The sequence below is a fragment of the Hyperolius riggenbachi genome, chromosome 3 (assembly GCF_040937935.1).
Source record: "Hyperolius riggenbachi isolate aHypRig1 chromosome 3, aHypRig1.pri, whole genome shotgun sequence".
Classification (NCBI taxonomy): Eukaryota; Metazoa; Chordata; class Amphibia; order Anura; family Hyperoliidae; genus Hyperolius; species Hyperolius riggenbachi.
Window position 1 is genome coordinate 23,861,038 of NC_090648.1, and position 72,089 is coordinate 23,933,126.

General features: G+C 44.0%; 2 protein-coding genes across 2 annotated transcripts; one reads left to right on the forward strand and one right to left on the reverse strand.

Annotated features, from left to right (window-relative positions):
- The first annotated feature begins 21,375 nt into the window (after positions 1-21,375).
- Positions 21,376-37,009, forward strand: LOC137561959 (olfactory receptor 11A1-like). Its single transcript, XM_068273304.1, has 2 exons — positions 21,376-22,286; positions 36,925-37,009. The coding sequence occupies exons 1-2, from the start codon at positions 21,376-21,378 to the stop codon at positions 37,007-37,009; spliced, it is 996 nt and encodes a 331-aa protein (XP_068129405.1).
- A 2,353-nt stretch (positions 37,010-39,362) lies between these two features.
- On the reverse strand, positions 39,363-40,298 carry LOC137561960 (olfactory receptor 11L1-like). Its single transcript, XM_068273305.1, has one exon. The coding sequence runs from the start codon at positions 40,296-40,298 to the stop codon at positions 39,363-39,365; it is 936 nt and encodes a 311-aa protein (XP_068129406.1).
- Positions 40,299-72,089: the final 31,791 nt, after the last annotated feature.

A 72,089-nucleotide genomic window follows, 5' to 3' on the forward strand; every position in this document is an offset into this window, starting at 1 on the left:
AAGTGACAGAATATGAAAGAAACAACATATATTGTTACCTTAGGAACCTGGCTTTTTAAATATGAATGCCATAAGGGTATATTACTATTATTTTTCAAAATAAGGCCTTGTAATCATTGACAGTGTACAATGAGAAAGCAAAAAACACAAAACAGAAAAAAGACACCTTTTTTTCCAAATACAATATTCTCTCCATACATTGTGCTAGGAACATAGTCTAAATGTTGCAATAACCAGGATGGATGAGCAAATAAAATGAGTGGGTTTAACTTATAGTCAGCACTGTTTAATTTAAAGCTATAATGGATGTAATGGAGAAATAGATTGTTTTTTTCATCTTTTTCCCTTATTTTCCCTTTAAAATGCATAAAAATAAGGTGATTACTAAACAAAATGAACACACACTAAAAGCCGAATTTGTCCTGAAAAAAAAACAATATATAGATCATTTAGTTGTGATAAGGAGTAATAAAGTTATTGGCAAATGAATGGGAGCAGCGCCTATATGTGAAAATTGCTCTCGGGCTGAAGTGGTTAAATACCGCCTGAGGTGGTGTTATACGGAGAAGAATGATGAGAAGTTGTACTCGCATATTTCTGATCTGAACAGCGATAGCGTGTTTTTAGGGAGAGATGTGGCAAAGTTGGCAGATATATGTTATCATTCTTCCTTACTTTCTTGACCTCTTGCAATCAGTGCAAAAGTTTCAAAATCCCTTTAACCAGATCATCAATTCTCATACTTATGTTGCAAAATCACCCATAATGCTGTTATATCAGTGCCAGGCAGCGTCGAGGGGTGGCTCGGGACTCCCTCTGACGTCACGACGCCGATGACGTCGGTGACGTCATCGCGCCCGTCGCCATGGCGACGGGGAAGCCCTCCTGGAAATCCCGTTCAGAACGGGATTTCCGGATAGGTAAATGCGCCGGCGGCGATCGGCGCATTCGGGGGGACGCCGCAGGGAGGGGGGAAGCATGTAGCTAGCGCTAGGCTAGCTACATGCTAAACAAAAAAAAAATGCCAAAAAACACCCTCCCTGCCGTGCGCAGCAATTTTTTGTAACGGCAGGGAGGTTAAAGACAGGAGATAAGCTTAGTGAATTGAGGCCATTGTGTCAGTAAAATATGTGCTAATCCATACAGGATTCATTGGGCCTGATGCAATTGTCAGACTCGCCAGCGTTAAACGCTGGTAAGTCCGATAATCAGGCTACAATAACATTTGTCTGACCCAATTGCATTTAGCCCTAGGCAGAGTGTTAAAAAAACTCACTTGGGTGATATTATCGCCCAGCAAGTTCCTTACACCCTATCCTATTACACTTTGCATGCCTCCGGGAAGCGATGCTTCCCGGCAGACATGAGCGTTAGCTTAGACCTGCAAAAAGCAGGTCTAAACATGCTTACACACGTCATCGCCGCCCCAGAGCTCCCCGCCAGCTGCCACTAGTCTGTGCAACCCCCCATGTAGCTGCAAAGATACTTGGAAGCAATTTCCTTCCCACCGCTTTACACTCACCGCAAGTTCCGCCGTGTAATTACAGTGTATGAGTCACTGTAATTACTCTCTCTATAGCAGAGTTCCGGCAAAGCATCTTTGAATCAGCAGCCGGGGCTCCCCATTGGTTCACAGTCTGAGCCATTTTCATTGGTCCATATAGCAAGAGTAATTACAGTGACTCATACACTGTAATTGCACATTGGCGACTTGCGGCGAGATGCGGTGGGAGGGAAATTGCTTCCAAGTATCTGTGCAGCTAAGTGGGGGGTTGCACAGACTAGCGGGGAGCTCTGGGGGTCTCCTTATTAAAGGAGAACCCCAGATGCAGCGGTGGAAGATTGCGGCGGATGTTCGGCGGGTGTGCGCCTGTGTGGGGAGCGAGGCCGTGAAAAGTACCATCTGCAAGCTACTTATCACCTTGAATAGCATCAGGCCCATTTTGTATTCAAATGGAGTTTATTACCATCGCTTTATTTCATTGTTCCCAGTTTATGCCCAGCCTCTCTTTTGCCCCTTCATTTGTGTGCTATTGTTTTATCAGACAAGAAGGGGTGTATCTTTCTATGTCATCTAAAAAACACCATTGGAGGTGCCCTATATTTTAATATCAGGTGTGTATATATATATATATATATATATATATATTAGGAGTAAAAAGGATCTTACCTTCTCAAAGGATAAACCACTAGGGTAGGTATACGTTTTTTATTCATTCATGCACTAAAAGACAACACGTTTTATGGGTGCTGGCCCTCTTCTTCAGGTCAATACAAAAGCGAAACTAAACTGTGGCGGGGGAATGGAGCATCGTAGAGTGGCTGCATGAGCACAGGACAGCTGCAGGGAGCTGTTAACAGCCCCAGGTAAGTACTTTTTTCTTTTTTCTAGGAGCCTTTAAAGAAAGAAGAAAAAGAAACATTTTGAGCCTTATTTCTTCTATCCTATAAGTTGCTATAGCTGTTCTAATGTGTTCTGTCTTGCTGCAACCTTTCCTAGTTGCACAGTGGCTGTGTTATCTCTTTATATGATCTAATCTTCTCTCCTCTGTCTCTCCTCTGTCGGGTCTGTTGGGCTCAGGCAGTCAGGCTGGAATGTGCTGTGCTGCTTGTGATTGGATAGAAGCTATACACACCCTATCCAGGCCCCCTGCACACTCTGTATGACTCACACACTGAGCTCCTCTCAGCCTATCACTTGCTATGTCTTTTGTTTGTAAACACTGCCTAAAAATGGCAATTACAAGCCAGGATTGCAGCAGGGAGTGGCAGACACAGCATAGAGGGTCCCAGGAGAACATAATGAATAGAATGGTATGCTTTTTATTGTAAGAATTTTACAGTACAGATCCTCTTTAAGTATCCTTTTAAGCGTTGGTGGTAGAAAGGAATCAATTGCTTACTTTAGCTGCAGTGTCCACGGTTGTGAGCACCTCTTAGATGGTGTCACCAAGTTTATGTCCAGCCTCTCTTTTGCTATCTTATTTATGTGCCATTGTTTTATCAGACAAGAAGGGGCAAATCTTTCTATGGCATTCTTTCAGAAGCTGCCATTTTCCTACACATGCTCTCTGCTGAAGGAAACAGTTGAGAAAGGTGAAATAGACACCCTATGGGGAAAAAGTACAGAGGCAATGGGAGCCCCGATGGTGCAGTAAGTCGTGAATAAATGATAATTGAAAAAAGAGTGAATGATGCTCAGAAAGGGAGGCTGCAGAAGGAAAACCAGCCACTGTAGACAGGAATAGATGTATGAACCCAACTCCACTCGGGAGTCCAGATGTAAGAAATACGATATTGCTGAAAATATTGCCTCAACAATGCGATATTAATAAAGACAACAATACCGATTTCTCTTAAGTTCTAGGTGGTCGTTAGGCAAAGAAATTAGCATCAACAACAGTATAAATAAAGTTTATATTGCAAGTGGTATTTGCGAAACAGGTACAAATACTGATGAACTACAGAAAAAAACATGTACAGAGCCATTCAACCATATAAACACATAAAGCTTAGGAAACAATGCCCACAGTGTATACATTAATATATAACATTAGTGCAACTTCCCACTAAATCTCCTTCTTACAGCCCACATTACACAGACCCATTTACATCTTACCACAGCCCTACCAGCAGATCCAAGAAGCCACTTCTCACCCCCACAGATTCCAGCAAAAGACCCCCTAACCACATGGTCAAAGACTCTATATACTTCTTGACTCCACCCCCTCACCACACATCACTTCCCTTCAGGGAGGTGCAATGTCATTGGCTGAGAGGATGCTTTTCAGGAGATTTAAACTTTATCTCCGCCTAAGTTCAGTTAAGCAGGAAGTGAATTATTTTGTCTGAAACATGTGCTCTAAGAATGGATTTTCAAACAGTCCAATTCTTACACAGACAAGCTGCATGTGGCTGCTCTCTTGGTATATCAACAATTAAATGGTCCTGGATGTGGCTAAACCACAAGGTAACACCCCTCCCAAAGGAAGGTGAAAGCCACAGTAGGGAGAAGAGGTAGGATACAAATAGATTAAAAACAACTTAAACAAGAAAAGGTGAGGTTGCTTACCTCTATGAAGACAGATTAATGTATTAAATGGGTTTTAATATGCACTGGCAACACGTTTCATGGCTTTGTACCCACTTCCTCAGGCCAATTTAGGTGCCTGAAATCATTTAACATAAGACACTTAGTGCCCCAGTACTAGTACTAAACATATACTATATATATATATATATATATATATATATATATATATATATATATATATATATATATATATATATATATATATATATATATATATATATATATATATATATATATGTATATATATATATATATATATATATATATATATATATATATATATATATATATATATATATATATATATATATATATATATATATATATAAAACATCAAGAGAGGTAAAGCATTCCAGGAGCAACTCATCTAATATAAATCTTGTACTTTTAATTGCTTATCATGTAAAAAACACAATGGTAACACACGGCTAAAAAAATACTAAAATGTAAGATACTTAGCAGGCCATTGCAGATGAAATAGAGGTGCGGAGGTGTAGTCGACGGCCGTTTCGCCCCACAATGAGGGCTTTCTCGAGACCAAACTCGTTCGGTCTTGAGAAAGCCCTCATTGTGGGGCGAAACGGCCATCGACTACACCTCCGCACCTCTATTTCATCTGCAATGGCCTGCTAAGTATCTTACATTTTAGTATTTTTTTAGCCGTGTGTTACCATTGTGTTTTTTACATGATAAGCAATTAAAAGTACAAGCTTTATATTAGATGAGTTGCTCCTGGAATGCTTTACCTCTCTTGATGTTATTGAATGGACTTTCTATTTGATTCTGGATGTTGCACCATCAGTATTGTATATGGCACACGGCTTTTTTTGTAGAGCGCACTCGCCACATTACATTCTCTCTGCACTATTGAAATATATATATATACATATATTAGCTGTTGATGGATGTATTTGGCTGGAGTTGGCCGTGCCTACTTTTCCTAACCCTCACACACAATTACTCAATTACCTAATTTGTGAACTTTGCGGTCTTTGGCATCAATAATTTGCATTGAAATGAAACAAATCTGATTGGCTGTTTGTGATTCCACCCCCCTTTTCTGAATTTGAACCCCAGTCATGCAATGATCAACTGTACCAGGTTTGAGGCTTGTGCCATTAACAGTGCAAGAATGGCAGCAATGAAATATTCCCCTTGAAAATCAATAGGTGAATTTTAATTGGCTTTTGTAGGCTCCACCTTTTTTTCTGAATATTAATCCCAGTCACCCAGTAACCAACTGTGCAAAGTTTGAGAACCCTACCATTAACAGTGTAAGAATGGCTGCTGTTTACATTTTCCCAGTGAAATTTGTATTTGTCTCCACCCACTTTTTGGTTATGGGGATAAAAAGTATCCTATACCTTATTCCAGGTAATGTACTATGTGTGTGCCAAATTTCATTCAAATTCGTTCAGCCATTGTTGCGTGATTGAGTAACAAACATCCAAACATCCAAACTTTCCCATCCTAACCTACTAATCCTACTAATATAATAAATAGGAAAGTTCGGATGTTTGGATGTTTGGATGTTTGGATGTTTGTTACTCGATCACGCAAAAACGGCTGAACGGATTTAAATGAAATTTGGCACACACATAGTACATTACCTGGAATAAAGTATAGGATACTTTTTATTCCCATAACCAAAAAGAGACAAATACAAATTTCACTGGAAAATGTAAACTGCAGACATTCTTACACTGTTACACTGGAGGTGTGTTTAGCTTCTAAGGGTAGAATGGTTAATTTGCATATATTCAGCAGTGATGCACTGGGAGACATCTCAAGCTCACTCCAACCTGAATTATCGCAAATTCTTTCTGTGTTAAGAAAGCAAACTTTTGTTTTTTTTACACTGTTAACTGTAGGGTTCTCAAACTTTGCACAGTTGGTCGAATTTCAAGGGGAATATTTCTGCCATTCTTGCACTGTTAATGGCACAAGCCTCAAACCTGCCATTCTTGCACTGTTAATGGCACAAGCCTCAAACCTGGTATAGTTGATCATTGGGTGACTGGAGGTCAATTTCAGAAAGGGGGTGGAGCCACAAATAGCCAATCAGATTTGTTTCATTCCAATGCAAATTATTGTTGCCAAACACCGCAAAGCTCATAAACTTGGTAATTGAGTAATTGATTAATTGTGTGTTAGGGTTAGGAAAGTGGGCACAGCCAACACCAGCCAAATACATAAGCAGGCAACGCAGGGTCCTAAGTGGGCGGAGACAAATACAAATTTTACTGGGAAAATGTAAACAGCAGCCATTTTTACACTGTTAATGGTCGGGTTCTCAAACGTTGCACAGTTGGTTACTGGGTGACTGGGATTAATATTCATGAAAGTGGGTGGAGCCTACAAAAAACAATCAAAAATTACCTATTGATTTTTCAGGGGAATATTTCATTGCTGCCATTCTTGCACTGTTAATGGCACAAGACTCAAACCTGGTACAGTTGATCATTGCGTGACTGGGGTTTAAATTTATATAAGGGGGTGGAGCCCCAAACAGCCAAACTGATTGGTTTCATTTTAATGCAGGTTATTGATGCCAAAGACCACAAAGCTCACAAACTTGGTAATTGAGTAATTGAGTAATTGTGTGTTAGGGTTAGGAAAAGTGGGCGCAGCCAACACCAGCCAAATACATAATCGGGCAATGCCGGGTCATCAGTAGGCGGAGATAAATACAAATTTCACTGAGAAAATGTAAACTGCAGCAATTCTTACACTATTAATGGTAGGGTTCTCAAACTTTGCACAGTTGGTCACTGGGTGACTGAGATTAATATTGAGAAAAGTGGGTGGAGCCTACAAAAGCCAATCAAAATCCACCTATTAATTTTTAAGGGGAAAATTTAATTGATGCCATTCTTGCATTGTTAATCACCTGTACCTGGTACAGTTGGCCATTGGGTGATTGGGGTTTAAATTCAGAAAAGGGGTGGAGCCACAGCCAATCAGATTTATTTTATTTCAATGCAAATTATTGATGCCAAAGACCGCAAAGCTCACAAACTTGATCATTAAGTAATTTTGTGTTAGGGTTAGAAAAAGTGGGCGGAGCAAACACCAGTCAAATACATACCTGGGCAATGCCAAGTCATCAGTGGGCGGAGACAAACACAAATTTCACTGGGAAATGTAAACTGCAGCCATTCTTGCACTATTAATTGTAGGGTTCTAAAACTTTGCACAGTTGGTCACTGGGTGACTGGGATTAATATTCAGAAAAGTGGGTGGAGCCTGCAAAAACCAATCACAATTCACCTATTGATTTTCAAGGCAAATATTTAATTGCTGCCATTTTTGCACTGTTAATGGCACAAGCCTCAAACCTGCTACAGTTGATTATGGGGTGACTGGGGTTAAATATTTAGAAAAGGGGTGGGGCCACAAACAGCGAATCAGATGTGTTTCATTTCAATGAAAATTATTCATGCCAAAGACCACAAATCTCACGAACTTGGTCATTGACTATTGACAATTGTGTGTTAGGGTTAGAAAAAGTGGCCACAGCCAACAGCAGCCAAATACATACCCGGGAAACATCAGGACATCAGTGGGTGGAGAAAAATACAAATTTCACTGCTAGAATGTAAACTGAAATTTGGCACACACATAGTACATTACCTGGAATAAAGTATAGGATACTTTTTATTCCCATAACCAAAAAGGAGGCGGAGACAAATACAAATTTCACTGGAAAGTGTAAACTGCAGCCATTCTTACACTGTTACACTGGAGGTGTGTTTAGCTTCTAAGGGCAACAATGGTTAATTTGCATATATTCAGCAGTGATGCACTGGGAGACATCTCAAGCTCACTCCAACCTGAATTATCACAAATTCTTTCTGTTTTAAGAAAGCAAACTTTTGTTTTTCTTAACATCTTAGTAAGGGGGCTTTTAGGACCATTGTAGTCCCTTACACACTCCAATGAGTTCTGGGTCACCATGAGCTTGCTGGTTAGTATGTACCTCTCGGTGTTACAAGCCCTACTGCATAGAGCCAAATTAATCCATGCCATGCATTGATGAGGATCAAACAATCCGAAACAATCTGTGGCTTCTAGGACTTTTGGCGAAGATCAGGTGGAGGATATTTACTTGGACTTGGCACGAGGGGTATTCTAAGGGTCCTCCTTGTGGGGGCCCTGGATAAACGGGGAGAGGATGGCAGCTGCGTCGAGTGGAGGAGGTGGAGGAGGCATGCCAAAACTGTGGAACTCAATTCGCTTTGTCGTAAAGACGGATTGGAGGAGATATGGACCGAAGGCGTTCATCGATAAGGTACTGGGGGAGGGGTTGAAGCTGAATAAGAGCAAGATGTTTGCAATACAAGATTTCCCAGGACAAGGGGCCTATGATATCACAATGCATAATGAGGAAGATGCGCTAAAAGTGCTGGCAGATTATAGAGAGAGCAGGGAAGATTATGTTAATTGGTTGGAGTCGGTCACGCCATTATTTAATGAAAAGGCGAGACAGATTTATGTGCATATGTACAATCCTTTCGTGGAGCCAGATGTGGTCAGGCTGTTCATGCTGCGATATTTTGAGGATGTGAGCTATGCTGAAAAAATATACAATCACATAGGAGTATACAGAAGCAAAATGAAGTTTATTGTGAAGTTCAAGAGGCAGGAGGGGTGCTGGCATGATGTAGTTCACCCACCCCCTGTCTTCTCTATTGCCGGGGAGAGAGGTTATGTCACGTATCCTGGGCAGCCTCTCTACTGCCGGAGATGCTATATGTTTGGGCATGGAACTGGAAGTTGTGTCTCGGAGGAGCGGTGCAGACATTGCAAGGAGCCAGTGCACCCTGGCTCCAGCTGCAAGAAGGTGAAAGTGTGTGACCTCTGTGGTGTGGGCGGCCACTTGGCCAAAGATTGTGAAAAGTGTGGCAAAACAAGGATTTACACGTATGCTGCTGCCGCTGGTTCTTATGGTAGGGGCAGGAGGTGGTCACTGGCTCCCCGTGTGGAGCCCCGGGACTCTGAGGCTGTTACTGAGACCCCCCTTACTGATGCAGCTGGAGAGGGCACCAGTGTAGTCCATATGGGCCCAACCGCTGCTGAAACCCCCCCTGGCCCCCCTGTGGATGAAGTAACTGATTCCCAGATGCTGCAGGCAGAGGAGTTGCCAAAGCTGCATTGAGTGAAGAAAAGAAAACTGGGTGAGGATGTGGATGAAAATGATGATGCTGTGGGGAGTGGGGGTGAAGAGGACGTCGTGCCTCTGTCTGCAGAGTTTCCCTCTGATGTGCAGAAGGCTGCCGGTCCTGCCTGTAAGAAGGCTGCCGCTGCCGTGTCTGCAGCGAGTAGGACTGGAGAAGCTGATTTATGTGCTGTGACTGAGGTTGCCCCGAGTCCCCCTGCTGTGGAGAGTCAGGCTGGGGCTGTGCAGAGTGAGATTGTGGAGGAGACCCCCCCGGAGCAGCTCCCCGGAGATGTGCCCAGCTCTCCAGCAGAGCGGGATTCCCCTGGCGCTGGTGACGTCATCAGCTCAGTTTCTACTGAGCGGGACCCGCAGCGTGAGCCTGGAGAGTGTGCTGAGGCTTCCCCGACCCCTGCCACCAGTACCGAAGCCTCCACCGTGCTTCTCGTGAGCCAGGCAGAGGTTCCTGATGTCTGCACAGACCCCCAGCGGCCTGCCATGGACGCTTGTAGCCGCAGGTCTGCTGGGAGCAGTAGTGCCACAGTTCCTGGAGCCGGCTCAGCCGGCGAGAACAAGAAGAATGCAGGCGGGGAAACAGCTGTGCAGTCAGCTGACCCCCTGCACAATCCTAAGCCCGCCCCTTCTTCTGCTCTCTCGCAGAAGACTCTGTCAGCACATTCTAGCCCTGTGAAAAGTGCAGGGAAAAAGACAAAGACTGACACTGCTGTGGGGAGATCCCAGCAGGGGACTCCATCACTTCCCTCCAAAAATAACAGCTCCACAAATTCAAATAAAGGAGGGAAATCAGCCAGCATGATGTCAGAGGAGGTGGGAGGAGGTTATGCAAATGAGGAGGAGGAGTGTGAGATGGACATAACAGACCCTGGGAAGGTGGAAGAGGAGAAAGAGGTGGTGATAGAAGAGAGTGACAGTGATTATCCACTACCTTATCAAGAAAGAAAAGAGGCTGTGACAGAATCAGAGAGTGATGATACCCATGTGGCAAAAATGCGTATTGTCAGTGACATTTCTGAGGGAGAGTTAAAAGTTGACATGACGCAGTCTCCTGTACCCACTAGCTGGGAAAACACCAAACCATCTAGGAGGATTAACCCAGAGGTGCCTGGGCCGAGTGCTGCTGGAGATTCTGGTCCAGAGGACTGGAATATGGCGGAGTCAAAGAAACAAAAAAGAAAGAAAAACAGAAAAGGAAAGCAGGAGCCCGCTACAGTGGGCTTAAGGAAGAGTCCCAGGGCATCCAAGAAGTGATGATGGCTGAGTGTAGGGTGCATAACACATGGTGTCTTTTGGTGATGGTGCTGTCCCTGCTGTCTGTAAATGTGAGGGGGATCGGCTCCTCATACCGCCGGGCTGCAGTCCTGCAGGACCTTGCAAATTTTAGGGCGGATATTTTTTGTCTGCAGGAGTGTATATTGAAGACGGTACTAGGCTCTGGGGAATGGGCAGGGGGCAATGCCATCTGGTCCCCTGCCTGCCAGAGTAGGAATGAGGGCATTGGCGTGCTGTTTAATAACCCATGCATAAAGGTTTTGTCACATGCTGTCATCATTCCGGGAAGGATGATGGTTGTGAATTTTGATTTTTTTGGTTCCCAGTACCGTCTTTTTAACTGTTACGCTCCTGCAGACAAAAATGAGAGGGCGGAGTTTTTGGAGGTGCTCAAGTTCAATCTGCCAGGCCGCATTAAGACCATTGTGGCCGGCGATCTGAACTGTATAAGATCGGTTGGGGATCGAGTGGGGTCAGGAGAGACCAAGCTGGACTCCACCAGTAGGATCCTCAACCAGATTGTGACAGATTTTGGACTGCAGGATGCAGCTTTGGCGGCAGGCAGTAGGGACAGGGAATATACTTACTTTTCGGATACGGGCACGGTTAAGTCACGCATAGATTACTTTTTACTTTCTAGGTATGTGTTGGTTTCTGCTGTCTCTTATCACCAGGTCACTTTTTCTGATCACAGAGCCATTCTTTGTTCCCTAGAAACGTCGGAGAGAGTGGTGTTTGGGAAGGGAGTCTGGAAGTTGAATGTGGAGTTGTTGGAGGATGTGGACGTACTTGAAAGATTTAGGGTGGAGTATGCAGTATGGGTGTGTAGGAAGAGAGGTTTTGTGGATTTGTTAGAATGGTGGGATTGGGCAAAGAGGAGGATTTCTGGCTTTTTCAGGAATCTGGCGTATGAGAAGAGGTGTTTGCAGAGAGAGGAGGAAGAGAAGTGGAAAGTGAGATTGCAGTATTTGGTGAAGATGAAGGAATGGGGGTATGAGGTGGAGGAAGAGTTGGAGGAGGCAAGACAGCGAATGAAGGGGATGTTGATGGAGCGTGGGAAGAGGATTGTGTATCAGGCGAAAGTGAGAGATTTGGAAGAAGGGGAGTATTGCTCCCGGTTCTTCTTTAAGAAGGTGGTGTCCAGTAGGGATGTGTTAGAGTCAGTGGTGGTGGATGAGAAGGAAGTAGTTGGTTCTGAAGTGGTGGAAGAGGTGCAGAAGTTTTATGTGGATTTGTATGGAGGAGGGAATGTTGTGTCAGATGTGGAGATGGAAGAGTATTGTGATGAGGTGTTGGAGGAGTGTTTGGATCCGTTGGAGGTACAGCAGTTGAAAGAGTCGGTGGCCACGGAGGAGGTATGGGCGGCAGTGGGTGCCATGCAAACAGGCAAGACTCCAGGGAAGGACGGGCTCCCAGTGGAGTTTTTTAGGTGGGCCTGGCCTATCATTGGTGGGGAAGTGGTGGAGGTGGTCCAGGAGGTTTTTTCTTCTGGACGGTTGTCCCCATCAATGCGGGAGGGAGTCATCACCCTGATTTATAAGAAAGGAGACAAAAAATTGATAAAAAATTGGAGGCCGATTTCGCTGTTGAATGTGGACTACAAGACAGTGGCGAAATTGGTCGCAAACAGGTTAAGGAGTGTGATAGCATCTATGATTGGAGAGGGGCAGACCTGTGCGGTCCCCGGTCGAAGAAGCGCCGATAACCTGGTTTTGTTAAGGGACATGATAAGTTTTTCACAGGAAAATAAAGCGCTGATGGTCATTGAGGGTATCGATTTGGAAAAGGCATTTGATAGAGTATCACACTCCTTCCTGTTCGGGGTGATGGCAAAATTAGGGGTCCCTGATTGTCTCCTGAAAGTTATTAGAAGTTTTTACACTGGAATTTCGAGCCACGTCTTGGTAAATGGGGTTTTGTCCAGGTCATTCCCCGTTTTGTCCGGAGTCAGGCAGGGGTGTCCACTGTCGCCTATGGCTTTTATTTGTGTGGTGGGGCCTTTGCTGAGGTATGTCCAACGGGACAAGGTGGTGAAAGGATTTGTTGTGCCAGGTGGTGGTGGAGAGCAGGTGAAGTATTTGGCTTATATGGATGATGTGGCGTTTGTGGGTGGGTCGCAGGCTGATATTGATAGGGTGAATTTGCATGTGAAGGTGTTTTGTGGAATGTCTGGAATGGCTGTGAATTGGGAGAAGTCCCAGCTGGTTTCCTTTGGGAGGCCTGTACCTTTGAATGTGGAGAAAGTGCCGGTGAGTGAGGAGATCAAGGTGTTGGGTGTGGTGTTTGATGCAGAGATGAAAGGTAGAAAGACTTTGGATGAGGTGAAAGGGAAAGTGGTAAGAAAGTTGAACTTGTGGAGGTTGCGGAAGTTGTCTTTTTCAGGGAAAGTGTTGGTGATGAAAGCTGTGATATTGCCGTTGTTGTTGTACTTCTGTTTGGTCTTGCCTCTGGCAAAAGATGGATGCAAGAGGTGCAGAGAATGTTGTTTGTCTTCTTCTGGGGTTCAAAGATGGAGAGGGTGGCACGGGTGACGGTTCACAAGGGTGTGTCTCTGGGTGGTTGGGATTTCCCTGATGTTGCTTCTTTTTTGTCTCTGCACTATCTGGTGTGTGTCCGTAGAGTATTGGAGTCAGAGGGGAGGGTGAAGGATTTTGTAAGATACTTGGGAGGATGGTTGTGGAACAAGTTGGGATGGGTTACTAAGGACCTGAGCAAGCCTGTTGCATTCACAACCACGCTATGCTATCAAAAGGTTAAAGAAATTCTGTACAATTTCAATATGACAGGAGCAGCCTTGGCGGATATAAATAAACAGAACATAAAAAAATGGATCACAAGAAATGATATAATATGTTATATAAAAGGAATGACAAGTGCACAAGCAGAGACAATATGGAAAAGAATGAACATTAAAGGAACAACAAACAGACAAAAAGATGTGGTGTGGATGTCCCTGGTATCAGCACTCCCTACTAGGGTTTTTTGCAAAAGGAGGGGTATGACTCCCTCAGGAAGGTGCCCAAGAGAAGGGTGCGGAGGGGAAGAAGATGTGGATCATGTTTTTTGGGAGTGTGATTTTGCAAGGGATTTTCGGAGGAAGTTGGGTTTTTTTTAGAGGTGGTGGTGGAGGTTAGGGGCACATCTCTTTTAATGGTGATGGGTGGAGTGTCACTGGGTGCAAAGGAAAAGGATAGGAAGGGGTGGATCGTGTTTTCTGTATTCAAGGAAGTTTTGTGGGATGCAAGGAATCTAATTGTATTCAAGAAGGAGCAGTTGTCATTGGAAGCAGTATGCAATTTTTTCTTGGCGAGATTGTATGTGGTGTATTTGGCAGATAAAAAAAGTGTTGGAGAGGAGAAGGCTCAGGAATGTTGGAAACAAAAAGAATGGAGCTCATTGATATAAAAAGTGAACAGATTTAATAAAGGCCGGTATGATGATTTAATTATGAAGGATGGGCAATATCGCTGCCAACCTGATGGAGAGATCCGCGTGATGGCTGGTTTTTAAGTGATTTTAATCTGAAAGGACAAAAAAAAAAAAAAATCCAAAACAGTCTGTATGCATGTTGGATTATTATGGCTCTGTACAAATTAACAAAATGACACATCATTGCATTCCAGCAGTTCTGGAGGTGTGTTTAGCTTTTAAGAGTAACAATGGTTAATTTGCATGTATTCAACAGTGATGCACTGAGCAACATTTTAAACTCACTCCAACCTGAATTATCGCATATTCTTTCTGTTTTAAGAAAGCAAACTTTTGTTTTTCTTACACTGTCTATGGCAGGGTTCTTAAACTTTGCACAGTTGGACACTGGGTGACTGGGATTAATATTCAGAAAAGTGGGTGGAACCTACAAAAGCTAATCAAAATTCACCTATTGATTTTCAAAGGAGTGGAGCCACAGCCAATTAGATTTATTTCATTTCAATGCCAATTATTGATGCCAAAGACCGCAAAGCTCACAAACTAGGTCGTCCTTGAGTAATTGTGTGTTAGGATTAGAAAAAGTGGGCAGAGCTAACACTAGCCAATTACATACCCTGGCAACGCCGGGCGACCAGCTAGTATAATAAATGGGAAAGTTTGGATGTTTGGATGTTTGGATGTTTGGATGTTTGGATGTTTGGATGTTTGGATGTTTGGATGTTTGGATGTTTGGATGTTTGGATGTTTGGATGTTTGGATGTTTGGATGTTTGGATGTTTGGATGTTTGGATGTGTTTGTTTGTTTGTTTGTTTGTTACTCGATCACGCAAAAATGGCTGAACAGATTTGAATGAAATTTGGCACACACATAGTACACTACCTGGAATAAAGTGTAGGATACTTTTTATTCCCATAACCAAAAAGATACAAATACAAATTTCACTGGAAAATGTAAACTGCAGCCATTCTTACACTGGAGGTGTGTTTAGCTTCTAAGGGTAGAATGGTTAATTTGCATATTATCAGCAGTGATGCACTGGGAGACATCTCAAGCTCACTCCAACCTGAATTATCGCAAATTCTTTCTGTTTTAAGAAAGCAAACTTTTGTTTTTCTTAACATCTTAGTAAGGGGGCTTTTAGGACCATTGTAGTCCCTTACACACTCCACTGAGTTCTGGTTAGTCTGTACCTCTCAGTGTTTCAAGCTCTACTGCATACAGCCAAATTAATCTATGCCATGCACTGATGAGGCTCAAACAATCCAAAACAGTCTGTATGCATGTTGGATTATTATGGCTCTGTACAAATTAACAAGTTGACACAACATTGCATTCCAGCGGTTTTGGGGGTGTGTTTAGCTTCTAAGGGTAACAATGGTTAATTTGCATATATTCAGCAGTGATGCACTGGGAGACATCTCAAGCTCACTCCAACCTGAATTATTGCAAATTCTTTCTGTTTTAAGAAAGCAAACTTTTGTTTTTCTTACACTGTTAATGGTAGGGTTCTCAAACTTTGCACAGTTGGTCATTGGGTGACTAGGATTATTATTCAGAAAAGTGGTTGGAGCCTATAAAAGCCAATCAAAATTCACCTATTGATTTTCAAGGGGAATATTTACATTTCTGCCATTCTTGCACTGTTAATGGCACAAGCCTCAAACCTGGTATAGTTGATCATTGGGTGACTGGGGTTCAATTTCAGAAAGGTGGTGGAGCCACAAATAGCCAATCAGATTTGTTTCATTCCACTGCAAATTATTGTTGCCAAACACCGCAAAGCTCACAAACTTGGTAATTGAGTAATTGATTAATTGTGTGTTAGGGTTAGGAAAGTGGGCACAGCCAACACCAGCCAAATACATAAACGGGCAATGTAGGGTCATAAGTGGGCGGAGACAAATACAAATTTTACTGGGAAAATGTAAACAGCAGCCCTTCTTTTACTGTTAATGGTAGGGTTCTCAAACTTTGCACAGTTGGTTACTGGGTGACTGGGGTTAATATTCAGAAAAGTGGGTGGAGCCTACAAAAAACAATCAAAAATTACCTATTGATTTTTCAGGGGAATATTTCATTGCTGCCATTCTTGCACTGTTAATGTCACAAGCCTCAAACCTGGTACAGTTGATCATTGGGTGACTGGGGTTTAAATTTATATAAGGGGGTGGAGCCCCAAACAGCCAATGTGATTTGTTTCATTTTAATGCAGGTTATTGATGTCAAAGACCGCAAAGCTCACAAACTTGGTCGCTGAGTAATTGGGCTTGATTCACAAAAGAGTGCTAACTGTCAGCACTGCCGTTTTCACGCGCATTTTCGCGTGAAACAAGAACGTTTTTGCGCGCAAACGTGAATTTTCACGCAAAAACAATATCAATTTTGCGGTAAAATTCGCGTTTGCGAGCAAAAATGTTATCATTTCACGTGGAAATTCACGATCGCACGCAATGCGAAAATTCACGCAAAAACGGCTGTGATAACAGTTAGCACTCTTTTGTGAATCAAGACCATTGTGTGTTAGGGTTAGGAAAAGTGGGCGCAGCCAGCACCAGCCAAATACATAATCGGGCAATGCTGGGTCATCAGTAGGCGGAGACAAATACACATTTCACTGAGAAAATATAAACTGCAGCAATTCTTACACTATTAATGGCAGGGTTCTCAAACTTTGCACAGTTGGTCACTGGGTGACTGAGATTAATATTCAGAAAAGTGGGTGGAGCCTAAAAAAGCCAATCAAAATCCACCTATTAATCTTTAAGGGGAATATTTAATTGATGCCATTCTTGCACTGTTAATCACCTGTACCTGGTACATTGGGTGATTGGGGTTCAAATTCAGAAAAGGGGTGGAGCCACAGCCAATCAGATTTATTTTATTTCAATGCAAATTATTGATGCCAAAGACCACAAAGCTCACAAATTTGGTCATTAGGTAATTTTATGTTAGGGTTAGAAAAAGTGGGCGGAGCCAGCACCAGCCAAATACATACCTGGGCAATGCCGAGTCTTCAGTGGGTGGAGACAAACGCAAATTTCACTGGGAAAACGTAAACTGCAGCCATTCTTACACTATTCCTTGTAGGGTTCTAAAACTTTGCACAGTTGGTCACTAGGTGACTGGGATTAATATTCAGAAAAGTGGGTTGAGCCTTCAAAAACCAATCACAATTCACCTATTGATTTTCATGGCAAATATTTAATTGCTGCCATGTTTGCACTGTTAATGGCACAAGCCTCAAACCTGGTACAGTTGATCATTGGGTGACTGGGGTTAAATATTTAGAAAAGGGGTGGGGCTACAAACAGCGAATCAGAGGTGTTTCATTTCAATGAAAATTATTCATGCCAAAGACCACAAATCTCACAAACTTGGTCATTGAGTAATTGAGTAATTGTGTGTTAGGGTTAGAAAAAGTGGCCACAGCCAACAGCAGCCAAATACATACCCGGGAAACATCAGGACATCAGTGGGTGGAGAAAAATAAAAATTTAACTGCCAGAATGTAAACTGCAGCCATTCTTACACTGTCTGTCAATGGCAGGGTTCTTAAACTTTGCACACTGGGTGACTGGGATTAATATTCAGAAAAGTAGGTGGAGCCTACAAAAGCTAATCAAAATTCACCTATTGATTTTCAAAGTAGTGGAGCCACAGCCAATTATTGATGCCAAAGACCGCAAAGCTCACAAACTAGGTAATTGTGTGTTAGGATTAGAAAAAGTGGACAGAGGTAACACTAGCCAATTACATACCCGGGCAACGCCGGGCGACCAGCTAGTAAGAAATAAAGGTACATTATATGATATTATTAGGTTAGGAAATACAAGATAAGTCACATATAAATGACACTGATATAGTTAGTGGCATGCATCCTCCTGTCCTCCCTGCGGGATCTGCAACCTCCGGGATTACACAGAATTATCACAATCCTCCTGGAATTCTTATCATTATTCTTTCAACCATATATATACACGGCATAAGAAATGGCCCAATTCTCCACCAGCATGCTGAACAGGTGAAAGCAATCACAACAACAGCCAATCTACCTTCATTATCTCTTGCCGGTGATGGATACTGTTTTGTATGTAGGATTCACTAACCTAAAAAGAGCTTAAAATCATTATACCCTCTTGTGTTTGGTTATTATAGCTCACAAAAATAAATCTTGCAACATTGACAAAATAATAATAGATTTATTTTTTTTTTAGTTTTTGAGATAAACTATTTTGAAAATGCAAAGGAAAAATGTTTTTTAAACTGTCATTTTTCTGAGTTAAAGGGAACCTAAACGGAGAAGGATGTGGATTTTTCCTTTTAAAATAGTACCGGTTGCCTGACTCTCCTGCTGATCCTGTGTCTCTAATACTTTCATCCACAGGCCCCTCAACAAGCATGCAGATCAGGTGCTCTGACTGAAGTCAGACTGGATTAGCTGCATGCTTGTTTCAGGTCTGTGATTCAGCCTCTACTGCAGCCAAAGGGATCAGCAGGACTGCCAGGCAACTGGTATTGTTTAAAATGAAACATCCATATCCTTCTCAGTTACGGTTCCCTTGAAAAAAAAACAAAAAACATTTTCTCAAAATCTAAAAAGGCTTTAAAAAACAAAGACTTGTTCCCATTATTCCCCCGTTGTCTATAGCATGTATTAGGGCTTTGCTATTAGTCACGAAATCTGCACAAAATGACATGAAAATTATACAAAATTGCAAAATTACGGTTCCTGATTACGTTTACATACAAAATTAATTAGGACTTTTCCCAAAATTTTACATTTTGATTTTGCATCGGGATAGAAAATTACGATCCAAAGCTATGATTATTCAAAATTCTTGCTTATGACTACTAAGAAAGTACACTAGGATCCTAAAGACAGTTGAGTCTGGAGTGTTTTAAGTGCATGTCCAGTGACAGAAATTGGACATTATTGCTTTCCAGTTAGCCAGGCCGAAAACTAAGAGTTAGGCCACTTTCAGACAGGCAGCGGACAAGTGGTGAATTCCCCGCCTGTCAGCTGCTCTTCTGCACTGGCCTGGTGCTAGACATGCTAGACAGGCGGTCCCTCCATAGAGTCACATATTATCATGGCTGGCAGCGTGCTCAGATGCAACATGTGATTCTCTGCTGCCGGGTTATGCCGCCATGTGTCAGCGATTGACGTGTGGTGTTACAGTATATCCTGTTCAATTTAGCGGCATTTAAATTGCATCTAAATTGCACTGGGGGACGCAGGCCCCAATTTACATCACAGGATCCAATAGGCAAAGATGTCCTGGCACCCTAGACTTCACCCTCCATGAACCTACAAACCCCCACCGAACCCAGGTATGGTCGTAGTCAGCCAACTTCGCTACGCTGGAACTACACATAGTTTTACGCAATTACGTTTCACCAAACTACGGCTTCGAAATCAAATATTCGTTTCATATGCATTTCGTAGACTATGCGTTAAATACGCAATTACGTGTAGTGAGAAGCGGATGCTTATGCCCGTATGCAGAAAATGTTACGCATTAATTCCTCTTTCATTGCTTATACCAGGAACTCTTCTATGCGTACATTCCCCTTTCCAATGTGTAAATTTGTAAGTATACAATCGCACGCGGAAAATTAGACGCGAGTAACGCATTTGAAGTTCACTACGCAATACACATGTTAACTACGCATAGTGGGCGTAAGCTACGTGTAACGGTACTTCGCTACGTGTAAATTCGTAAGTGTAGTTTTGAAACTTCACCTACGAACTACGATGAGTAGATGTGAACTACGAAGCATACATTTGCACTGGTGCAGTTTCTGCTCATCCCAGACCAAACCACACCACAAGTGTGCTGCCTGTCCCTGCTGTCACCTCTCCCTTACTTCCCCTGTCGTTCATAGGTGCCCTTTAGCATTAGGTAGCCAGAAGTACCCTCTGTATTAAGCATCTAGTGGTGCCCCCGACTGAAGGGAGACCTCATCAGTGGAATGCAGAGAACTGGGTGAGTATTCTCTCATTTACACTCTGCTTGAGACTCTGGGCAGGAGGAAGGGAGGCACATGGGGAGGAGGTGAGCCGCCATTCCATCATCAGGCACCTGCAGCCACATGCCTACAGTGCCTTATGATAAATCCAGCCCTAGGGGATGGGTAGATGTGACACTGAACTGCTCAGCAAGTGCTCAGTCTGTCGTTCATCTGAAAAAGGCCTTACTGGAAAATGTGTAATGCTCATATAAGAGTTCAAGGCTTCCAAAGGTTACAAAAGAAATTTCACCAAAACTTACAAACCTTCAATGGCCAAAACAGTAGAGATCAGCAATATGGTACTAGACTTCTTACAGACGGAAATCAAGCTCAGGCCAATGCAGACAAAGAAGCCAGATACTTTCCTATCAAGAGGATCCTCCAGAGGCTTCCCGTGTCCTCCTCCGGACCACCACCATTGCTCAGGACCCTCTGAAAGCTTGCAGCCGTGCTCCTCTTCATTCAGGGGTGGAGCTGTAGCTGGCCACGCCTGCACAGTTGTATGAAGCCACTCATGGGCGAGCAGCTTCAGCACGGGGTGGTAGAACTCGGGCAGGTGCTGTATATACAGTTAGTGATGAGCAGAAATTACGCCTATGCCTAATTACGCAACGTAATCTTAATGCAAAGTTTCAGGGAAAAACGTAATTCATTTCATGTGTAATTTTAAGTATTCGTCATTACGCATGAATTTAATTTGTTTAACCGATTTCCTGTTTTTCTTTTTATTTTAATCTACAGCATCAAATTTGATGTAGATGTACTGTATATCAACATAGATCAAGTTGGTTGACTTTTTGATGCCCACATGATTTTACATGTAAAGGGGGCAGGGCAAAATCTATGGGTGATATACTGCAGGTGATATACAGTGGGGCCGCTCTATGCAGGGCTGGTGTTGGAGCAAGCTGCAACATGTATATCTACCTGTCCTCGCTACGGCATCCACACATCTACTCAGCAACCTCTGAACCGGGCACTAGAGCTCCAGGCTCACTGCTATCACAAGAAAGTGAGCTTTGAGCTGGAGTGCTCTAGTGAACACTTCAGAAGCTGCTAGGGAGAACTAGTATCTGGGGCAGGAGTGCTCTGCATGCTCCACTGCACATTCTGCCCCAGAAAGGGGGGGAGATGTAGGCAGAACGATGATGGGATTAGCACATTGGATGGTCATAGATTTACTTTTTAGACCAAAAGTGGGAAGATGGGCTTAACCCCAAGTGGTCCTATGTGCGGGGGAATATGCAGTAATTCTTTTGTACACAGTTTATAGGGATATTCATTTTAGTGTCACAAATCTTTGTATACTTTCATTGTAGGTGCTATCCTGGGTTTTGGAAAATGACATATCATGTACACAGTCCTTGAATATTCTTTTGAGTTCAAACAATGTGTGAGGTCAATCAGACTGAAATCACTGAGATTCGCTTAGTCGGTTTTCAAGATCTAAACACATTTATTTTTCCGTTTTTTATTGTACTTCTTCTGATCTATATTTTTATACTTTTTGGTAACCTCCTAATTGTCATTTTGGTAACAACTTTTGATCATCTTAAAATCCCAATGTTTTTCTTTCTCAAACACCTGGCTACAGTTGATGTCCTACTAACCACAACAATTGTACCGGTTATGTTGCACACTATATTTACTGAAGAAAAAAGCATTTCATTTGTCAATTGCATGTCCCAACTTTACTGCTTTGGCACTTGTACATGTGTACAGTGCTATGTTATTGCTACCATGTCTTATGATCGGTATGTGGCCATTTGTATTCCATTGCGTTATGCTTTCCTTATGAACCCTAACGTTTGTGTCTCATTGGTTGTTGGGTCATGGTGCTTAGGTACTGTAATAATGTCAAGTGAAATGATTGCAGTGTTTCATCTTGATTTCTGTGGTCTTAATTATATTGACCATTTTTTCTGTGATTTTGGACCAGTCGTGGAGTTGTCCACCTCAGACACAACCGGTATAATGATACATGACTTTGTCATTTCCATACTTCTTTTACCTTTACCATTTGCATGTATTGTCCTAACCTATATCTGTATTTCATTTAACATTTTGAAAATATCTTCTGCTACTGGACGCAGGAAGGCTTTCTCCACTTGTAGTTCCCACCTAGCCACTGTCTGCACATATTACGGGACCTTGATGACTGTCTATATGGTACAAACAGATTACAGCACAGTCAACATAAATAAATATAGGTCATTGTTGTATATTTTGGGAACACCATTGATCAACCCATTCATCTATAGCCTTAGGAATCATGAGATCAAGAAAACATTGCTGAAACTGTTCAAAAATATCAGAAAACCCATCAAAAATTATTGTTATATTAAATGCAAATCCATAAAACATTTGATTAATGTTTTTTTTATTTTTTATTTTTTTTTATTCATAAAATATGTTTGTTTCATAATCCTACTAATATAATAAATGGGAAAGTCCGGATGTTTGGATGTTTGGATGTTTGGATGTTTGTTACTCGATCACGCAAAAACGACTGAACGGATTTGAATGAAATTTGGCACACACATAGTACATTACCTGGAATAAAGTATAGGATACTTTTTATTCCCATAACCAAAAAGAGACAAATACAAATTTCACTGGAAAATGTAAACTGCAGCCATACACTGTTACACTGGAGGTGTGTTTAGCTTCTAAGGGTAGAATGGTTAATTTGCATATATTCAGCAGTGATGCACTGGGAGACATCTCAAGCTCACTCCAACCTGAATTATCGCAAATTCTTTCTGTTTTAAGAAAGCAAACATTTGTTTTTCTTAACATCTTAGTAAGGGGGCTTTTAGGGCCATTGTAGTCCCTTCCACACTCCAATGAGTTCTGGGTCACCATGAGCTTGCTGATTAGTCTGTACCTCTCTGTGTTACAAGCCCTACTGCATAGAGCCAAGTTAATCTATGCCATGCACTGATGAGTATTAAACAATCCAAAACAGTCTGTATGCATGTTGGATTATTACGACTCTGTACAAATTAACAAGCTGACACATCATTGTATTCCAGCGGTTCTGGAGGTGTGTTTAGCTTCTAAGGGTAACAATGGTTAATTTGCATATATTCAGCAGTGATGCACTGGGAGACATCTCAAGCTCACTCCAACCTGAATTATTGCAAACTAGCCGACCCGGGGCATAGCATACGCCGCATAAGAGGGTAGAGAGCAGAAAGGGGGTATTGGGCACAGCGGCGGGGAGGGGGGTTGGACCCCCCTCAACTGGGTCCCCCATGTGAGCTCTACCTCCAGCTTAAGCTCAGCAGGACCCCCCCCCCCCCTCACCTGGGACCCCCATGTGCACTCCCCCTCCAGTTTAAGCTCAACAGGAACCCCCACTATTAGTAAGAGGCACTCCCCTCTTCCGTGTTCCATCGTGCGTTCCACTGTAATCACTTCCTGCAATGCCGCACTCTGTATTGGTGTAATTTGCCTTTTTAAAACAGAAGGAAATCTGAAATAATTCAGCTATAAGTGAACATTTGTGGTTACCCACAATGCACTGCTACTAAATCTGCAAATTACCCCTTTCCCCCCTTGGTGAGCCAAGCAGGCATACAGCTTTAAATTTTACACAGTCATATCAAACCCACATGTAGACAGCCTGTTTCAGACTTTTGGTCCTCATCAGTACATGGCAGGGATTGATAAGGCTGTATGATATAAGGCTTGGACCAGTACAACAGAGTAACCAAGCAGCTCAGGGTGACCCAAACCACTCGGAATGTATAGGGGGATAAAATGGACCAAAAAGACCTCCTACTAAAAAAAGCAAAGCTTGGTGTAATTTGCCTTCCTAAAACAGAAGGAAATATGCAATCATTCAGCTATAAGTGAACATTTGTGGTTACCCAAAATGCACTGCTACTAAATATGCAAATAATTTATTTTCACCCTTAGCAAGCCAAGCAAGCATCCAGAACCACTGGTGTTTAGCAAGCCTATAGCTTTAAATTTTACACAGCCATATCAAACCCACATGTAGACAGCCTGTTTCAGACGTTTGGTCCTCATCAGTACATAGCAGGGATTGATATGGCTGCATGAGATAGGGCTTGGACCAGTACAACAGAGTAACCAAGCAGCTCAGGGTGACCCAAACCACTCGGAATGTATAGGTGGATAAAAGGGACCAAAAAGACCTTCTACTAAATAAATCAAAGCTTGGTGTAATTTGCCTGCTTAAAACAGAAGAAAATCTGCAATAATTCAGCTATAAGCAAACATTTGTGATTACCCACAATGCACTGCTACTAAATACGCAAATTATTCCTTTTCACCCATGGTAAGTCAAGCAAGCCTATAGCTTTAAATTTTATTCAGTCATATCAAACCCACATGTGACAGCCTATTTCAGACTTTTGTTCCTCATCAGTACATAGCAGGGATTGATAAGGCTGTATGAGATTTGGCTTGGACCAGTACAACAGAGTAACCAAGCTCAGGGTGATCCAAACTCCTAAGAATGTATAGGTGGATAAAAGAGACCAAAAAGCCCTCCTACTAAAAAAGCAAAGCTTGGTGTAATTTTCCTTCTTAAAACAGAAGCAAATCTGCTATAATTCAGCTATAAGTGAACATTTGTGGTTACCCACAATGCACTGCTACTGAATATGCAAATTATCCCTCTTTGCCCTTGGTTTGATATGACACTACTTCTTCTTCTTGCTTGGACCAGCCCCTTCTTCTTGCTTGGATCCAGCCCTGGGGGCAGGGCGCTACTTGTTCTTCTTGCTTGGACCGGCCCTGGGGGCGGGGCGCTACTTCTTCTTCTTGCTTGAAGGTTGAGGCACTTACTCTATTATATATATAGATTCTTTCTGTTTTAAGAAAGCAAACTTTTGTTTTTCTTACACTGTTAATGGTAGGGTTCTCAAACTCTGCACAGTTGGTCGTTGAGTGACTAGGATTATTATTCAGAAAAGTGGTTGGAGCCTATTCCTATTGATTTTCAAGGGAATATTTACATTTCTGCCATTCTTGCACTGTTAATGGCACAAGCCTCAAACCTGGTATAGTTGATCATTGGGTGACTGGGGTTCAATTTCAGAAAGGGGGTGGAGCCACAAATAGCCAATCAGATTTGTTTCATTCCAATGCAAATTACTGTTGCCAAACACCGCAAAGCTCACAAACCTGGTAATTGAGTAATTGATTAATTGTGTGTTAGGGTTAGGAAAGTGGGCACAGCCAACACCAGCCAAATACATAAGCGGGCAACGCAGGGTCATAAGTGGGCGGAGACAAATACAAATTTTACTGGGAAAATGTAAACAGCAGCCATTCTTACACTGTTAATGGCCGGGTTCTCACACTTTGCACAGTTGGTCACTGGGTGACTGGGGTTAATATTCAGAAAAGTGGGTGGAGCCTACAAAAACAATCAAAAATTACCTATTGATTTTTCAGGGGAATATTTCATTGCTGCCATTCTTGCACTGTTAATGGCACAAGCCTCAAACCCGGTACAGTTGATCATTGGGTGACTGGGGTTAAATATTTAGAAAGGGGGTGGGGCCACAAACAGCGAATCAGATGTGTTTCATTTCAATGAAAATTATTCATGCCAAAGACCACAAATCTCACAAACTTGGTTATTGACTATTGACAATTGTGTGTTAGCAGGGCCGGATTTGTACCTTTTACCGCCCAAAGCCCATTGTCACCAGCCCCCCCCCCCCAACAACATCCCAACACGCTAAAGCGTGCACACACTTTTTCAAGCAGGAGAAAGTCTTAAAGTGAACCTGTGAACACACAAAAAAACTCAACCTCTAAATGAACCCGAGGCGAATACCAGTTACCTGGAAGTCCTGCTAATCTATTTGGCTGCAGTAGTTTCTGAATCACACCAGAAACAAGCATTAGAGTTGGGCCGAACGGTTTGCCTGCGAACGGTTCCAGGCAAACTTTGGGGGTTCGCGTTCGCCTGCATCAGGCAAACTTTTGCGGAAGTTCTATTCGCCCCATAATGCTCTATTGAGCAAAATTTTGACCCTCCATATCACTGTCAGCAGACATGTTTTTGTCAAACACACTGCTCTCAGTGCTAGAGAACCTGCCCACCCTCCCTTCACGCTAGGTCCTTTATACCATTTGACTCAGTTGTCTGCCTACACTAATTAGTTATGGGACAGCTGCTACACACTCTGCTAGGAAGATTTTAATTGGCCTCCCACCTCCCCTTCTACCCATTCCCTCCTTGCTCCTATCGGAGGGAGGAGGGTCTCTTCTGCCAGGGAATTATACTATTTTAAAAACCAGTATACATCATACCATAGCTGGGAATCGAACCCAGATCTCACTGTGTGGTGGGCACGTCACCCTAAGCACTGTACCACTACAGTAGTAAGTGAAGCTAGCCTAAAATGTACCATTTATGCTCAATGCAATAGAACCATTAGGTTGCTTAAAGAGACTCCGTAACAAAAATTTCATCCGGTTTTCGTCCATCCTACAAGTTCCAAAATCTATTCTAATGTGTTCTGGCTTACTGCAGCACGTTCTACTATCACCATCTCTGTAATAAATCAACTTATCTCTCTCTTGTCAGACTTGTCGGCCTGTGTCTGGAAGGCTGCCAAGTTCTTCAGTGTTGTGGTTCTGTGATGCCTCTCCCCCCTCCAGGCCCCTCTCTGCACACTGCTGTGTGTTATTTAGATTAGTGCAGCTTCTTTCTGCTCTATTATCTTTTACAAGCTGGATAAATCCTCCTCTGAGCTCGCTGGGCTTTCACATACTGAGGAATTACATACAGGCAGAGCTGGAAGAAACAGCCTGACACTTCAGTGGATGATAGCTGCAGAGGGAAAGAAACACACAAATGATCTCTTGAGATTAAAAAGGAAGGGTGTATACAGCCTGCTTGTGTATGGATGTATTTTCTATGTGTAGACATACTGTACATCAACCTACTTCCTGTTTTGGTGGCCATTTTGTTTGTTTATAAACAAACTTTCTAAAACTGTTTTTAACCACTTTTAATGCGGTGGGGAGCGGCAAAATTGTGACAGAGGGTAATAGGAGATGTCCCCTAACGCACTGGTATGTTTACTTTTGTGCGATTTTAACAATACAGATTCTCTTTAAAGGAGAACTGTAGTGAGAGGTATATGGAGGCTGCCATATTGATTTCCTTTTAAGCTATACCAGTTGCCTGGCAGCCCTGCTGATCTATTTGGCTGCAGTAGTGGGAATCACACCAGAAACAAGCATGCAGCTAATCTTGTCAGATCTTACAAAAATGTCAAACACCAGATCTGCTGCATGCTTGTTCAGGGTCTAGGGCTAAAAGTATTGGAGGCAGAGAATCTGCAGGATAGCCAGGTAACTGGTATTGCTTAAAAGGAAATCAATATGGTAGCCTCCATATACCTTTCACTACAGTTCTCCTTTAAAGGGAACCTTAACTGAGAGTGATATGGCTGTTTCCTGTAAACAATACCAGTTGCCTGGCAGTCCAGCTGATCTTTGTGACTGCAATAGTGGCTGAATCACACCCTGAAACAAGAATGCAGCTAATCCAGTCTGACTTCAGTCAGAGCACCTGATCTGCATGCTTGTTCAGGGGCTGTGGCTAAAAGTATTAGAGACACAGGATCAGCAGGCGATTCAGGCAACTGGTATTATTTTAAAGGAAAAATCCATATCCTTCTCCGTTTAGGTTCCCTTTAAGGATTTGTAGCATAAAAGCCAACTCACATTGGCTGGAATTTGAACCTGGGTCTCACTGTGTGGTGGACAAGCACACTAACCACTGTACCATATGAAGCTGGCCTAAATTTTACTATTTATGCTCAATACAAGAGAAAAAGTAGACAAGACAAATAACATTTATATCACACTTTTCTCCTGGTGGACTCAAAGCACCAGAGCTGAAGCCACTAGGGCATGCTCTATAGGCAGTAGCAGTGTTAGGAAGACTTGCCTAAGGTCTCCTACTAAATAGGTGCTGGCTTACTGATAGTGATGGGCGAACACCTGGATGTTCGGGTTCGGGAAAGTTCGCCGAACATGGCCGAGATGTTCGGCATGTTCGGGCCGAACCCCGAACTTTCCGAACATCCAGCTTTTGGGGGCCCTATGGGGTCGCAGGCATAAGGGGGGAGCATGCCCCGATCGCGGGGGGGGGGCGGAAATTCCCCCCACCCCCTCCGCTAGCGCTCCCCCCTCTGCCCGCTTCCCCATAACAAAGTTTCAAGAAGTACCTGCTGTGTCCGGTGGTAGTGTGGGTGGCTGGCAGTGGGCGGCACTATGCAGTGACTGAATGAGGAGGAGGAGTCCGGAGAGTGACGCGTTGAGGGAGGCCGGGCAGCGGGCGGTTCACTGCTGAACCGCCCGCTGCCCGGCCTCCCTCAACGCGTCACTCTCCGGACTCCTCCTCCTCATTCAGTCACTGCATAGTGCCGCCCACTGCCAGCCACCCACACTACCACCGGACACAGCAGGTACTTCTTGAAACTTTGTTATGGGGAAGCGGGCAGAGGGGGGAGCGCTAGCGGAGGGGGTGGGGGGAATTTCCGACCCCCCCCCGTGATCGGGGCATGCTCCCCCCTTATGCCTGCGACCCCATAGGGGGGCCGTATTCGGCCGAACAGGGCCCTGTTCGGCCGAACAGGGGCCCTGTTCGGCCCTGTTCGGCGGCCATTAGAAGTTCGGGCGAACCCGAACTTAAAAGGCCGAACACCATCAGGTGTTCGGCCGAACGCGAACATCACCCGAACAGGGTGATGTTCTGCAGAACCCGAACAGTGGCGAACACTGTTCGCCCAACACTACTTACTGAACAGACAGAGCTGAGATTTGAACTCTGGTCTCCTTTGTCAGAGGCAGCACCCTTATCCATTACACCATGCAGCCACTGCTTACAGATACTTGGCCAGACATGGCCTTCTCTTTTGTGTTCAACAGTTGTCAAGAGAAAAATTAGACAAGATAGCAGTGTTAGGAAGACTTGCCTAAGGTCTCCTACTGAATAGGTGCTGGCTTACTGAACAGACAGAGCTGAGATTTGAACTCTGGTCTCCTTTGTCAGAGGCAGCACCCTTATACATTACACCATGCAGCCACTGCTTACAGATATTTAGCCAGACATGGCCTCTTCTCTTTTGTGTTCAACAGTTGTCCAAAGAGAACCCCAGATAGCCAGGTAGATTCATATCTCTCTCTTTTCCTAACACTGCTACTGCCTATAGAGCATGCCCTAGTGGCTGCAGCTCTGGTCCTTTGAGTCCACCATTAGAAAAGTGTGATATAAATGTTATTTGTCTTGTCTACTTTTTCTCTTGTATTGAGCATAAATAGTAAATTTTAGGCCAGCTTCAGTTGGTATAGTGGTTAGTGTGCTTGCCCACCACACAGTGAGACACAGGTTCAAATCCCAGCCAATGTGAGTTGGCTTTTATACTACAAATACTTAAAGGGAACCTAAACGGAGAAGGATATGGATTTTTCCTTTTAAAATAATACCAGTTGCCTGAATCGCCTGCTGATCCTGTGTCTCTAATACTTTTAGCCACAGCCCCTGAACAAGCATGCAGATCAGGTGCTCTGACTGAAGTCAGACTGGATTAGCTGCATGCTTGTTTCAGGGTGTGATTCAGCCACTATTGCAGTCACGAAGATCAGCTGGACTGCCAGGCAACTGGTATTGTTTACAGGAAACAGCCATATCACTCTCAGTTAGGGCCCATTCACACTTAGAACCGCAGAACGCCGGCGTTTTGCGGGAGTGATTTTCCTGCGATTATCGCGGAAAAATCACTGGACACTGCAGCGGTTTTGGAGCGATCACGATTAGCGTACTTTGCACGCTAATCCCGATCGCAAATCGCGGAGCGCTCGTCGCCGGCAAACCACTGTATGCAGCGCGGTTGCGGTTATCGCTAACCGCAACCGCGGCAGTGAGAACACTGCCATTCGCTACATTGTGTAGCGGTTCTTGCAGAACCGCTAGCGGTTTGCCGTGAGCTGGAATCGTGCGATTCCCGCTCAAGTGTGAATGGGTCCTTAAGGTTCCCTTTAAAGGAGAACTGTAGTGAAAGGTATATGTAGGCTACCATATTGATTTCCTTTTAAGCAATACCAGTTACCTGGCTATCCTGCAGATCCTCTGCCTCCAATACTTTTAGCCCTAGACCCTGAGCAAGCATGCAGCAGATCTGGTGTTTGACATTTTTGTAAGATCTGACAAGATTAGCTGCATGCTTGTTTCTGGTGTGATTCACACTACTGCAGCCAAATAGATCAGCAGGGCTGCCAGGCAACTGGTATAGCTTAAAAGGAAATCAATATGGCAGCCTCCATATACCTCTCACTACAGTTCTCCTTTAAGCAACCTAATGGTTCTATTGCATTGAGCATAAATTGTACATTTTAGGCTAGCTTCACTTACTACTGTAGTGGTACAGTGCTTAGGGTGACATGCCCACCACACAGTGAGGTTTGGGTTCGATTCCCAGCTATGGTATGATGTATACTGGTTTTTAAAATAATATAATTCCCTGGCAGAAGAGACCCTCCTCCCTCTGGGGGAGGCTCTGGGAGGAGGGAGGAGGGAGATTAAAATCTTCCTAGCAGAGTGTGTAGCAGCTGTCCCACAACTAATTAGTGTAGGCAGACAACTGAGTCAAATGGTATAAAGGACCTTGCTTGGAGGAGGGAGGGTTGGCGGATCCTCCAGCAGTGATGTGTATTTCACTCAATTAGGTGTGGCTCCAGGTATTAGACCTTTTGAAACATGTTTTCTATCATTTTTCCAGCTGATAGAATTTTTTAAAACTTTCAAAGTTCGCCTCCCCATTGAAGTCTATTGCGGTTCGCGAACTTTTTCGCGAACCGAACCTTTCGCTGAAGTTCGCGAACAGGATTCGCGAACCTAAAATCGGAGGTTCGGCCCATTTCTAACAAGCATGCAGCTGTTCTGACAATGTTAGAAATACCTGATGTGCTGCATGCTTGTTCAGGGGCAATGGCTAAAAGTATCAGAGGCAGAGGATCAGCAGGGTAGCCAGGTAACTGGTATTGTTTAAAAGGAAATAAATATGGCAGCCTCCATATCCCTCTCACCTCTGGTTCACTTCAATAAATCCTCCTGGTGCCCACTGTTCCTGCACTGGGATCCTGTGAACATATTCAGACCCCTAACTGCTGCCTGGAACCCTCTTCTTCCTTGTAGCTGCACTCCCGTCTGTGTGCAACCATACTGGATCTGTGCGAACATGGTCCGCACATGCCCAGTAGCACAAAGCTTTTTGTGCATGTCTGTTTTTGTGCTAACGGGAATGTGAGAACCATACTTGGGCTTGACCAGTACAGTTGCACTTGTACATGGGAGCGCAGCCATGAGTAAAAATAGGGTCCCGGGCAGCAATGGGGGGTTAAATATATTCAGGACCTTCCTATAGATAGCCAGATGCTGCCCCCCCCACGTTAGTATAGGTAGTCAGGTGCTGCCCCCTCCCCCCAGTATAAGTAGTGAGGTGCTGCTGCCCCCCCCCCTTATTATAGGTAGTCAGGTGCTGCCCCCTCCCCCCAGTATAAGTAGTGAGGTGCTGCCCCCCCTTCCTTAGTATAGGTAGTCAGGTGCTGCCCCCTACCCCCAGTATAAGTAGTGAGGTGCTGCCCCCCTTCCTTAGTATAGGTAGTCAGGTGCTGCCCCCTCCCCCAGTATAAGTAGTGAGGTGCTGCTGCCCCCTCCCCCTTAGTATAGGTAGTCAGGTGCTGCCCCCTCCCCCAGTATAAGTAGTGAGGTGCTGCTGCCCCCCCTTAGTATAGGTAGTCAGGTGCTGCCCCCTCCCCCCAGTATAAGTAGTGAGGTGCTGCTGCCCCCCCCCCCCCCTTAGTATAGGTAGTCAGGTGCTGTCCCCTCCCCCCAGTATAAGTAGTGAGGTGCTACCCCCCCTATAGGATATGTAGTCAGGTGCTGTCTGTCCCCCATTGCCCTTCCCCAATTAGCACAGGCAGTCAGATGCTATCATAACCCCCCCCCCCCCCCAATAGGTGGCCAGAGGCTATGCTGTGATCCTCTTTTAGTATAGGGAGGGACCCGAATGTTGTCCGACCTCCCACCATGTCCATTCTATCACCCCGACCCCCCAGAGACCAGGAGCCAGTCCTTGTCTTCTGTCCCTCTCCCTCCCTGATCCTCCCCCTGCACGTACCCGCATAGTAGCAGTAGAGAAAGTCAATTTACCTCTCCAGGCGTCCAGCACCGAAGCTTCCTGTGTGCCGCTGGACGCCTCTCTCTTGTTGGAGATTCCCATCATGTGACTCGCCGGTAACCTGCCGGCGAGTCACATGGGAGAGACGCTGACTGGAGAAAGAAGCCTCAGCGGCAGCGGGACACAGGAAGCTTCGGCGCTGGAATCCTGGAGAGGTAAAGTTACTTTCTCTACTGCTACTTTGCGGGAATATGCAGGAGGAGAATCGGGGAAGGGGGGAGAGAGGGGCGCTGCGCAAAGTGATGCGGCCACTGGCCGTTAACAGGAAGCTGGCTGCACAGTGCTGCCCGGCTGGCCACAGTAGACAGCCTGCCAGGCTCGCTCGCTCGCTCGCTCGCTCGCTCCACCCGCGTGCATTACTTTAAACCGGCATAGTGAAGGGGCAGCTGTGGGCTAACCAAGTGGCTCCTCTCAGGGCTGGCAACGGACAGGTGCAGTCAACCTGTCACCACCCGACCCTGGGATTCCGGTAGATTCTGGCGCCCTAGGAACTGGCCTTGGAGGCCTTTCCCCAAATCCAGCCCTGTGTGTTAGGGTTAGAAAAAGTGGCCACAGCCAACAGCAGCCAAATACACACCCGGGAAACATTAGGACATCAGTGGGTGGAGAGAAATACAAATTTAACTGCCAGAATGTAAACAGCAGCCATTCTTACACTGTCTGTCAATGGCAAGGTTCTTAAACTTTGCACAGTTGGTCACTGGGTGACTGGGATTAATATTCAGAAAAGTGGGTGGAGCCTACAAAAGCTAATCAAAATTCACCTATTGATTTTCAAAGGAGTGGAGCCACAGCCAATTAGATTTAATTCATTTTAATGCCAATTATTGATGCCAAAGACCGCAAAGCTCACAAACTAGGTCATCATTGAGTAATTGTGTGTTAGGATTAGAAAAAGTGGACAGAGCTAACACTAGCCAATTACATACCCGGGCAACGCCGGGCGATCAGCTAGTATATATCCTACTAATATAATAAATGGGAAAATTCGGATGTTTGGATGTTTGTTACTCGATCACGCAAAAACGGCTGAACGGATTTGAATGAAATTTGGCACACACATAGTACATTACCTGGAATAAAGTATAGGATACTTTTTATTCCCATAACCAAAAAGAGACAAATACAAATTTCAATGGAAATGTAAACTGCAGCCATACACTGTTACACTGGAGGTGTGTTTAGCTTCTAAGGGTAGAATGGTTAATTTGCATATATTCAGCAGTGATGCTCTGGGAGACATCTCAAGCTCACTCCAACCTGAATTATCACAATTTTTTTCTGTTTTAAGAAAGCAAACGTTTGTTTTTCTTAACATCTTAGTAAGGGGGCTTTTAGGACCATTGTAGTCCCTTACACACTCCAATGAGTTCTGGGTCACCATGAGCTTTCTGGGTAGCATGTCCCTCTCGGTGTTACAAGCCCTACAGCATTGAGCCAAATTAATCTATGCCATGCACTGATAAGGATCAAATAATCCAAAACAGTCTGTATGTGTGTTGGATTATTATGGCTCTGTACAATTTAACAAGCTGACTAGTGATGGGAATTCCGGCTCTTCTCAGAGAATCGGCTCTTCTGAATCGGCTCCCATTAAAAAGCTGGCTCTGAATCGGCTCTTAATTAAATATCACTAGACACCACTCAGAATCGGATTAAAAGCCCCGCCCCCGTCTCCATGCAAACTCCATACTACTTCTCTGACTGAGGCAATCCCTCCTGCTACTGCTCTGCTCCGCCCCAAACACTCCTACAAGCTGCAAGAGGAGGACTACATCTCCCAGAATGCCTCAGCGCCCTTTATTACGGAGCAAAGCAGAGCTAAAAGGGGCGGCTGAGGCATCGGCTCTTCTCAGAGTGAGCATCGGCTCCTCTGATTCACTTCAAAGAGCCGGCTCTTAGAGCCGGCTCGTTCGCGAACGACCCATCACTAAAGCTGACACATCATTGCATTCCAGCAGTTCTGGAGGTGTGTTTAGCTTCTAAGGGTAACAATGGTTAATTAGCATATTTTCAGCAGTGATGCACTGGGAGACATCTCAAGCTCACTCCAACCTGAATTATTGCAAATTCTTTCTGTTTTAAGAAAGCAAACTTTTGTTTTTCTTACACTGTTAATGGTAGGGTTCTCAAACTTTGCACAGTTGGTTGTTGGGTGACTAGGGTTATTATTCAGAAAAGTGGTTGGAGCCTATAAAAGCCAATCAAAATTCACCTATTGATTTTCAAGGGGAATATTTACATTTCTGCCATTCTTGCACTGTTAATGGCACAAGCCTCAAACCTGGTATAGTTGATCATTGGGTGACTGGGGTTCAGTTTCAGAAAGGGGGTGGAGCCACAAATAGCCAATCAGATTTGTTTCATTCCAATGCAAATTATTGTTGCCAAACACCGCAAAGCTCACAAACTTGGTAATTGAGTAATTGAGTAATTGTGTGTTAGGGTTAGGAAGGTGGGCACAGCCAACACCAGCCAAATACATAAGCGGGCAACGCCGGGTCATAAGTGGGCGGAGACAAATACAAATTTTACTGGGAAAATGTAAACAGCAGCCATTCTTACACTGTTAATGGTAGGGTTCTCAAACTTTGCACAGTTGGTTACTGGGTGACTGGGGTTAATATTCAGAAAAGTGGGTGGAGCTTACAAAAAACAATCAAAAATTACCTATTGATTTTTCAGGGGAATATTTCATTGCTGCCATTCTTGCACTGTTAATGGCACAAGCCTCAAACCTGGTACAGTTGATCATTGCGTGACTGGGGTTTAAATTTATATAAGGGGGTGGAGCCCCAAACAGCCAATCTGATTTGTTTCATTTTAATGCAGGTTATTGATGCCAAAGACCACAAAGCTCACAAACTTGGTCATTGAGTAATTGAGTAATTGTGTGTTAGGGTTAGGAAAAGTGGGCGCAGCCAACACCAGCCAAATACATAATCGGGCAATGCTGGGTCATCAGTAGGCGGAGACAAATACAAATTTCACTGAGAAAATGTAAACTGCAGCAATTCTTACACTATTAATGGTAGGGTTCTCCAACTTTGCACAGTTGGTCACTGGGTGAATGAGATTAATATTCAGAAAAGTGGGTGGAGCCTACAAAAGCCAATCAAAATCCACCTATTAATCTTTTAGAGGAATATTTAATTGATGCCATTCTTGCACTGTTAATGGCACAAGCCTCTTGCACTGTTAATCACCCGTACCTGGTACAGTTGGCCATTGGGTGATTGGTGTTCAAATTCAGAAAAGGGGTGGAGCCACAGCCAATCAGATTTATTTTATTTCAATGCAAATAATTGATGCCAAAGACCTCAAAGCTCACAAACTTGGTCATTAAGTAATTTTGTGTTTGGGTTAGAAAAAGTGGGCAGAGCTAGCACCAGCCAAATACATACCTGGGCAATGCCGAGTCTTCAGTGGGCGGAGACAAACACAAATTTGACTTGGAAAATGTAAACTGCATCCATTCTTACACTATTAATTGTGGGGTTCTAAAACTTTGCACAGTTGGTCACTGGGTGACTGGGATTAATATTCAGAAAAGTGGGTGGAGCCTACAAAAAACAATCACAATTCACCTATTGATTTTCAAGGCAAATATTTAATTGCTGCCATTTTTGCACTGTTAATGGCACAAGCCTCAAACCTGGTACAGTTGATCATTGGGTGACTGGGGTTCAATATTTAGAAAAGGGGTGGGGCTACAAACAGCGAATCAGATGTGTTTCATTTCAATGAAAATTATTCATGCCAAAGACCACACATCTCACAGACTTGGTCATTGACTATTGTTAGGGTTAGAAAAAGTGGCCACAGTCAACAGCAGCCAAATACATACCCGGGAAACATCAGGACATCAGTGGGTGGAGAAAAATAAAAATTTAACTGCCAGAATGTAAACTGCAGCCATTCTTACACTGTCTGTCAATGGCAGGGTTCTTAAACTTTGCACAGTGGGTGACTGGGATTAATATTCAGAAAAGTAGGTGGAGCCTACAAAAACTAATCAAAATTCACCTATTGATTTTCAAAGTAGTGGAGCCACAGCCAATTATTGATGCCAAAGACCGCAAAGCTCACAAACTAGGTAATTGTGTGTTAGGATTAGAAAAAGTGGACAGAGCTAACACTAGCCAATTACATACCCGGGCAACGCTGGGCGACCAGCTAGTGTGTATATATATATATATATATATATATATATATATATATATATATATATATATATATATATATATATATATATATATATATATATATAGTATATAGTATATAGTATATATATGTGTGTGTGTTTTTTTTTTTTTTTTTTACTCTAGGAGAAATGTATAGTATACTATACATACAGTATTTTTAAATGTTACATTGATTCCCAATAGTTGTACAATTTATGTTTCTGATACGTGTTGACTTTTTTATATATATTTTTTTTAATGTTAATTGAAATGCATTTAAAATAATACAAAATAATTTTTTCTCCCTCTGTTTAATCTCCATGTTACAAAGTATTGTGTATTTTATACTGTATTAGTATTAGTAGAGTATTGTACTGTGGTAGCCATGAGTGAAAGCAATCGTGGTAATGGTATCATCCTGAGTCAAAAACAGTATTTTATACTGTATATTATTACTCTTTATGTTTATACATCAGAGTATACCCTCAGTAAACTCCTTAACTACCCAGGTCCCGAGATGGGATTCCGAGTAGCTACAAAGCCGTAGCTACTCGGATTGGAAATGCGAATGAAGAGCTGATTATTCAGCTGTGACCACGGTGACGGAAGGGTTAACTTACCCATAAGTCCGCGGGATCCTCTGAATGTCAATAGCATCATACGCAAAGCATTGGCCACAATCCACAACTCACTACCGCGCTTCCTCCTTCAAGCCGGATGGAGGAAGTATGGTAGGGATTCCTGGAACGCAGCCAAGACTTTGCGTATGATGCTAATGACATGCAGAGGATCCTGCGGACTTATGGGTAAGTTAACGCTTCATCTTCCATGATCACAGCTGATTAATCAGCTCTTCATTTACATTTTGAATCCAAAAAAGACCATCCTCGCAGCCAGGTCTTTTTCTATGTTAATGATTTGGGATGTAGGGGTAAACTTTTTTTTTTTCTCTTATCAGCCTTTACTCAAATCCTCAGTTATATCTACAGCTGTACCTTTTGATCTATGAATTTAATAACCAGGGAAATTGGATAAGGAACTTTTATTTAACTACTGTACCTAACCATCACGTCACGCTGATGGGCGTGAACGTGGCGGTTACCCGAGGACCGCATTATGCCAATTGTAGGTAAGTCCTGGGGGCGTGGTTTGCAGGGGATCACACATGCCGATGGGCGTGAACGTGGCGGCTCCCCCAGGACCGCATTATGCCAATTGTAGATAAGTCCTGGGGGTGTGGTTTGCAGGGGATCACACATGCCGATGGGCGTGAACGTGGCGGCTACCCCAGGACCGCATTATGCCAGTTGTAGATAAGTCCTGAGGGCGTGGTTTGCAGGGGATCACACATGCCGATGCGCATGCATCCCCACTTGAATGACGGACCTCTGCTCAGTCATCAGTCTCCCATCGGCGATCGGCAATAGGAGACTTTAAGATGCTGAAACTGCAGTCTATTTACATTGTATCACTCGACTGTCCCCTGGGGAGGCACAAGAGCGATTCTCATAGGCTGATGATTATGACAGCCAATCGCTGTCGTTTGCTGGCAGGGGGAGGGTGGGAAAATAATTAAATTTAAAAAATACATAAATGTATTTAAAGGGACTCCGAGTTTAAAATAGAATAGAAAATGGTACTCACCTGGGGCTTTCTGCAGCCCAGTGTAGGTCTGGAGGTCCCACGCCAGCGTCCTGGCTCTTCTTCCATGGTCTCCAAAAAAATGGCTGGCCGGCGGCTCCCGGCGACACTAGCCCCGAGTGTCGGGCTCCTCTTCTTCAAACGTCATGGCTGACATCATCACGGCGGCCGGCGTGACAGTATGGTGCATGCGCGGTTTAATCGTGCATGTGCCGTACTGTCACGCCGGGTGCCATGATGACACGAGGCGGCCGGCATGGTGATGTCAGCCATGACGTTTGAGGAAGAGGAGCCTGACACTCGCTGGCCAGCCATTTCTGGGGAGACCATGGGAGAAGAGCCAGGATGCCGGCGTGGGACCTCCAGACCTACACTGGGCTGCAGAAAGCCCCAGGTGAGTACCATTTTCTATTCTATTTTGAGCTTGGAGTCCCTTTAAAAACACACACACACACAAATAAATAAACTTGTCAGCAGCAATCAGAGCCCACCAACAGAAATCTCTGTTGGTGGGAAGAAAAGGGGAAGATCACTTGTGTGCTGAGTTGTACATCCCTGCAGTGAGCCCTTAAAGCTGCAGTGGCCTGAATTGTAAAAAAAAAAATAATAGCCTGGTCATTAGGGGGGTGTAAGCCTACAGTCCTCAAGTGGTTAAAGTCTCTGAACTTTTGATAACTTTTTGGAAAACACAAAATTCACAAATGATATATCTAATTTTAACCACTTCTGTACCAGGGGGGGGGGGGGTTGCCTGATCGGTGCTGCGTGGGCTCTCCAGCCCGCAGCACCGATCAGCTAGCAGCCAGGGCGATCAGACTACCCCCCTTTTTTCCCCACTAGGGGGATGTCCTGCTGGGGGGGGTCTGATCGCCGCTGGCTGTTTGCGCTTGCGGGGGGGCTCTTCAAAGCCCCCCTCCGCAGCGCTTCCTGGCCTCCTTCCCTTTCCCTCCCTCTCCCTCCCCCTGTGAGCGGCGCAGGGCGGAATTCCGTCCTGCGCCGGATAGGACAGGCTTCAGCCTATCAGGTGCCGGCGATCCCCGGCCAATCAGAGGCCGGGGATCGCCGATCTCCGCTACGGCGCTGCTGCGCAGCAGCGCCGTATACATGTAAACACCGGGGAAGATCTTCCCCGTGTGTTTACATTTACCCTGCGAGCCACGATCGGCGGCTCGCAGGGTGTTCACGGAGACACCCTCCGTGAACTGACATGGAACGGCCGCTCGAACGAGCGGCCGTTTCCATGGAATCCACTTCAGGATTCAGGGGCGTAGTTAAGCGTACGCTGAATCCTGAAGTGGTTAAATATTTAGCTGACAGCTCTAATATTTCTGAACAATTTAACTAAAGCTCTCTTCATCTCCCGGTTTTTCAGACTGTAGATGATGGGATTCATCAATGGTGTCACCACAATATATAACAAAGACCTGTACTTGTTTGTGCTGACCGTGTTGTAATTGCTTGGTACTATATAGATAGTAATCAAGGTTCCAAAATAAGTGCAGACTGTCGCTAGGTGAGAGCTACATGTGGAGAAGGCCTTTCTTCTTCCAAAAGCAGAAGATATCTTCAGGATGGTGAAAGAAATGCAGACATAAGTAGTGATTATAAAGATAAATGGGAAAGATATCATAAATATAGAAAGTATAAAATCTTGCACCATCAAATTGGATGTGTCTGAGGTGGACAACTCCACAACTGGTCCAAAATCACAGAAGAAATGGTCAATATAATTAAGGCCGCAGAAGTTGAATTGACACACCACAATTATTTCACTTGATATTAATACATTACATATCACCCAAGAACCAAGAACAAGCTGAAGGCAAATATGAGGGTTCATGAGTAAAGTATAACGTAATGGCACACAGATGGCCAGATATCGATCATAGGACATTGAGGCGATAAGAAAACATTGCACAGACCCACAAATAGTAAAGCAGTAGAGCTGAGTTATGCATGCCGCAAATGACATTCTTCCTTCCCCGATGATTATGATGTTGAGCATCACCGGCACCACCGTGGTGGTCACTAGGACATCGGCCATGGCCAAGTGTTTGAGAAAGAAGAACATCGGAATTTTAAGATGGTCAACAGAGGTCACCAAAATGATAATTAGAAGGTTACCGCTAAGAACCATAAGGTAGGTTAATAGAAATGCAATAAATAGTAATGCCTTGAATTTATGTAGACCAAAGCCAAGTAAACAGACCTGCGTGACTTGAGTCTGATTCGCGTCACACATATTTTATACATTAAGTATTTCATTCATGGACACAGAAATAGCACCACAAATGTCATTTAAGAAAAAGAAGGGGTTACACAATGGGAATAAAAAAAAAAATTGTGAGGCAGGCAAAAGTGTGATGCAGGTAAATGCTCACATGTCCATGAGTGTTGCTGATGCTTCTTATATGTAGTCCATCAATCTAAAGTACACATTCTAAACAATAAATGCATGGTAACAATGTTTAGCTACAGTCTTGTTTTCAGTATATTTAGTCAGAATAAGGGCCCTTTCACACTTAAAGAGAATCTGTACTCTAAAATTCTTACAATAAAAGGCATACTATTCTATTCATATATGTTCTCCTGGACCCCTCTGTGCTGTTTCTGTCACTCCCTGCTGCAATCCTGGCTTGTAATTGCCGTTTCTATACAGTGTTTACAAACAAAAGACATGGCATGTGAGAAGCTGAGAGTAGGTCAGTGTGTGAGTCATACAGAGTGTACAGGGGGCCTGGAGAAGGGGTGTGTATAGCTTCTATCCAATCACAAGCAGCACAGCACATTCCTGCCTGACTGCCTCAGCCCGACAGAGCCGACAGAGGAGAGAAGATTAGATCATAGAGAGAGATAACACAGCCACTATGCAACTAGGAAAGGCTGCAGTTAGAGCACATTAGAACAGGTATAGGAACTTGTAGGATAGAAGAAATAAGGCTCAAAATTTTGTTACAGAGTCTCTTTAATGCGTTGGTATGCGTTAGTGTGCTTTAGTATGTGTTAGTACACGTTGGTATGAATGTTTTTCATAGCAGTGCATTGTGGTGAAGATTTCATTTAAAATGCGTATAGTGGGAACTGAGCCATAGGAAAACATGGGAATTACTTTGAAAATCAGTTTTCTTTCAGTTACAACTGAGAACAACTGATTACGTGTAAAAGAGGCCTTAGCCTGTTTCCACTACAAGCAGATTTGATGCAGATTGGATGCAGAATGGAGGCAGAAAAACTGACTCCAATGTATGCCTATGGGCCTGTTTCCACTAAACGCAATTATTCTGCTGCAGATTTTCCCATAGGCATTCATTGGAGTCAGGTTTTCTGCCTCCATTCTGCATCCAATCTGCGTAGAGTGGAAACATAAGGGTCATGCTGCACACCGCTCAATTGTATATTTAAATAGCTATTTCTTGTAAATTTTAATAACCAGATACAGAGTAATCATAGTAATGACACAACACAATATCCTGGTTTAAATATCCTTGTTTAAGCATTATAAACACTTTCTATACTGTATCTATGTATTGCTTTCTATGAGTTTGTAACCCTGGGCCTCCTACTGAAGCCTAGCCTAGGCTATTAATTATGCACCGTTTTTCCACCCAGAGAATTCAGGTAGACCAGAGATCTTTTCTACTGGCTTTAATAATCTCATAAAATTAACATTCCACAGGTTCCAGCTGCCAATACTAAATAAGTTACCACCGGTGATAAATATCAGAAGGTTTATCAGGGAGAGGAAATATTTTACAATGGACAAGTAAATTACTGAAAAATGTATAAATTAATTTTGTAAAAGATAAGCAATTTCAATCACTATGTTATTTTCACTACAGTTCTTCTTTAGGTTTGCTATGTTTTAAATTTAACCACTTCCCAACCACAGGTTTTTCTCCTTAACCCTCCTGGCGGTCTATTAAAAACCGCCAGGGGGCAGCGCTGCCGGTTTTTTTTAAAAATCACGTAGCGAGCCTAGGGCTCGCTACATGATAGCTGCTGCTCAGCGGCATCCCCCCAGCCCCTCCGATCGCCTCCGGCGATAGGCGATCAGGAAATCCTGTTCAAAGAACGGGATTTCCTGGAGGGCTTCCCCCGTCGCCATGGCGATGGGGTGTGATGACGTCACCGACGTCATGGACGTCGTGACGTCTAAGGGAGACCCGATCCACTATTAGCGCTGCCTGGCGCTGATAGTCTGGGGGGGGCTCTGCGGCAGCACGGATAGCGGCGAATCAGCGCGGGGCGGCGGCGATCGGTGTGCTGACGCAGCTAGCAAAGTGCTAGCTGCGTTCAGCAAAAAAAAATTATGCAGATCGGCCCAGCAGGGCTTGAGAAAACCTCCTGCACGGCTTACCCCGAACTACGTTCGGGGTTACCGCCAGGAAGGTTAAAAACCAGAGCAATTTTCATATCATGTTCCTTCCATTTATTCGCTAATAACGTTATTGTTATTAATCACACAGAAATTATCTATATATTGTTTTTTTTTTTGCCACCAATAAGGATTTCTTTGGGTGGTACTTTTTGCTAAGAATTATTTTATGTTACATACATTTTAAAGGGAATAATAAGAAAAAAAAAAAAAAAAAAAGTCATTATTTCTCAGCCTGTGTATACTACACTTTTTCTCTATTCTTAACTGTTTCTCGCTCATTCTGTTCACCCCTGGCAGTGGTGTAACTACAATTCATGGGGTCCCCCGGCAAAACTTTGATGGGGCTCCCCAATGGTCATACCTCTTCCTTTGCCTCCCCTTGCTGCCCCTCATGGCCTTGGGGCCCATCTCACAAGGGTCATATAACAAATGTGGCCATCATGATCTTTACACCCATAACAAGTGTAGCCACATAACACCGGATCTGAAGTATAGTCCCCTGTATCGGAGGAAGGGGAAGCTTAGTAGTTGGGGACCCAAAACTACTCTTGGATCCCCTGTGTTTGCTGGAGCTGCTCCTCTCTAGTTACGCCCCTGACCCCTGGTCTGTCACGCTTCTTCTCTAATTCATGACTTTCTCTCCTTCTCTCCACTGTAGCTCTCTCGGCAGCTTCCCTTCTCAGTCTTCAGAAATCTTCAGCTCACTTTGGCGTATTCCACCTCAGCTCAAACAAATCGATTTTTGCTAAGCAAAAAAAGTTAAAATTGTGCCCCTATTCCCATGAACTTAGAAAGTTGTACTTACGGCACAGTGTGGTTCTCTCAGAAAAGATGAGGATGAGCGTAGATAAATCTCTGACTTTGGCTGCATGCATCCGTGTAACATGCAGGTAATGTAAAGAATTTCCTATATGTTGAGAATATTTATAAAGGCAGAACTGGAGGGGGTGGAGTATGATGGAAGAGATCCTTCATTACGTTATTTATGTTTATCTCCTGAGAGTTTGTCACTAATTAGTATGTCAGAGCACCTGTGTCATTTTTAGCTTTATTGCTTCTGATTAAACACGTACACCCCTAGTCTAACTTCCTTTTTTTAAAAGAGGCACTATAGCGATATTTTGTAGAATGTAGTCATACTCGTCAGTTATTCAGGAGGACAACTTTTCTAGTAATTATCCTGGTTTAAAGATCAGAAACACTTCCTTTGTCTACTTATTGCGGCATATTGATATTTAGCCCTACCCTATCAGTGATATCATGACCTAGACCCGGGGTGTCAAACTCAAATACACAGTGGGCCAAAATGGAAAACTAGGACCAAGTTGAAGGCCAATCTCAGTGTCTAGTGGCCACCTCCATCCCTTATAGAATTCCCTTGTGTCCTGTGCCCCCTTCCATATACATTCTCCATTATGTAGTGCCCCCCCCCCCCCATACCGTCCCCTAGTGTGTATTGGAACTCCTCTATACAGTTCCCTGGTTTCTAGTGGTCCTTCCCACCCCCTATACAGCTCCCTGGTGTCTAGTGCCCCCCTTCCATATAAAGTACCTGTTATGTAGTGGTCCTTTTCCCTCCCCATATATTTCCATGGTGTGTACCTCCCCCCCCCCCCAGTTCCCTGGTGTTTATTGGCCCTCCTCTATACAGTTCCCTGGTTTCTAATGGTCCTCCCTCCCCTATACAGTTATTTGGGGTCTAATGCCTCCTACCCCCCCCCCCCCATACAGTTCACTGGTGTCTTGTAGTCCTCCATCCTCCATACAGCTCTCTTGTGTGTAGTGGTCCTTCCTCCCTTATCAAGTTCCCTGGTGACTAGTGCCCCCCTCCCATATACAGTCCCTGTTATCTAGTGGCCCTCCTCCCTCCCCATACAGTTCACTGGTCTATAGCCTCACCTCCCCTATCCTCCCCATACAGTTCCCTGGTGTGTGTTGGCCTTCCTCTATACAGTTCCATGCTTTCTAGTGGTCCTCCCTCCCTATCCTATACGGTTGTTGATGTCTAGTGCCCCCTTCCCATTTACAGTCCCCATTACCTAGTGGCCCTCCTCCCTCCCCATACAGTTGTTGGTTTCTAGTGTTCCTCCCTATCCTATACAGGGATCAGAGCTCACAAACAGAAAGCTCTGCTTGTGGGCACTTGTGTGCTGAGTTGTACGGCCCTGCAGTGAGCCCTTAAAGCTGCAGTGGCCTAATTTGTAAAAAAAAATAGCCTGGTCACTAAGGGGTTGTAAGCTTATGGTCCTTAAGTGGTTAAATAGGAACTCCAGTGAAAATAATGTAAACAACAAACTGCTTCATTTTTACAATAATTATGTATAAATGATTTAGCCAGTGTTTGCCCATTGCAATATCTTTCCTCTCCCTGATTTACATTCTGACCTTTATCACATGGTGACATTTTTACTGCTGGCAGGCGATGTCAGTGGAAGAAGATGCTGCTTGCTTTTTTGGCAGTTGGAAACAGCCGTAAACAGCTATTTCCCAAAATGCAATGAGGTTCACAGACAGGAAACTGTCAGAATCATGGTCCTGACATCACACTGTGGGAGGGGTTTCACCACAATATCAACCATACAGATGATCCGTTTGAGAAAAGGAAAAGAGTTCTCATGGGAAAGGGGGTATCAGCTACTGATTGGGATTACTGTATATACTCGCATATAAGCCTAATTTTTCAGTACAAAAAAATGTACTAAAAAGTTACCCCCCTCGGCTTATATGCGAGTCAGTGGAACAGAACAGATGGTGGAGCAGGTTTTGTTACTGGCAGGTTTTGCTAGTGGCTCCCTGGTGTGTCCGTGCCTCCCATCCCCTGCAACATAATGTGCAGAGTGCGCTGCTTAGGACTACCTGTGTCCCCTGGCTTGTGGAGTGGAGCGTGCAAGCAATGTGTCAGCAGTGCAATGATTGGGGATTCTTTCAGTGTGGTAATCGATGTGTATCATATCTATGATGCCATCTAGTGGGACCTTGAGACACAGTTGTATCATCCTTGGTGCACATCTGCCTATGGGGAGGGGGGCTAACTTGTACTGAGGGCACACCTGGCTACTGTGGAGTGGGCTATACAGGGGAGGGGGCTTATACACGAGTCAATCACTTTTTCCCCGTTTCTGAGGGAAAAGTTGGTACCTCGGCTTATACGCAGGTCGGCTTATACACGAGTATATACGGTAAGTTCAATTCTTGGTTATGGGCTTCTGCCTGTGGAGTTGTTTTCACCATATGGATGGAAGCAGTTTTCACATTTCAGCGCTTTACCTATTTATTTGCCAATAACTTTATCTTTGCTTATCACACTCAAATGATCCTACCTAATAAAACCCAAGTGTTTCTGCCTCTCATGCATGTCCCTGTGTGTGTTTGTTTTGTCTCTGCGCATGTGCAGGGACGCGCAGAGACACTAAGGGGAAGTGACGCAAGGCTTGCAGGGGAGGACAGGGCCAGGGGCGACGCGAGTGTGCGCAGACATGGCAGACATGTGCGCGCATGGGATGGGCGTATGCGCCTTGACATGCGGCGGTAACAGATCCAGAGCCTGTTTTTAAATGGGTCTAGGTCACCTAGTGTGTGTGTGTATATAGCTATCTATATCTATATATCTATATATATATATACTAGCCGACCCGCGGCGTAGCATAAGAGGGTAGAGGGCAGGAAGGGGGTTTTGGGCACAGCGGCGGGGAGAGGGGTTGGACCCCCCCTCAACTGGGTCCCCCATGTGTGCTCTACCTCCAGCTTAAGCTCAGCTAGAAACCCCCCCCCTCACCTGGGTCCCCCATGTGCACTCCCCCTCCAGCTTAAGCTCAGCAGGACCCCCTCCTCCCTCACCTGGGTCCCCCATGTGCGCTCCCCCTCCTGCTTAAGCACAGTAGCAGCCACCACCATTAGTAAGAGGCAGCGGGCAGGGATGACACACCTCTTCTGTGTTCCATTGTGCGTTCCACTGTCATCACTTCCTGCAATGCCACACACTGTATTCGTGTAATTTGACTTTTTAAAACAGAAGGAAATCTGCAATAATTCAGCTATAAGTGATCATCTGTGGTTACCCACAATACACTGCTACTGAATAAGCAACTTACCCCTTTTCCCCCTTGGTAAGCCAAGCAAGCGTCCAAAGCCGCTGGTGTATAGCAAACATTTAGCTTTAAAATTTGCACAGTCATATCAAACCCACATGTAGACAACCAGTTTCAGACTTTTGGTCCTCATCACTACATGGCAGGGATTGATATGGCTGTATGAGATAGGGCTTGGACCAGTACAACAGAGTAACCAAGCAGCTCAGGGTGACCCAAACCACTCAGAATGTATAGGGGGATAAAAGGGACCAAAAAGACCTCCTACTAAAAAAGCAAAGCTTGGTGTAATTTGCCTTCCTAAAACAGAAGAAAATCTGCAATACTTCAGCTATAAGTGAACATTTGTGGTCACCCACAATGCACTTCTACTAAATATGCAAATAATTCCTTTCCCCCCTTAATAAGCCAAGCAAGCATCCAGAACCACTGGTGTATAGCAAGCATATAGCTTTAAATTTTATTTTTTTTTCTTGAATCCTCCTGAAGAAAGCCGACGGCTAAATCGGCAGAAACGCGTAGAGGTGTTAATTCAAGCTAACTAAATGCCCATATGAATCTGTATAAGCTTTGGGAATAGTGTACTGCCAGCGCGCAGCAGCCGCCATCAAAGTTCCAATAGCTTAGAGAGGTGACGTCACCCATCAGCAGTACAAGCCAGAAACCAGAAGACGGGAAGAACCGAGCGAGCGGACTTCAGTGACGTATGCGGAAGTGACGTATGCTGTTCAAGAACGTCTATCTGGCAAGCGGCGGGCAGAAGGGGAGAACCCGGATTATCCGAGTGGTCTAAGAACTGACCACACACGGGGGAGATACCAGTTGGGACTCTCTAACGGAGCAATGTATCCGCTTACAAGGAAACTGTGAGTTTGTGACTACACTGCTAGTTTTGAAAAGTGACATTTCTAACCCATTTTTGAAAAGTGACTAGGATTGGAGCAACGCTCTCTCTTTTCCTCAATTTTTGCAAACAATTATTGGTACAATTTTAAGGGGATCAAGACCTATGATTCACTATATACAATCTCCTTTTTCTCTTTTTTAGGATATATATCCAATCAATTTTAGACTGAACAGTAGAGTAGGAAGTGGTAGCAAGTGGAGAGGCCTCTCTGCAGTATGGTTGTGGAGTAAAAGTGTGTGTGGGTAATGATTGAGAATATTTCATATAAATTTTAAATACATTGTTGAAATTGATCAGCGCGTGTTAGTGATTTATTAAATTTTACACAGTCATATCAAACCCACATGTGAAAGCCTGTTTCAGACTTTTGGTCCTCATCTGTACATGGCAAGGATTGATAAGGCTGTATGAGATAGGGCTTGGACCAGTACAACAGAGTAACCAAGCAGCTCAGGGTGTCCCAAACCACTCGGAATGTATAGGTGGATAAAAGGAACCAAAAAGACCTTTTACTAAAAAAAATCAAAGCTTGGTGTAATTTGCCTTCTTAAAACAGAAGAAAATCTGCAATAATTCAGCTATTAGTGAACATTTGTGATTACCCACAATGCACCGCTACTAAATATGCAAATTATTTCTTTTCACCCTTGGCAAGTTTAGCAAGACTATAGCTTTAAGTTTTACACAGTCATATCAAACCCACATGAGACACCCTATTTCAGACATTTGGTCCTCATCAATACATAGCAGGGATTGATAAGGCTGTATGAGATAGGGCTTGGACTAGTACAACAGAGTAACCAAGCAGCTCAGGGTGACCCAAACTACTAAGAATGTATAGGAGGATAAAAGAGACCAAAAAGCCCTCCTACTAAAAAAAGCAGCTTGGTGTAATTTTCCTTCTTAAAACAGAAGCAAATCTGCAATTATTCAGCTGTAAGTGAACATTTGTAGTTACCCACAATGCACTGCTACTCCCTCTTTGCACTTGGTTTGATATGACACTACTTCTTCTTCTTGCTTGGAAGATTGGACCAGCCCCTTCTCCTTGCTTGGACCGGCCCTGGGGGCAAGTCGCTACTTCTTCTTCTTGCTTGAAGGTTGAGGCACTTACTCTATTATATATATACTAGCCGACCCATGGCGTAGCATACGCCACATAAGAGGGTAGAGGACACAGCAGCTGGGAGGGGGGTTGGACACCCCCCCCCCCTTGGTCCCCCATGTGCGCTCCCCATCCTGCTTAAGCACAGTAGCATCCGCCACTATTAGTAAGAGGCAGCAGGTGGGGATGACTCACCTCTTCCGTGTTCCATCGTGCGTTCCACTGTCGTCACTTCCTGCAATGCTGCACACTATATTGGTGTAATTTGCCTTTTTAAAACAGAAGAAAATCTGCAACATTTCAGCTATAAGTGAACATTTGCGGTTACCCACAATGCACTGCTACTAAATATACAAATTACCCCTTTTCCCCTTGGTAAGCCAAGCAAGCCCATAGCTTTAAATGTTACACAGTCATATCAATCCCACATGTGACAGCCTGTTTCAGACTTTTGGTCCTCATCAGTACATGGCAGGGATTGATACAGCTGTATGAGATAGGGCTTGGACCAGTACAACAGAGTAACCAAGCAGCTCAGGGTGACCCAAACTACTAAGAATGTATAGGAGGATAAAAGAGACCAAAAAGCCCCCCTACTAAAAAAAGCAAAGCTTGGTGTAATTTTCCTTCTTAAAACAGAAGAAAATCTGCAATAATTCAGCTATAAGTGAACATTTGTGGTTACCCACAATGCACTGCTACTGAATATGCAAATTATCACTCTTTGCCCTTGATTTGATATGACACTACTTCTTCTTTTTGCTTGGACCAGCCCCTTCTTCCTGCTTGGACCGGCCCTGGGGGCAGGGCGCTACTTCTTCTTCTTGCTTGAAGGTTGAGGCACTTGCTCTATTAAATATATAGATACATATATAGATACATATATAGAAAGATAGATAATAGATTTGCAATAATTCAAGTAGCAGTGAGCTTGAGATGTCTCCCAGTACATCACTGCTGAATATATGTAAATTAACCATTGTTGCCTTTAGAAGCTAAACACACCTCCAAATACGCTGGACTGCAATGATGTGTCAGCTTGTTAATTTGTACTGAGCCATAATAATCCAACATGCATACAGACTGTTTTGGATTGTTTGAATCTAATCAGTGCATGGCATGGATTAACTTGGCTCTATGGAGTAGGGCTTGTAACACCAAGAGGTACAGACTAACCAGCAAGCTCATGGTGACCCAGAACTCATTGGAGTGCGTGAGGGGCTACAATGGTCTTAAAAGCCCCCTTACTAAAGCACTATTGAAAACAAAAGTTTGCTTTCTTAGAACAGAAAGAATTTGCGATAATTCAAGTTGGAGTGAGCTTGAGATGTCTCCCAGTGCATCACTGCTGAATATATGCAAATTAACCATTGTTACCCTTAGAAGCTAAACACACCTCCAGAGCTGCTTGCTTGGACCGGCCCTGGGGGCGGGGCGATACTTCTTCTTCTTGCTTGAAGGTTGAGGCACTTAGCCTATTATATATATATATATATATATATATATATATATATATATATATATATACTTTTCAAGACAAATTAGGCCTTTAGTGGGTGATTTTCTGTTTTTTTTTTTTTTTTAGTAATTACTTTATTTTCTATGCATTAAAAAAGAAAAAAATGAGGAACCAAATGGAAAAAAAAAACACACACTATTTCCTCATTTTAATCTATTGAAGTTTTAAAATAAACAGTGCTACTGTAGATAAAACCATCACATTTTATTTGTCAATTTGTCCTGGTTACAATTTTTGGTAACAATATTGCAGTAACGGTGTAAGGAAAAGAAAGGCAGAGACTGAACAGTGAGGGTGACTAACTATGGGAGGGTATAGAAGTGGTTAAAATAATATAAAAAATATAAAGTTCAAAATCAAAAATACAAAAAAAACAAAAAACAGATATTTAGCAGAGGGAAGGAATGAATCAATGGGGGTATGTGTATGTGTCATCGTACTTGTGATTATGCCACATTGCCGCAGTGCTGTACAAGGTTTTGAGTAAGCCTGTAACATGAAAGCTTTTTTTTTTTTTTTTAAGAGGAATACCATGCATGAGGTACATGTTTTATTAAGTGTATCCACATTAGCCACACTTCTTATTAAGAGGTAGGAGATAAAAAAAAGGTGGGGGACACCGATTTTGGCTGCTTTCCTTATTAAGAGGAGGGGGAAAACACATACTGACTGCACTTCTTACTACAGGGTAAGGGGAGACACATATCGTCTGCACTATTTACTAAGGGCTAGGAGGGACACTGTAACGATTGGTGTCAGCAAGCACAGATATTCTGATTATTGGTGATCTGCAGTATCACCAATAATACAGATGCTATACCTGATTATATGGTGATCTGCAGAATCACCAATAATGCAAGTATAGCGGGACACGGACAATCGGATGCAAGAAGGTGCTTGGTGCAATAGAGAATCTCTATAGGGTACAGGAATACAACCTCCAGCAAGCTGGAACAGCAGACAACAATGATATACAGTATGAATTCACAAGTATTGTGGAAAAGTCCACCACACAGTAATTCCTCAAAGGTGTGGTTACCTCTGAATGGGAACCCCGTGTGTGAGATCTAGAGATGGGCCGAACGGTTCGCCGGCGAACGGTTCCAGACGAACTTTGGGGGTTCGCGTTCGCCTGCATCAGGCGAACTTTTGCGGAAGTTCGATTCGCCCCATAAAGCTGTATTGAGCAAAATTTTTTGCCTCCATTTTACTGTCAGCAGACATGTTATTGTGAAACACACTGCTTTCAGTGCTAAAGACCCCACCCACCCTCCCTTCAAGCTAGGTCCTTTTATACCATTTGACTCAGTTGTCTGCCTACACTAATTAGTTATGGGACAGCTGCTACACACTCTGCTAGGGAGATTGTAATTGGCCGCCCTCCTCCTCCTCCCTCCTACCGGAGGGAGGAGGGTCTCTTCTGCCAGGGAATTATACTATTTTAAAAACCAGTATACATCATACCATAGCCGGGAATCGAACCCAGATCTCACTGTGTGGTGGGCATGTCACCATAAGCACTGTACCACTACAGTAGTAAGTGAAGCTTGCCTAAAATTTAACATTTATGCTCAACGCAATAGAACCATTAGGTTGCTTAAAGGAGAACTGTAGTGAGAGGCATATGGAGGCTGCCATATTGATTTCCTTTTAAGCTATACCAGTTGCCTGGCAGCCCTGCTGATCTATTTGGCTGCAGTAGTGTGAATCACACCAGAAACAAGCATGCAGCTAATCTTGTCAGATCTTACAAAAATGTCAAACACCAGATCATACCATAGCTGGGAATCGAACCCAGATCTCACTGTGTGGTGGGCACGTCACCCTAAGCACTGTACCACTACAGAAGTAAGTGAAGCTTGCCTAAAATTTAACATTTATGCTCAACGCAATAGAACCATTAGGTTGCTTAAAGGAGAACTGTAGTGAGAGGTATATGGAGGCTGCCATATTGATTTCCTTTTAAGCTATACCAGTTGCCTGGCAGCCCTGCTGATCTATTTGGCTGCAGTAATAATAATCCAAACATTTGTATAGCGCTTTTCTCCTGTCAGACTCAAAGCGCTCAAGAGCGGCAGCCACAGGGACGCGCTCAAGAGGCCACCCTGCAGTGTTAGGGAGTCTTGCCTTGAACGCCTTACTGAATAGGTACTTGACCTAGCCAGGATTCAAACCCTGGTCTCCCATGTCAAAGGCAGAGCCCTTAACCAGTACACTATCCAGCCACTGTAGTGTGAATCGCACCAGAAACAAGCATGCAGCTAATCTTGTCAGATCTTACAAAAATGTCAAACACCAGATCTGCTGCATGCTTGTTCAGGGTCTAGGGCTAAAAGTATTGGAGGCAGAGGATCTGCAGGATAGCCAGGTAACTGGTATTGCTTAACCACTTGCCGACCGCACGCTTATACCGTGCGTCGGCAAAGTGGCAGCTGCAGGACCAGCGACGCAGTATTGCGTCGCCAGCTGCAGGCTGATTAATCAGGAAGCAGCCGCTCTTTCGAGCGGCTGCTTCCTGTCAATTCACGGCGGGGGGCTCCGTGAATAGCCTGCAGGCCGCCGATGGCGGCTCGCAGGCTAAATGTAAACACAAGCGGAAATAATCCGCTTTGTTTACATTGTACGGCGCTGCTGCGCAGCAGCGACGTAAGGCAGATCGGCGATCCCCGGCCAATCAGCGGCCGGGGATCGCCGCCATGTGACAGGAGACAGCCTGTCACTGGCTGCACAGGACGGATAGCGTCCTGTGCAGCCCGGATCTCCAGGGGGGGCCAGGTAGGAGAGGGAGGGGGAGGATTTCGCCGCGGAGGGGGGCTTTGAGGTGCCCCCGCCCCCCCGCAACACCCGGCAGGCAGGAGCGATCAGACCCCCCCAGCACATCATCCCCCTAGTGGGGAAAAAAGGGGGGCGATCTGGTCGCTCTGCCTGCACGCTGATCTGTGCTGGGGGCTGCAGAGCCCACCCAGCACAGATCAGCTAAGACAGCGCTGGTCCTTAAGGGGGGGTAAAGGGTGGGTCCTCAAGTGGTTAAAAGGAAATCAATATGGTAGCCTCCATATACCTTTCACTACAGTTCTCCTTTAAGCAACCTAATGGTTCTATTGCATTGAGCATAAATGTTAAATTTTAGGCAAGCTTCACTTACTTCTGTAGTGGTACAGTACTTAGGGTGACGTGCCCACTACACAGTGAGATCTGGGTTTGATTCCCAGCTATGGTATGATCTGGTGTTTGACATTTTTGTAAGATCTGACAAGATTAGCTGCATGCTTGTTTCTGGTGTGATTCACACTACTGCAGCCAAATAGATCAGCAGGGCTGCCAGTCAACTGGTATAGCTTAAAAGGAAATCAATATGGCAGCCTCCATATACCTCTCACTACAGTTCTCCTTTAAGCAACCTAATGGTTCTATTGCATTGAGCATAAATGTTAAATTTTAGGCAAGCTTCACTTACTTCTGTAGTGGTACAGTGCTTAGGGTGATGTGCCCACCACACAGTGAGATCTGGGTTCGATTCCCAGCTATGGTATGTTCTGGTGTTTGACATTTTTGTAAGATCTGACAAGATTAGCTGCATGCTTGTTTCTGGTGTGATTCACACTACTGCAGCCAAATAGATCAGCAGGGCTGCCAGGCAACTGGTATAGCTTAAAAGGAAATCAATATGGCAGCCTCCATATACCTCTCACTACAGTTCTCCTTTAAGCAACCTAATGGTTCTATTGCATTGAGCATAAATGTTAAATTTTAGGCAAGCTTCACTTACTTCTGTAGTGGTACAGTGCTTAGGGTGACGTGCCCACCACACAGTGAGATCTGGGTTCGATTCCCAGCTATGGTATGATCTGGTGTTTGACATTTTTGTAAGATCTGACAAGATTAGCTGCATGCTTGTTTCTGGTGTGATTCACACTACTGCAGCCAAATAGATCAGCAGGGCTGCCAGGCAACTGGTATAGCTTAAAAGGAAATCAATATGGCAGCCTCCATATACCTCTCACTACAGTTCTCCTTTAAGCAACCTAATGGTTCTATTGCATTGAGCATAAATGTTAAATTTTAGGCAAGCTTCACTTATTTCTGTAGTGGTACAGTGCTTAGGGTGACGTGCCCACCACACAGTGAGATCTGGGTTCGATTCCCAGCTATGGTATGATGTATACTCATGTATGTATCCCCAGCTATGGTATGATGTATACTCATGTATGTATTCCCAGCTATGGTATGATGTATACTGGTTTTTAAAATAGTATAATTCCCTGGCAGAAGAGACCCTCCTCCCTCCAGTAGGAGGGAGGAGGGAATAGGTGGAAGGGAGGAAGGGAGGATAAAATGTCCCTAGCAGAGTGTGTAGCAGCTGTCCCATAACTAATTAGTGTAGGTAGGCAAATGGTATAAAGGACCTTGCTTGGAGGAGGAGGGAGGGTCCTCCAGCAATGATGTGTATTTCACTCAATTAGGTGTGGCTCCAGGTATTAGAGCTTTTGAAACATGTTTTCTATCATTTTTCCAGCTGATAGAATGTTTTAAAACTTTGAAAGTTCACCTCCCCATTGAAGTCTATTGCGGTTCGCGAACTTTTTCGCGAACCGAACCTTTTGCGGAAGTTCGCGAACAGGGTTCGCGAACCTAAAATCGGAGGTTCGGCCCAACTCTAGTGAGATCCTCCAAAGGACGTAATGGAGGAGTCTTGGCTTCTAGCAGCAAGGGTTTGCTAGTGGTGGTTGTCTCAAAGAGGCAAGCCTCTGATAGAACCCTACAGTGGGAGACGTTCCACTGAAGGGAGAAAGGTCAGACAAAATGAGGTTCGGCAACAGATCAGAAACGTGAGACAAGAGAATAGTCGGAGACCAAGCCAATAGTCGATAACGGTACGGGCTGGCGAAGTACAGAATCAGGAAACAGAAGAATAGTCAAGACAGGCACAGAATCATACACGGTAAATCAAGACAGTATAATATGTGTATATATTGGCGATAAACCAATATATAACACAATATCAAATACAAGGTTGACTAGATGTGACAAGAGCCGGAGTCCTGCCAGGTTATCACACAGGAACTGACTAGGTCTGAGTGCTGACACAGGGTATCACAAACACAGACGAAGTGTGACTGAAAAGCACTTCTTTATATACTGCCTGGGAGAGAAGTCTCCACCCCAGGCAGCAACCAATCACAGCAGGCTAAAATGTCAGCTGACCTGCAGATCAGCTGACACGCTTTCTAAGAATATAAAGGCGTGTCTGGCGTGCGCGCGCGCCCCCTAGAGGCAAGATGGCAGAGCCCTGGTGAGCAGCATGCTGGTGAGTTTGGAGCAGAGTGTTCGGACAGTTTGCGTAGCGGATGCAGACGAATTTCCGCATCCCGCGTTGGAAGGTCCGCTTGCTGGACTGGATGCGACCATATTTCCGCAATCCATCCGGTGTTGCAGATTTTTCGTTACAGACACATACTGTGGCTGCACTTTTTATTACAGGGTAAGGGGAGACACATACTGGCTGCACTTCTTACTAAAGGGTAAGGGGAGACTCTATGTATGAATAGAAAGGTTAGAGATAAAATGAAGTTGAAAAGAATGCCTAAAAGGTCTTAAAACAGGAGGGGACCAAGGCTGCATTAAAGGAGTCATCAGGGGTAAAAGGCTAAAATAATTGGTACTTACCGGGGGCTTCCTCCAGCCCCAAGCTCCCAGCATGTCCCTCGCCGCAGCCGTTCGCCGCTCTGTCCCGGTCCCCGGCAATGACGTCAGAGCGACCTCCAGGTTGCTCTGTACTGCACCTGCGTGAGCGGCGCTGTCAATCACTGCCACGTGGGCCGGAGCGGACTGCGCAGGCGCAGTAGTACTCGATGGATGTATGTCTTTTTTGAACCCAAATAACTATGTAACATACTGCCTGCATTTCTTACCAAGGGGTAAGGGGAGACACATCCTAGCTGCACTTCTTACTAAGGGGTAAGAGGAGGCACATACTGGCTGCACTTCTTACTAAGGAGTGGGGGAAACAGATAATGTCTGCACTTCTTTCTAAGGAGTAGAGGGCACACATACTAGCTGCATATTTTACTAAGGAATACGGGTGACACATACTGAGGTGTGTGTGTGTGTGTGTGTGTGTGTGTGTGCGTGCATGCGTACGTGCGTGCGTGCGTGCGTGCGTGTGTGTGTGTGGCTGCATGCATTACTAAGGGGATGAGTGACACATACTCGTAGTGGCTGTACTTCTTACTCATGGGTATGGGGGCTACAAACCGGCTGCACTTCTTACTAAGGAGTGGGAAAAGATACTGCCCACACTTCTTACTGGGGCAGTGGGCGCATAATTAATGGCCACATTTCTTACAAAGCGGTGGGGGAAACACGTGGCTTCTTTTCTTAACTTGGGGGGGGGGGGGGCATAACTAGGAATCACTGGGCACCCCTGCAACACTTTGCATGGACCCCCCCCCCTCGCTTTCTGCACAGGTAAACTGAGAACCAATGTTATTCAGTTGGCTAGTGCCCACTTGAATGTGTTTTCCATATGGGGATAAATACGAACAGCAGTGAAGCACTGCACACATTTTTTTCTATCAATTGCATTAGCTTCTTTGATAAACGTGTATGTTTTCACACACACAGACACACATTGGGCTTGATTCACAAAGCGGTGCTAATTGTTAGCACGCCTGTGAAAAACCCCTTAGCACGTCTAAATGAGCTTTTCGCGCGCTAATTTGCGCGCAAACTGCATTGCGCGCAAAACTTTATGCGCGCACTGCACAGAGCGCTCCGCGCAAAGTGCCCATTAAAGCCTATGGGACTTTGCGCGCGGTACGTAGCGCGCGATCTGATTGAGAAAACCAGTGCTAACCTACCTAGCACCCTGGTTAGCGCACCTAAAGACTTTAGACGTGCTAAGTAGGTTAGCACCGCATAGTGAATCAAGCCCATAGGGCTTAATTCACAAAAGAGTGCTGTTAGCACGGCCGTTTTTGTGCGAATTTTTGCATTGCACGCGCTTGCGAATTTTCGCGTGAATCGATATCTTTTTTGCGCGCAAACATGATTTTTTGCACGAAAACGATATCGATACGTGCAAAAATTCGCGATCGCGCGCAATATGCGAAAGTTCGCGCAAAAACGGCCATGCTAACTGTTATAAATCACCTTTTCCTCCGGCACCAGCAAACTCATCAGCAAGAGTTGCACACACGACTCATCACAGCAAGCATGAGATAGACTTTCTCAGTCGTCTTCAAAGTTTGATGGAGTTTATTAAGTACACAGATATACCGATACAGTTCATCATATCCTAGCCAAGCAAAGTTCAATGTTGCGTTACAGCGGCGTGATTACCTTTCTGCTGAGGGTAATTAGGTCTTCTTATATCTACTCTATGTTACATCTAGACTAACGATGTACAGCATATATTATATCAGATTACATAAAGAAAGGAAATTAGGTGTTCCAGTCAGCATATAGAGAGCAGGAAAGTAGGAATCAGAGTGAGCTCCGTCAGCCCCTCCGGCCCTTTAATACTGACTAGGAAAGAGTTAAATGTGACCTCATCTTAGCCATCCCCCAGACCCGGCTATTGGCTTCGACCCCTCGTGGTGTCATAATACACACCTACTCGATTAATATTTAATGACCACTTTTCACTTACTTACAAGAATGTGATATTTTGTAAACATGACCTATGTTGATTGTTCTCGTAGTCCATATGTCTGGGGCAGTGCAGGCCTGTGGCCTTCCTTCAGGAACATGTTCTCAGTATCTGCTTGTTATTCATCTGCTTCAAGCAGACACTGAGATGCTTCTGCCTGCATCACAAGAAACTCTATTTTAAAGGTATATTCTGCGAACAAGCCTTTTACCTAAACTCAGTCCAAATAACTGAGGCCTACTTAAATTATAACAATCCCCCCTAAAATGGCTTGATCCGCAGATCCCAGCTTCTGAACCCAACGGTACCTGGTTTCTTTTCTTTATGTTTCACTTTTTGATGTTCGTGCTCACACCACAACTTCTCTGCTCTAGGTGGTTATCCCTGGGAGAGAGGGCAAGACCTCTTGGTCTTCCTGTAACCAGGCTCTCTGGGGAGGCCCTACTTCTAAGTCTCTCTATCCCACATTCTCAGCATTTGCGTCACTTGCGTATCACTCACAAACTTGCATGATCACAGAAAAGTTAAACTCGTTTGTCTGTTACACAACGGAGCAGTGCCAGGTGCCTTCTAAAAGAGCGCCTTTATACAATCAGCTCCATCCCAGGTACTACTACACCTATACCCGTAACCCTGTATATCCCTTAATTTAGAAATATTGGTTCATGAGATTGTTTATGAGGCACCAATCTCTTGACCAGGTTAATTTGTTTTGCGTAATTTAACACACAACCTCACCTGGATAATGATGCCCAAAGTTGTCATCCCCCTCCAGATGACCAGTGGGTGTAGGAAGAACTTTTGAACTGCAGAGGCCCAGTCCGAGTGTCCCTGGACCATCGCTGGAAACCTTTTCCACCAGGCCAGATTGGAACTCACCTGCTTATTTTTGTGTTCTACCTCGTTAAGATCACCTGGATCATGGTGAAATCTTCCCTCTAACTTAATGTTCTGTTTGTTTAACCGTTGCAACAAAGTGTGGTTGTCTTGGGTCAAAACCTGTTCCCCTTTGTCCCATGTCGTGTTATCTTTCAGGAGGGGAACTTCCCGTGAAACTTTGAACTTTAGAGTTCTCTTAACAATTTGGGAAATAACGTCCTCAAACTTGGATGACTTGATCCATAGGGGATCTCCGCTCACACAATATGTTCCACTTGAAAGATCAACCATATCGGAACAATTATGAAAATGCACCTTGAATGTGTCCTTAGACATTATGTTAAAAAAACAAACCTTTCCTTCAGCCACCGGAACTATTGGTTTAGCTTCAGGGCGGATCTTTTGAATGGTAGCCTCGCATTCTGTGTTATTGAGCCAGCAGGCTTCTTCACTAAATTTGACTTGCCCCGGCAAACACAGGTACCTCTGTGAGAATTGCCCGTATGAGGCCCACTCTACTTGTTTCACCTCCCCGTCTAGCACCAAAAAATGTTGACCTCTCAGGTCACGGTGTAAGATATGTGTTGAGGTGGGAACTAAGGAAGTGGTGGTGCCTAAAGAAATGTTGCACCCTTTCCATTTGTTCACCCAAACATCTCGAAGCTTCCATGCAAAAGATCCTTCTCCAGGAAAATCGATAAACCTCTCCTTGTCCAATCTCAGTTGTACAGGATCTTTTAGCATCTCCCTGACAAAATCTGTCCCCAACTGTCCTGATTGGACCTCTTCCCTACTTATGTCCTGAGGCAAAATGTGTATCTGAGGTCGGGAAGACTGTACTCTCTGCAATCTTTCAATTAAGAGTACCTCTTCACTTACCCAACTAGCATGAGGATAAGTGGCTGCATATGGATTGTGTAATATTGTCCCCTGTTGTGACCCATGTAGTGATCTCAATTTTTACTTCTTGTTTCGAGAACCCCAAACCCTCGGCTTTCCCGCCTTTACGTGTGTATAGTTGTTTCAGAGACACCCTCTGTTGGTAACCCCAGAGTGTGATGTTGTCCCCTGCGTCTCCCTTGTAGGAGAATTGACGCCTCCTGCTCGTTCCTCTCCAATCTGGAACCATCTCACTCTGTATAACCAAGACAAGGTACCCCTGAATCACACACTCCACCTTTTGCATGTACCCATTGTACTGCAATGTACCTTTTAACAAAACTTTGGATCGGTGCATTGATTCTGGGAGTGTGACAATCAATAGCAGATTTACACTGCCGTTCAATTCAAACTTCCAGCACACCTGACCCTTTAGACCTTTCACCCACATTGTGCCATAAAATTTGTTTGCACCTGGCACTTGTGTTCTCATTAACCCCTTATTGTTCATGAGAATGTCCTCTCTTCGTTCTCCTAGGACGAAATGGCAGCCTAGGATCACCATCCGCACGGTACTCTTCATTATAAAAGCACCTCCTTGGGAAAGAAAAACCTTAGCAATTTGCATTATGCTTTGCTCAGTCAGGTTTTTTAGTCTCTTTCCGATCTCCGAAATCTCGTGTTTTAGTCTCTTTCCAATTTCAGGAATCTCGCTGTTCTCCAAACTCCGATTGGCATCTGGAGCCTTTTGCTTATCCGACTGACATCTCTGTCTTGGCTGCCAGCACCTCAGTGCTCTTGCTTCCATATTGCCAAACTCCTGAAATCGAAATACAAACAAATCAATTCTTATTAATGATTTGGGTTTCGCCCTGCAGCTTGTACTCTGTACACTTTAAATTGATCAATATATATATACCGTAATTGATCTCGTTGCTTTATGGTTCTCATGAACTCTGTTTATTCTTTTTGGTAGATTGGAGTTAAACTTCTCTCCCCTACCTCAGTACTCTCCTAAGTACTTACCTGTTTGAAATATGCTCCCGCGGACTTCACCTTTGGAAGCTCTCACCTCATTGCAAGCTCTCACCACACCCCCCCTTCTGTACATACGCGGCCGTTGTATGCACAGATTACGAATGCCACACACCTGTTGCTGCTTTGCAGGTGAGCCTGCAATGCTCTTACTCATTTTCGCATTGACTTACCTAGAACTTCATTGATCGCAGCCCTCACTGCACGACGTCCTGTTTAGTGTACCCTCTGACCAATGTTTGACGTGCTACTACCCCCAGTCTACAAAAAAAATGGCTGCCTCCCTGTAGGAGGAGGAGCACTTTGCACTTAAACTACACAGGGTGCAGGGCTAAGCATTCCAGCGTCATATGCCTGTATGCAGATCCCTGAATGCCCACTTGGTAGGTAGTCATATGGCAAACCTGTACTGATACACCGTCACTCTGTAAATGGCAATTTCTTCATCTTTATAATTGCCCCTTGAACTGCTTCCAGTTCTGTTCTGTGCTAACTGAATCAGAGCTGGAGAAAAGAAGAGAAAGAAAAAATATATATATATTTGACCAATCGGTGGGCGAGGAAAAACATACTAACAGTCCAGCAATGACTCCTTTGTCAATCTCTGGTCCTGTCCCTGACACAAAAAACCCCGAAAAAAACACTCTGCAGTCGCAGCGAGTACACCTGGATTGGTCAACTCCTTTCTTTTTCTCTGTTCCTCTCTCCCTCTCCAACTATGCACTGTCCCCCTATCTCTATTGGGAACACATGCTGCACCGCACTTTAAGGTGCCTCACTTAAAGGAATAATCCCATAAGCAACCCAGTACAGATACCCCCCCCTGATCCGCTCTTGCAAATCACTCCCTGGGAAATATCTGACTTCTACGTGTCTCCATGCCCCTGGCTGGTAAACACTTCCTATGCGTGACCATGCAACTTGCTTGGCTCACGTATGCGGACACTCCCTGTGCCCAGACTTCTTCTGAGGAAATCATCTGGAAGCCGAGAAACTCAGTAGAATCTCTCTTCTGTCCCCACTCTGGACCCCCCTCCCACCAGCTGCTTCCATGCACGGCGCCGTGTGCACAGCTGTGACATGGGACGTGGGATCCCCCCCAGCACATCCTCGCCCTGCCATTGGGGCGTGCCTATCAGTGGGCGCTTCCCGCCCCCTCCTAATACATCATGAAGGTGGGCGTGGCTTGCTCAAACCTCCAACTCCATTTTGAGTCCTGGCATGCCAACAAAGATGGCTGCTATGTAATCCCCCATAGCAACCTCTTAATCCTATGCACCTTTAGGAAAAAAACAGTTAGAACATACAATGTATATGCACACTAAACATTTCAGCATATAGATCTCTCGGATACCTGAAAAAACAGACAAATAGCACAGCAGTTTGTGAAATTTCCTATCTCCTCCTCAGAAAAACGCAAATCATCTTGGACATGTAGACGGATGAAAAAAAACCCATCTGAACCACAGGCTCTACCCTGCAGAACATCACACAAACACCCCTGTAACTAACATGGTGACAGAGAAAAAAACATGCTTCAACCAGCTAACAAGTGCTATAACCCCTACAAATCGCTAAAGACACACAGCTTGAAACTTGAACTGCACCTCTCTCTCGCTTTCCTCTCTCCATAAACTGCAGCCCCCTGCACTACACACACATCTGAACTGAAATCCAGCTGGCATCACTCCCAGCTTTCCTAACACCCTACGCAGACAGTAGCAGACACCTTCTCTGAGAAACAAAACGAGAGAGAGAAGAAAGAAGAGAAAAAAAAAAAAAACCTAGCCAATAACACAGTTAACATCTGTCCAGTGAAAAAAAAAAAAAAAAAACATGCCCGTGAACAGACAACCAAAAAAAAAATCACTTGTATGCTGCCTCAACTGAACCTGCTACTAACAGAACACGAGGAGAAGAAAGAAAGAAAAAAAACCCACAGAAGAAAATCACGCTAGTACTGCACATTAAAGCACATAAACTCTGTTAACATAGACACCTAACACTGCTTTAAAATCAAATAAACAAAACTTTGAAACTTGCCTACGGACTTCTTATCCTGCTAGTACGATTCAGCTGTAGCAAATTTTCCATGGATCTCTCTCTGGACTCCCCTCGAAGCTGCTGAGCCTCTGTGCTTCACTTCACTTCACTTCACTTCACTTTGCTTTTCTCAGCGGATCATCCTCTGCGGCATTTGCTCGGCCGTGCCTGTGACAGCTTCTGATCCTGTTTTGGCATGCAACTGCGTGTACGGCGCAGTTGAAATTCAAAGTCCAAAAGATCCGCCGCTGATTACCTCGAACTGCAGCCCGTGTGCTGGCTCATGCAGCCTCCCACACACCACTTATCCTCTCAATAAGCCTGTCCACGTCCGTCTTCTCTGCTTGTTACGCTGTGGAATTTCTCGATAGACTGTATACTATCTACGGCCCGGCCCTTTCCTGTCTTGTCTTGTCTGTTAGACAACACTGGGGTCACGGCACCACTGTTATAAATCACCTTTTCCTCCGGCACCAGCAAACTCATCAGCGAGAGTTGCACACACGACTCATCACAGCAAGCATGAGATATACTTTCTCAGTTGTCTTCAAAGTTTGATGGAGTTTATTAAGTACACAGATATACCGATACAGTTCATCATATCCTAGCCAAGCAAAGTTCCATGTTGCGTTACAGCGGCGTGATTACCTTCCTGCTGAGGGTAATCAGGTCTTCTTATATCTACTCTATGTTACATCTAGACTAACTATGTACAGCATACATTATATCAGATTACATAAAGAAAGGAAATTAGGTGTTCCAGTCAGCATATAGAGAGCAGGAAAGTAGGAATCAGAGTGAGCTCCGTCAGCCCCTCCGGCCCTTTAATACTGACTAGGAAAGAGTTAAATGTGACCTCATCTTAGCCATCCCCCAGACCCGGCTATTGGCTTTGACCCCTCGTGGTGTCATAATACACACCTACTTGATTATTATTTAATGACCACTTTTCAATTACTTACAAGAATGTGATATTTTGTAAACATGGCCTATGTTGATTGTTCTCATAGTCCATATGTCTGGGGCAGTGTAGGCCTGTGGCCTTCCTTCAGGAACATGTTCTCAGTATCTGCTTGTTAGTCATCTGCTTCAAGCAGACACTGAGATGCTTCTGCCTGCATCACAAGAAACTCTATTTTAAAGGTATATTCTGCGAACAAGCCTTTTACCTAAACTCAGTCCAAATAACTGAGGCCTATTTAAACTATAACACTAACAGCACTCTTTTGTGAATCAAGGCCATAGTGTGCAGAAAACACTTAAAAAAAAAAAGACAGGCAGAGCAGGGCTCTGTATACAAGAGCTTGTGCACACTGAATAGGGACTGTTTACACATTTTTGTCTACAAAACCTTGTATGATTCCTTATCAGTGGCTGAGCAGATGCAGTCATTAGAACAATTGTGCACAGAGCAGAAATGTCTTTGTTTCCGAGCCCTTAGTTGTCAGTCTCTCAGGACAGGGGAAATAAACTTCTCCCTCCATGGCACCTCTCTGCAGCTTCTGGACCCCCCTGCAACTGCATCCATTGAAAGGTCTATTGTTACACAGATTTTAAACTGGCCACCCTTTTTACTAAGGTGGTGTGGTGTAGGAACTTCTAAACTGGCCGCATTTCTTATGAAGAAGGGAAGAAGGGGGATGTACTGCAAATGGGTCCCAGTGTAATTACAGATGATTCGAGATGATCACCTGCTACTGTACAACCTCATTACTAGTGATTAGAGATTGTTACATGCTACTTTCCAGCCTCATTACTGACGATGGTGGGAAGTTCTGATTTCCAAATCTGTGGAAATGTCGATTACCTATTCCAAGGATGTCAAATTTCCATTTTCCAATTTTGATTTCTGAAGAGTATTTTTTGGGTCAATTTTTTTGCCTTCCCTGATTGGCCAAATACTTCCGAGTTGATTCCACATTCTCTAATTGGGCCAATGCTTCTGGGTTCTGGTATTAACTTAAAATTACTGAGCAGTAATGCAGTATTTCCACAGAAATGTTAATTTATGACTGAGTCAACTTTCTGCCAATGCTTCTAAGATTGTCAGTTATTGCTATCCTGCCACAATTTGATATGTTACAGAGTATATACAGTATATATTATTTTAGTTCCTAATACCTCTGAACAATTTAATCAAAGCTCTCTTGATCTCCTGGTTCCTCAGGCTGTAGATTATGGGATTTAGTAATGGTGTCACAACTATGTATGCCAAAGCTCTATACTTGTTCATGTTGACTGTGCTGTAGTCAGCTGGCACTGTATAAACAAGTATCAAACTTCCGTAGTAGGTGAACACAGTGGCCAGATGGGAGCTACAAGTGGAGAAGGCCTTTCTTCGTCCAGAAACAGAAGACATCTTCAAGATGGTGAAAGAAATGCAAATATAGGTCATGACAATGAAAGAAAATGGTAAAAATAGCAAAAATATGCAGCTGATTAAGTCTTGAAGTATCAGAAAGGAGGTTCCTGATGTGGACAGCTCTACGACTGGTCCATAATCACAAAAGAAATGATCAATGTCATTAAGACCACAGAAGCTAGCTAGGCACAACACAAAAATTTCAGCTGATAGCATCACGATAACTAATAACCATGTCCCAACAACTAGATGGAGGCAAACTTTAGGACTCATAAGAGATGCATACCGCAATGGGATACAAATAGCCAAATATCGATCATAGGACATAACGGCAATGATAAAACACTGCAAAGACACAAAAACACCCACAAAATACATCTGAATAATGCACACAAGAAATGGGAGCGTTCCTTCCTCAGAAAATATGCAATTTAACAGCACAGGAAATATTGAAGTAGTCATCGAAACATCACCCGTAGCCAAGTGTTTGAGAAATATGAACATCGGGGTTTTAAGATGATCCACCGTTGTCACCAAAATAATAATGACAAAGTTACTACTGACTATCATAAGGTAGATTAAAAGTGTCAGAATACATAACAAGGGTCTTAATTTGTGTAGACCTTTAAACCCAAGCAAATGAATCTGGGTCACTTGAGTCTGATTAATATCGCACATACTTTGTACTCAGAACAGCAAAAATGAATTTTCTCCGGGGCTGTCGGAGGCAAACAAAAAAATTCACAGCTTTAGAAAGCAGAGCAAATTGCATATGTTTGGTCCTGGTTATCTCCTTTTCTTTTGCAAATATTCATTTTTCATAGAATATCTAACTATAAAGGTGAAAGAGTTATTATTGTGTTAACAATATACAGTGGGTTGCAAAAGTATTCGGCCCCCTTAAAGTTTTCCACATTTTGGCATATTACTGCCACAAACATGAATCAATTTTATTGAAATTCAACATGAAAGACCAATACAAAGTGGTGTACACGTGAGAAGTGGAACGAAAATCATACATGATTCCAAACATTTTTTTACAAATCAATAACTGCAAAGTGGTGTGTGCATAATTATTCGGCCCCCTTTGATCTGAGTGCAGTCAGTTGCCTATAGACATTGCCTGATGAGTGCTAATGACTAAATAGGGTGCACCTGTGTGTAATCTAATGTCAGTACAAATGCAGCTGCTCTGTGAGGGCCTCAGAGGTTGTCTAAGAGAATATTGGGAGCAACAACACCATGAAACCCAAAGAACACACAAGAAAGGTCAGGGATCAAGTTATTGAGAAATTTAAAGCAGGCTTAGGCTACAAAAAGATTTCCAAAGCATTGAACATCCCACGGAGCACTGTTCAAGCGATCATTCACAAATGGAAGGAGTATGGCACAACTGTACACCTTCCAAGACAAGGCCATCCACCTAAACTCACAGGCCGAACAAGGAGAGCGCTGATCAGAAATGCAGTCAAGAGGCCCATGGTGACTCTGGACGAGCTGCAGAGATCTACAGCTCAGGTGGGAGACTCTGTTCATAGGACAACTATTAGTCATGCGCTGTACAAAGTTGGCCTTTATGGGAGAGTGGCAAGAAGAAAGGCATTGTTAACAGAAAGCTTAAGAAGTCCTGTTTGCAGTTTGCCACAAGCCATGTGGGGGACACAGCAACCATGTGGAAGAAGGTGCTCTGGTCAGATGAGACCAAAATGGAACTTTTTGGCCAAAATGCAAAACGCTATGTGTGGCAGAAAACTAACACTGCACATCACTCTGAACACACCATCCCCACTGTCAAATATGGTGGTGGCAGCATCATGCTCGGGGGTGCATCTCTTCAGCAGGGACCAGGGAAGCTGGTCAGAGTTGATGGGAAGATGGATGGAGCCAAATACAGGGCAAACTTGGAAGAAAACCTCTTGGAGACTGCAAAAGACTTGAGACTGGGACAGAGGTTTACCTTCCAGCAGGACAATGACCCTAAACATAAAGCCAGGGCAACAATGGAATGGTTTAAAACAAAACATGTCTATGTGTTAGAATGGCCCAGTCAAAGTCCAGATCTAAATCCAATCGAGAATCTGTGGCAAGATCTTAAAACTGCTGTTCACAAACGCTGTCCATCTAATCTGACTGAGCTGGAGCTGTTTTGCAAAGAACAATGGGCAAGGATTTCAGTCTCTAGATGTGCAAAGCTGGTAGAGACATACCCTTAAAGACTGGCAGCTGTAATTGCAGCAAAAGGAGGTTCTACAAAGTATTGACTCAGGGGGCCGATTAATTACGCACACCCCACTTTGCAGTTATTTATTTGTAAAAAATGTTTGGAATGATGTATGATTTTCGATCCACTTCTTACATGTACACCACTTTGTATTGGTCTTTCACGTGTAATTCCAATAAAATTGATGCATGTTTGTGGCAGTAATGTGACAAAATGTGGAAAACTTCAAGGGGGCCGAATACTTTTGCAACCCACTGTATATAAAACTTTGATTTCACAGCACTGTTTTATATTTAGATGTGTAACTTAAAATCAACATTTTAGATTTTTATACAAGCTTAAACATTTAAAAAAAATTCTAATTTGTATGCTTTAACCATGTATATCAGTGTTGCTCATCACGAGTTTGTGATCACGGGTAACCTGTGATCACCAGCTGTTTTTCCTGATCACGAGTTCGGATTCTGAATTCATGATCGCTTCTCGATCACAGATTCACTTCCGAGTGCACCCGGGATTGTGGTCCAAATCCGGCTCATGATCACGGCCATGATTATTACCTAAAAACCCGCCGATTTGAACGGTTTATATCAATGCCCCCTTACATGCTAGAAAAACACCAAATTTGCCAGATATGTTAAAAAAAACAGTGGGGACAAGAGGAAAACATTTTTTTTTTCAAAAAGACCTACAAGGTCTTTTTGTCTTTTTTTCCCCTCTTCTTCCCACTGTTCTTCTTAACATATGTGGCACATTTGGTGTTTCTACCATGTAAGGGGGCTTTGCTTTTAACCGTTAAATTAAAATCCATGATCAAGGCAGTGATCACGGGTTCTACTTGTAAAATCCGAATCGAATTCGGAAGTCCGCATCAAATCTGGATCACGATCACGGCGTATCCGGATTTCAATACTGCTGTGGTTGGATTTACTCTAATTCGTGATTGGGGCTATCCGAGCATCACTAATGTATATTCATGAAATGGTGTTTATCATAGAATTTATTTAATGTATTGAAGTTTAAAGAGGAACTTTAACCCAAGGATAGAACTTCATCCCAATCAGTAGCTGATACCTCCTTTCTCATGAGAAATCTATTCCTTTTCTCGAAAAAATCACCAAGGTGGTTTGTGTGGTTGATATTGTGGTGAAACCCCTCCCACCGAGTGAAGTCATGACCATGGCCCTGACAGTTTTCTGTGTGTGAACCTCATTGCTTTGTGGAGAATTATGGCTTTTTCCACCTGCCAAGCAAGCAGTATAAGCCTCTGTGCATAGAACTCTCAGTAACGAACATTCTGCACAGATCACCTGACTGGATTAAAGATGTCACCACCAGGGATACATTTCAGAATGTAAATCAGGGAGAGGACAGATTTTGCAATAGGCAAACACTGACTAAATATTCTATAAATGAATATTGTAAACAAAAAGCAATTTTATTCATTTTGTTATTTTCACTACAGTTTCTCTTTAAGCATCAACAACAACAAAAATGGCTTGAACCCATAGAACGTTCAGATTTGTGTATTTATGTGGACAGTAGAGCTGGTCAATGAGATCCTATTTTTTTTCATTATTTGCATGCAAATTGTATGCTAATACTATGTACTGTATCTTACATCTGGGCCAATCATCCACACTGCCTACGGATTTGGAATTACCCAGTTCCAAGACGCATAAAATGAGCAGTAAATTTGCATGAAAATAAAGACAACTGAGAAACTGGAATTTATTTATTTATGTATTTATGTATTTTTATGAACCTCCCCATAAGGAAGCTTCAGAATGGAGTGTGTCATTGGGGGATGGGGGTGAGAATCATTGCTAAACTATAGGGTGCTGCTCTTTTGGCTCTACTTCCATAGGGAATCTGTCTTGAGGTGCGATCAGGCAGCCAGGTTTTAGGCAGCTCAAGAAATCCACAGTGTAGAAAAGAGTAAAGAGAGAGCACGCTCTAAAAACCATAGATTCAAAACACGTTTCCCAGTCCAAAACAGGTCTCACCTGGATTCAGATGGCTGTCGGTGAGATACAGCATTTGTACGCTTGTGTCCCTTGTATCTCACCGACAGCCATCTGAATCCAGGTGAGACCCGTCTTGGACAGGGAAACATGCTTTGTATCTGTTTTTAGAGCACTCTCTCTCTTTTCCTTCTTGATTTTGCAACCCCACCAATTACACCCTCCCCATGGACTATCTCGGACTTGAATTGCTGGGTCTCTTAAATCGCATGATCATACACCTTATACCCTGTTTGCATGTATAACCTTGTGCTATGTTGTATAACCGTTTCCTACCTCTCTGTCTGTCAGCCCTTATTTACATTGTATGTACCCCTATTTATTGTCCAGCGTTGCGTAAAGTGTGGGTACTTTATAAATACAATTAATAATAAATAAATAAATAATAATAATAATAAGTGATAGACCCTTAAAGTGTACAAGAGATGAAAATAACTAAAGTTCTGATACTTACCCGGGGCTTTCTCCAGCCCCATAAGCTGGTCTGAGTGCCACGCCATCCTCCCGTGGTCTGCCGTTCAGCCGCGATCAGCCTCGGTAACAGCTCAGTTGTGTCCAGTCTGGGTCTTCTGCGCATGTGCGGACCTCCCACGCATGATGCGCAGAAGACCAAGACCGGACGCGACTGAGCGGATACTGGGGCTGATCGCAGCTGAACGGCAGACCACGGGAGGATGGTGTTGGACTCAGACGACCTTATAGGTCTGGAAGAAGCCCTGGGTATGTATCAGAACTTTAGTTATTTTCAGCTCTTGGACACTTTAATGGACTACCACTTGTAGAACCCTTTTGATGTCCTTTCATAATTAATGCATTTTAACGACACTTATTATTTACATTTACAAAAAAAATCTATGTACCTCCTTCTCATGTCTACTGTATATGTATATACAGTAAGCTGTGTGCTCTAAAAAATGTATTTAGTCTACAGGAACAGAGTCTAAAGAAGATATCGCCCATAGAAGATGTTGGTACAAGTGTGAAATGTAAGCGCCCGATAAAGAGCAGCGGGGGCCACAGGTTTCCAAATCTCCCACTGTTACTGATATTTTCTAAGGGCGCCTGTGCAGCACCCAATCTTCTGCTTCAATTTCCTGCTTCGCTTTACTAAACCTAAAACATCTTTCTAACGTTAAAAACAGGTAAAAGTACATGAATGTGTGCTTGAGTGTTTGACTTCTACTCACAGTATAGTGTAAAATATATAGTGTCCCGAGCTAGAGAGAGAAGAGATGATGATGACAGAATTTCAGCTATATCTGGATTCCTCCATGGAACACACAAGCACTATATGCAGAGACATTTATAGAGGAATAAGTGGTGGGAAAGAAGAGCGGGAGGGAGCTCTTGGTAAATTGTGATATTTCTGTCTTCATCCCCCTGAGAATACACATATAGTGGGCAATGTATACGAGATGCTAATTAATGTCTAAGGACTTCAGTTTAATTATGAATTATCTTTCCAATGCAAGGCATTTATAGTTTTATAAAATGTTATGGTTGATAGGATCTGAGGCATGATTCTGTCTTAGCTATACATTAATGGCTGAATGGTCTAGCCAGCTTACACAATACCCTGTGATACATTTGGATAATTTGGGATAATTTCAAATACACTACATTAGATACAATGGTCGGAATTGCTAAATTCTGAATCCTACAAAACATAAAGAATTTGCACAAAAGTGTGAACAAATTTCAGAATTTAGCCTGCTCTGTGACAATTCTGCCACCCTTCCACTGCCATACAATGACCACTGCCCACCGGCAGGATGCTGTGGGTGCCCTGCCTTGTGGGATGCAGGAGGCGGGGGGGGGGGGGGGCAGAGTGGCGAGAGCTGCATCTGGCGCTGTGTTTGGGTTTGCTATATTAAGTATAGCTATCCCTGTACCATCTGTAAATTTCCCTTCAGTGCCCCCTATTGGTCTTTTGACAGACCAATGGGAATCCTCATTGGTCTGCTAAAAAACAACATATGGCACTGGAGAGAATTTTAGTATAGCAAGTCCCAGGCTTCGATTAAGGTGTGCAGTGTTCTACGTTGTTCATCTGGTATCAAGAGGATATGTTGTGTGATCGTTTTTGAGGATACTGTCATGGGATCATTTTTGAGGATACTGTAATAGGAGTAACCAAAGGTTCATGGTTAATTAAGAACATTAAAGTACATTTTTTAATTTCATTTTAACTCTTTGTGAAATTGGATCAGAGAGGTATGAGGAGATCCAGATCAGTAGGGATTGGAGGAGTAGGGGTGGTCTACTGTATCAAATGCTGAGGAGAGATCAGGGAGTATCAGGATAGAGTAGCTGCCTTCAGCCTTGGCAAGAGTAAGGTTGTTTACTACCTTGACGAGAGCTGTATATGTTGAGTAGGCAGGGCGGAATTCAGATTGTAGTGGGTTGAGTAAGGAGTCAGCGCTGAGGTAGTGGGTGATGTGTCTGTTGACCAAGCCTTCAAAGGGGCTTTGAGGTAAAAAGGAGGGAAAGATTAGGCAGTAGTTGAAGGGTATGGAGGGGTCAGGGGAGGGTTTTTTTTTAAGCAGGGGAAGTATATTGGCCTCTCTAAAAGCAGAGGGGAAGGTGCTGGTGGAGAGGAAGAATTTGAACAAGGAAGTTAGGACTAGGGCTAGGGCAGGAAAATGGGGGTGGAGGGTGATAGAGAAAGTGGCCAGTAATAGGTTCACTTTGTTAATGTTGGCAGGAGTGAGGGGTGGTGCACTGGAGCAGTCAGGGTGGAGGAGGTGAGGTGGATGTGGAGCTTGAGTGAGGCCTGGGACCAGTAAGCGGAGGGGATGGGTGGTGGAGGCTGTGGTAGGATAAGGGGTGGGGCATGGAATTGGCCTGGGGGAGGTTGCGGGATCCAAAGAATGTAGGAGGAAGGTTTCACTTTGGATAGCTGCAATTTTGCCAGTAAAGTGGGTGGCAAATTCATTGCCTAA

Bases quoted from the DNA above. Each gene is read 5' to 3' on its own strand.
- LOC137561959 (XM_068273304.1), top strand. From the start codon at position 21,376: ATGTGTGAGGTCAATCAGACTGAAATCACTGAGATTCGCTTAGTCGGT. The intron at 22,287-36,924 runs GTTCAAAAATAT...TTAACTACCCAG, and splicing joins AAGAAAACATTGCTGAAACT to GTCCCGAGATGGGATTCCGA.
- LOC137561960 (XM_068273305.1), bottom strand. From the start codon at position 40,298: ATGTGTGACGCGAATCAGACTCAAGTCACGCAGGTCTGTTTACTTGGC.